The sequence below is a fragment of the Budorcas taxicolor genome, chromosome 19, assembly GCF_023091745.1.
Source record: "Budorcas taxicolor isolate Tak-1 chromosome 19, Takin1.1, whole genome shotgun sequence".
Taxonomy (NCBI): domain Eukaryota; kingdom Metazoa; phylum Chordata; class Mammalia; order Artiodactyla; family Bovidae; genus Budorcas; species Budorcas taxicolor.
Genome location: NC_068928.1, coordinates 29,204,094 through 29,275,831, shown reverse-complemented (window position 1 = coordinate 29,275,831; position 71,738 = coordinate 29,204,094). Strand labels below are relative to the sequence as shown.

Genomic DNA, 71,738 nt, shown 5'->3' with positions numbered 1-71,738 from the left:
ATTTCTCTGATAATGAGCGATGTTGAGTATCTTTTCATGTGTTTGTTAGCCATCTGTATGTCTTCTTTGGAAAAATGTCTGTTTAGTTCTTTGGCCCATTTTTTGATTGGGTTGTTTATTTTTCTGGAATTGAACTGCAGGAGTTGCTTGTATATTTTTGAGATGAATTGTTTGTCAGTTGCTTCATTTGCTATTATTTTCCCCCATTCTGAAGGCTGTCTTTTAACCTTGCTTATAGTTTCCTTTGTTTTGCAGAAGTTTTTAAGTTTAATTAGGTCCCATTTATTTATTTTCGCTTTTATTTCCAGTATTCTGGGAGGTGGGTCATAGAGGATCCTGCTGTGATTTATGTCGGAGAATGTTTTGCCTATGTTCTCCTCTAGGAGTTTTATAGTTTCTGGTCTTATGTTTAGATCTTTAATCCATTTTTAGTTTGTTTTTGTGTATGGTGTTAGAAAGTGTTGTAGTTTCATTCTTTTACAAGTGGTTGACCAGTTTTCCCAGCACCACTTGTTAAAGAGATTGTCTTTTCTCCATTGTATAGTCTTGCCTCCTTTGTCACAGATAAGTTGTCCATAGGTATGTGGATTTATCTCTGGGCTTTATATTTTGTTCCATTGATCTATATTTCTGTCTTTGTGCCAGTACCGTACTGTCTTGATCCTCTACATAGAAAACCCTAAAGACTCTGCCAGAAAATTACTAGAGCTAATCAATGAATATAGTAAAGTTGTAGGATATAAAATCAACACACAGAAATCCCTTGCATTCCTATACACTAATAATGAGAAAATAGAAAGAGAAATTAAGGAAACAGTTCCATTCACCACTGCCAACGAAAAGAATAAAATACTTTGAAATATATCTACCTAAAGAAACTAAAGACCTATATATAGAAAACTATAAAACACTGGTGAAAAAAAATCAAAGAGGACACTAATAGATGGAGAAATATACTGTGTTCATGGATCAGAAGAATCAATATAGTGAAAATGAGTATACTACCCAAAGCAATCTATAGATTCAGTGCAATCCCTATCAAGCTACCAATGGTCATTTTTCACAGAGCTAGAAGAAATAATTTCACAATTTGTATGGAAATACAAAAAACCTCAAATAGGCAAAGCAATCTTGAGAAAGAATAATGGAACTGGAGGAATAAACCTGCCTAACTTCCGGCTCTACTACAAAACCACAGTCATCAAGAGGGTATGATACTGATTTGGTTTTTATCTGACAGCGGAGAATCTGGGGCAGGAAAGACTGTGAACACGAAACGTGTCATCCAGTACTTTGCAACAATTGCAGTCACTGGGGAGAAGAAGAAGGAGGAACCAACTTCAGGCAAAATGCAGGTGGGTCAGGTTGCCAGGTCAGCGTGTGAGCTGTCAGGTGAGGAACTCCCAAGCCCCAGATGTGAGCACTGCTCTTGCCTTGGCAGGGGACTCTGGAGGATCAGATCATCAGTGCCAACCCCCTGCTGGAGGCTTTTGGCAACGCCAAGACTGTGAGAAATGACAATTCCTCTCGCTTTGTGAGTCTCTGGGTCACAGAAGGGTTTTCTTGGGTCTTAAATGCTCACAAAGGCATCTCTCAGTCATTATTTCAATCTCTTCTTACTCATGTGCTGTTTTGTATGTAAAATCATCTTTTTCACTTGCAAGGGTAAATTCATCAGGATCCACTTCGGGACCACAGGGAAACTGGCTTCTGCTGATATTGAAACATGTGAGTAACAGGACCTTCTGAACAGAATCCAGAGTGACAGTGATAGACTGGAGGAACATCTTACAGCTCCTGCTGGGCCTAAGAGCCTGTGCAACACCAAACATGCCCTTGGGAAATGCCAGTCTAACCAGAGCCGAAGGTGTGCCTCACCCACTTCAGTCAGGAGCTAACTCTGATATAGAAACTGCCAGGAATTGTTGGGCTTGTCAGAAGGATTTCAGCCTCACAAGACATTTCAAATTTTTCTATGAAAAAACTAAGACTAGGGGTACATTAGTTGAGTTTAGTGTATGAGATTTCTTCCTTAGTGTGAGCTTGATAAATCTTGCTCTTAGTAACTACTCTATTATTAAGTGAGCAGAGATGCTGAGGAGAAACAGGTTATCAAGAATCAATTGTCAAGGATCCTATGTATGAGAAATGAATATGTCTTGAGACAGACAACTTTAGCTTCCTTCAAGAGGGGTAAGAGTAACCACAGTGGTAGAGACAAAAATACATGGTACCTCATAGGACCATTCAGCTGAAATCACAAGGGGCCAATGAAATTTTTAGTTCATGACCCCATGATCCAAAGTCACTCCAAGAACTTTATCAGTTTTCCCTATAATCCCATGTCCGCTTGCCATTGCAGATCTTCTGGAGAAGTCTAGAGTCACTTTCCAGCTGAAGGCAGAAAGAAGCTACCATATTTTTTATCAGATCATGTCTAACAAGAAGCCAGAGCTAATTGGTATGAAAAAGCTTAAGTATATTAATTTAAAAGCTAACATCTTTATTAGTCCCTTCTAACGTAAAACATACACCCTGCATTCTACGTACCCAGAAATGCTCCTAATCACCACCAACCCATATGACTATGCCTTCGTGAGTCAAGGGGAGATCACAGTCCCTAGCATCGATGACCAAGAAGAGTTGATGGCCACAGATGTAAGTTTCACATGCAGTTTTTAAAACGAATTGTTATATACGGGAATGACAGTGACAACCCTGCTGTAGGTGTGGTTCAGGACACAGTACAAAGTCTCCTAAATAAGTGAGTGTCTTATGTCCCAATTCTGTCCTCTCATCTCTCCTGGCAGAGTGCCATTGAAATCCTGGGCTTCACTTCTGATGAAAGAGTGTCCATCTACAAGCTCACAGGGGCAGTAATGCATTACGGGAACCTGAAATTCAAGCAAAAGCAGCGTGAGGAGCAAGCAGAACCAGATGGCACTGAAGGTACCAAGTGAATCCCCAACTGGGTTAAATGAGAGAAAATAGGCAAGTAAACCGACTCCAAGCTCATGTCTCCTTTACACCTGAGCATCTGATGGACAAACAAATCAAACCCCACATAGCAGTGATTCCCTCCTTACTCTGCCCCTAGGTGTTGTGGGGCCACAGTTGGCCATGCTGGATATCTGAATTGTGTCTCTGCAGTTGCTGACAAGGCTGCCTACCTCCAGAGTCTGAACTCTGCTGATCTGCTGAAAGCCCTCTGCTACCCCAGAGTCAAGGTCGGCAATGAGTTTGTCACCAAAGGCCAGACTGTGCAGCAGGTAAGTGCACAACCTCTGTGAATCATACATTTTCCAGGCCTTCAGGTCATGTCTTTAATAAGAGCAATAATTATTACTCTGTCCATGAAGGTATACAATGCAGTGGGTGCCCTGGCCAAAGCTGTCTATGAGAAGATGTTCCTATGGATGGTCACCCGCATCAACCAGCAGCTGGACACCAAGCAGCCCAGGCAGTACTTCATTGGGGTCTTGGACATTGCTGGCTTTGAGATCTTTGATGTGAGTTAGCAGAAACTTTGCACGAGAAAAGCTTACCAATCTTGCTGCGGCAGTCATTACTACAAAGAGTCTATAAAAAAGTTAACACCGTAACACCTTAAATTGACACATCAAAGACAATCAAAAAGTCCATGAAAGGGTATCAACTTTGGGTTCAAACTCCACCTCTGTCATTTCCTACCTGTGAACTTGGATAATGGAAATGGTATTGACCCCAGACAGGGTAAGTTCAACTAAGACCTGTAGAGAAACTCATAGCACCCCAGATAACGGATCTACTTCTGTGAAGCTTTTGCCATTACAAGATTTCTGGATTTAAAGACCTAAGTGCCATCCCCCAGCACATAGTTAGCACTTTCATAGTTAGCAGAGATGGCTGTGTGGAAGACAGGGACAAATTCAAAGCACAATTCTGAGATTCCTACCTGCCCTCCATGGCCAGTAGAGGGGATGGAAATGGCATGGTAAAGAAACTCAAATTCATCTGCCTGAGATAGAATATCTCCTATAGAGTTTACCCAAGTCTTCTCCCCAACAGCAGTGTTTCAGGTATGTCTGATCCAGAGGTCTCATTTCCACACCTTTCTCTATGAGTGCACTCATGGACACTGGGTGAGAGTGTCTGGGTTTAGGAACAAAAGCATTTCCAGAAATCCTCAACCCAACATGGGAAGAGAGGAATAATATTGTTCCAAGCAACAATATGAAGAGTAATTCACATATTTTCAAATGAGAGCTAAGGACAGTGTAAACCGGCAACCTTTTTGAGAGTTATCAATAACAGTTTTTTACTGAGATATAATTCATATCTCATGCAGTTCACCCAGTTAAGTACTGAATTCAATGATATATTTACAGATGTGTGCAATAGATTTTAGGACATCTTCATCCACCCAGTGGGCAACCACTCCCCACTAAGCAGTCAGTTCCCATTTCCCTCTTACCCCATCCCCTGGAAATCTGCTTTCTGCCTGTATGGATGTGCTTATTCTGGACATTTCATGTAAATGACATCATATACTATGTAGAGCTTTGAACCTGGCTTCCTTCGCTCAGCCTAGTATTTGCAAGGTTCACCTGTGTCTTAGAACCTCTTTGGCTTCTGTGTATGGGGACATCGCTCTGAGTCAGGTTATGCTTTCATGCAGGGAGCAGTTAGGCTAACTGTGTAAGGAGAGTCCTTTCAAAGAGAAGCTGTTATCACAAGAAGAATGCTCATTTCTTTTTTCTACTTATTTAGTTCAACAGCCTGGAGCAGCTGTGCATCAACTTCACCAACGAGAAACTGCAACAGTTTTTCAACCACCACATGTTCGTGCTGGAGCAGGAGGAGTACAAGAAGGAAGGCATCGAGTGGGAGTTCATCGACTTCGGGATGGACCTGGCCGCCTGCATCGAGCTCATCGAGAAGGTTCGCCTTCCTTTCTCAGACCACAGGTCACACTGCTGACCCGTATTTAGAGGAAAATCACAAATCTCACTGCACACTCGGGTAAAAGGTTTCTATTGGTAACTAAGATCAGGGAAGGTCCTTTGGCCAACTCTGAGGTAGATGATCTGGTAAAAGGAGACTGAGTCTTTCCTAGAGTCCAGAACTCTACCCTTCCTCATAGTCTGATGACAAGTCTGATTCTTAAACCATCTTTCCTTATTAAAGAGCTCCGAGGAGAGCATGATTCACTTATTTCTGTCAGTGTTGGAGTCATTCCTGCTGGCATTTGAAGGCGGAGTTCCTAGTACTTTAAAGCAGGGGCTCTCAGTTGTGCCAAAGACCCCACAAGTACTGAGTAAACCTGCACATCCCCCTAAGCTCGCTCCTAGAAATCATTTGGGGAAAGGGTGGGGTAGGGCCTCGGAAACTGCATTTTTACCAGGTGTCTCTGACACAACCCACTGGCAAGTCACACTTGGAGAAACACTGCTCCAAGGCCTGGGGCAAAGACACAAACTCCACCAGAGGTCCTTCCTTATTCATCTTACTCTCCATCATATCCCAGAGCCCAGCACACACCTGGGTATTGATAGGCACCCAATTAATACTTGCCATTTAACAACTGCTGACCAAAGAAATCAGTTTTCACTAACTGTCAAGAATGATACGATGTACTTACTCAAGTAGGATCAGAATGCTACCCATTATTTCTGCAGGCAGACAATTCAAGTGGCATGTTTCTTTTCTTCTCTCAGCCTATGGGCATCTTCTCCATCCTGGAAGAGGAGTGCATGTTCCCCAAGGCCACAGACACCTCCTTCAAGAACAAGCTTTATGAACAGCATCTTGGAAAGTCCAACAACTTCCAGAAACCCAAACCTGCCAAGGGCAAGGCTGAGGCCCACTTCTCCCTGGTACACTATGCAGGCACTGTGGACTACAACATTACTGGCTGGCTGGACAAGAACAAGGACCCCCTGAATGAGACGGTGGTCGGGCTGTACCAGAAGTCTGCAATGAAGACTCTGGCTTTCCTCTTCGCTGGAGGTCCAAGTGCTGAAGGTTATGTTTAAGATCAATTATATATTCTTAAGAGTCTCAAAACAGAAATATATTGCTTATCAGAGACAGATATAACAAAATTTACCATTGAAAATACTGGCCAATGTGGAGCTAATAGAATGAGGTATATTTAATAAGCATGGTATCATTCTAAGATCACAGACTTTCAAAGCTACAGTTGACACTATGGATCCTTTGTCTATAGCCTCATTTCACCAATGAGGAAACAGAGACTCCAAGAGGTTAAGGGACTTACTCAGGATCATAGAGCTTGTTTATACCATTTTAACAATATTGCGTTTTTCAAGGATTCAGCTAAGCTAGAAATGAGGACATCTTTTGTCAGCCTACCAGTGCTTAAGAAATTGAAGTTTTATTCTCCTAAACCCCAGTGTGCAAGTAACAGGACAAAGGTATAGGCAAATAGGAAATAGGACTTCCTTGCAGGTTTCCAGAGGTTCACCACCTGGGACCAAGCATGCAACTTTGCCTTCGCTCCTGCAATTGTATGCACTAAGGAGGCATTACTACACTGTCTCTTGGGCACTTCCTTCAGGGGACAGACTTGGCCAGTTTGGAGTAGCTGTCTCCCATCCCTTCCCCACATATATTCTTTTCACCCACAAGGGTTTTTTGTTCTTGTTGCTGTTGTTCTAAATGCCTATTACATGAACCAACACATATTTTCTTAATCTAAAGTTGAAAGGGGAGAGACATGGAAAGATAGGAATGACACAAGTGAATGAGTGCAAATTTAAATTCTCAAGGGAATTTTGGCAGCCCTGATGTCTATGGATAATTGTAAATAATTATAATTTTTCCATTTCATGTTTCAGAGGGTGGCGGTGGAAAGAAAGGTGGCAAGAAGAAGGGTTCTTCTTTCCAGACTGTGTCAGCTCTTTTCAGGGTACAGAATATTCTTGAATTCCAAAGGGTTACTTTTATAAAAAATAATATGACCATAACTTAAAAAATTATTTTAAATAAATATATGGTGAAACTGAGGTAGTGACATACTAAAAAAAAAAAAAAAAAACTGGAAAATTCCTTAAGGAAAAACTTAGCAAAAAGACCCATGGTGTGTCTCTTCTTCATATAAACTTTTAGATAAATTAATCATTTACCCCTTAAGCCCAATATCTAAAAGCTCTGATAATAAGCAAATTTCACATGAAATCAAACCCTCTTTGAAGCAGATGTAGTCAGTTACATCTATTTCATATGACTGAGGTCTCAATACAAATTTTCTCTGATTGGCAGCACTTGAGGAAAATAAACTGAAGTTGGCTGATTTTTTGTAATCCATTATTTCCTCTCTATAATCCATACATATGATTTCTCCTGGTCATCATGACTTGTTCTTCATTGAGACAGCTCATTAAAATGTGAAATGGGGGCAAGTTCATTAAGGATCATTAACAGGAACTCTCGTGTTGACGCAACTAGAAATTACTTTGAAACTTTTAACATGGTTCCACAGGAGAATCTGAATAAGCTGATGACCAACCTGAGGAGCACTCACCCCCACTTTGTACGCTGCATCATCCCCAATGAAACTAAAACTCCTGGTAAGGCACTTCAGATACCCAGAAAAGCTCCAGTGTGACTTCTCAGGAGACTATTATATGGAGAACATGTCTTTTTTTAGGGGCCATGGAGCACGAGCTGGTCCTGCACCAGCTGAGGTGTAACGGCGTGCTGGAGGGCATCCGCATCTGCAGGAAGGGCTTCCCCAGCAGAATCCTGTATGCAGACTTCAAACAGAGGTTTGTGTCTGTTTATTTTTCCCTTTCAGTGTGTTAGTTTATATAAAAATTGCCATTTTTATCTACAGCTCATTTTTATCTACTGCCATCTACAACTCATTTATAAGACTTCTTCTTGAAAAATGAGCTTCAGCCATTTTAAAGGTGATTGTAAAAGAAAGAAGCCTTACATAGTCATTAAGTTTTTCATCCTATCTTCTCAAGTTTTACAAAAGGCATTGATGGTTTTAATGGAAACTTTTCCTCCAAAACTCAAATTAATTTTTTCAATGGTAGCTACCAAGAGTTTCATTTTCTTTTTCAGTGAAAATCCACATCTTTATTGTCTTTTTATTCTGACAGATATAAGGTTCTAAATGCAAGTGCTATCCCAGAGGGTCAGTTCATCGACAGCAAGAAGGCTTCTGAGAAACTTTTAGGGTCTATTGACATTGACCACACCCAGTACAAATTTGGTCACACCAAGGTACCAGCAACCCTAATTTCTATCATAATTCACCCCCTCTGGGCTTTCTTATGAGCAGAAGTAACATATTTAACTTGTACTCTGGCAAGGTTTTCTTTAAGGCTGGCCTGCTGGGAATTCTAGAGGAGATGCGAGATGAAAAGCTGGCTCAGCTCATCACACGCACTCAGGCCATTTGCAGAGGGTTCCTGACGAGAGTGGAGTTCAGGAAGATGATGGAGAGAAGGTGAGGAAACAAGTACAAGTCTCACTTCTCCACATTTTCATAGCTTAATCCAGTCATTATTTTTGTTGAGAGATGTTAACTTTCCACATTCTTCTTCACTTGCCTCTTTTCTTCCAACAGAGAATCCATCTTCTGCATCCAGTACAATGTCCGTGCTTTCATGAACGTCAAGCACTGGCCCTGGATGAAGCTGTATTTCAAGATCAAGCCCCTCCTCAAGAGTGCAGAGACAGAGAAGGAGATGGCCAACATGAAGGAAGAATTTGAGAAGACCAAAGAAGAGCTGGCTAAGTCAGAGGCAAAAAGGAAAGAACTTGAAGAGAAAATGGTGACTCTGATGCAAGAGAAAAACGACTTACAACTCCAAGTTCAATCTGTGAGTATGAGACATTGCACAGTTCAGCTACATATCATCCAATCAGTGATTGGATATGAGGCTTTTTTAAACTGAAGATTTATAAATAAATGGTTTCCATTGAAACATTTGTTATAATTGTTTATCCTTCAAAAACTCGAAAACTCAGACCTAAAGAAGAGTAGATGCAAAGTCACAAATTATGCCCTATAGGTTCAAGGCACATTCATGCATAGTTTTGTCATCAGTGAGCAAAGTCACACACACACACAAAATCCATAAACATTTTCCTTTCTTTCTAGAACCTTCCCTTCATTATAATGTTCTCCTCTTAATAAATGTTTTTGTGCATAAAATGAAAGTTATGTTGCTTTTACCAGGACAGAAAAAAGGCTAAATTAATCCCCCCTCAAATGTGAGAAAACTGATCCCTAGAATGAATAAGTAACTTTTCCAAAGTAGCCAAGGAGCAGATTTTGCCAAAAGGCTAATTTTATTGATTTGACCTTCCACACATGGATATTTGGAAGAAATTCACTATTATATTTATTTAATCAGTAGGTTGCAATTACTAACATTTTGTCCATTTGATTAAGTTGACAAGTTAGTTAGCATATGTGTTGACCATTCTGACTGAGTCATTGAAGTTTGCTCATTTTAATACATTGTTGTGTATTTGCAGATACAGCTTAAACAAATGAATATGTTTCCTTTCCCCTTCTAGGAAGCAGATGGCTTGGCTGATGCAGAGGAAAGGTGTGACCAATTGATTAAAACCAAAATCCAACTTGAGGCAAAAATCAAAGAGCTAACTGAGAGAGCAGAGGATGAGGAAGAGATCAATGCTGAGCTGACGGCCAAGAAGAGGAAACTGGAGGACGAATGTTCAGAACTGAAGAAAGACATAGATGACCTTGAGCTGACACTGGCCAAGGTTGAGAAGGAGAAACACGCCACAGAGAACAAGGTACAAATCGTGACCCATTTTAAAGTGTTCACAAGTGCGAGCTTGTTACTGATATATTTTAACTGCATGTTTAATCCTGAAATTATTGAATGTGAAAAGTACTGTTATAATTATGTCATCTCTTTAGTCTTCATCACTTTTATCCATTTACCTTGACCTTTATCTCCCATATTTTTCAGCCACATAGGCCGGGGTTAACTTGTAGTTTCCATTTTTCATCTCAGGTTGACATTATTCTAAAATATTACTGTGTTTCTCATCAAGACAACAGGATGTCATTAATATTCCTGTAATTTGTTTAACTCTAAAGGTGAAAAACCTCACAGAAGAGATGGCAGGCCTTGATGAAAATATTGCAAAGCTAACCAAGGAGAAGAAGGCCCTTCAGGAGGCCCACCAGCAGACCCTGGATGACTTGCAGGCAGAAGAAGACAAAGTCAACACCCTGACCAAATCTAAAACCAAGCTAGAACAGCAAGTGGATGATGTAAGTGTGAAAAACACGGTGTTTCCTCTTAAGGTGAAATAAACAATTGTGACACTCAACCATCAGTAGTGCTCATAAGCCTTTAATTGCTGATTTGAAAATAATAATTAAAGCTTTCATGCTATTTGCTGTATCTTTTAAAATTCTCCTGTGTCTTTGAAAGCTACATTCAGTGCTTAAGAACTGAAACAAATAAAATGCATTATAAACTTAGCTTGAAGGATCTCTGGAACAAGAGAAGAAACTGCGCATGGACCTAGAGAGAGCCAAGAGGAAACTGGAGGGTGACCTAAAACTGGCCCAAGAATCCACAATGGATATAGAAAACGATAAGCAGCAACTGGATGAGAAACTCAAAAAGTGAGTATGAGAGAATACAATTGTAAGCTGCTCACTGTCTGGATCTCGAAAATATTACTTCATGGCACACAGAAAAAACAAATACAAATAATGACATCTTTGACTTTTGTACTTAATGAAAACGGGACACTTCTGACTTGTAAAACACCCACTTAGCACTTCCTCATCACCAGCCATACAAAAATGTTCAGTTACACATAGAAAAGACTGGCAAGAGGACACGGCGTGAGCTAACATGCTGCTCTCCTCACAGGAAGGAGTTTGAAATGAGCAATCTGCAAAGCAAGATTGAAGATGAACAGGCCCTCGGGATGCAGCTGCAGAAGAAGATCAAGGAGTTACAGGTAAGTCCATGGTTTCCGTCAGTCTCATCCATCGTGACAAAATTACCAATTAGCTTAAAGGAGCTCACAATGAGCTTCTCCCCACCGCCAGGCCCGCATCGAGGAGCTGGAGGAGGAGATCGAGGCCGAGCGGGCCTCCCGCGCCAAAGCAGAGAAGCAGCGCTCAGACCTCTCCCGGGAACTGGAGGAGATCAGCGAGCGGCTGGAAGAAGCCGGCGGGGCCACTTCCGCCCAGATCGAGATGAACAAGAAGCGGGAGGCCGAGTTCCAGAAGATGCGCAGGGACCTGGAGGAGGCCACCCTGCAGCACGAGGCCACGGCGGCCGCTCTTCGCAAGAAGCACGCGGACAGTGTGGCCGAGCTGGGGGAGCAGATTGACAACCTGCAGAGGGTCAAGCAGAAGCTGGAGAAAGAGAAGAGCGAGATGAAGATGGAGATCGACGACCTGGCCAGCAACATGGAGACTGTCTCCAAAGCCAAGGTATGTACTAACCTGTCCCATTTCATCTTATTTTCCATGACTCTAAATGATTAGTTTCTATATGATCTAATCTAACTGTACAAGCCTTAGACATTATTTCAAACTTTAAAATTATTAATAGATATTACTATATTGAAATGAATCATTTTAATCTTCCTATCTCCTTTGTAGAAAAATCACTTTAAACTTTGTCATTATTACCATGAAAGAATGAAAATACAGAAGAAAAAAAAAACTTATATAAAAACCATATTCTCCATGATGCAGAATTTAAATGATGTTCTTGTTCCAAAAGACAATAATCTAACTTTTACAATAGTTCATTTATTCATTTAGCCAAAATCAGGTGTCTCTGACTTTGCATCCAAGGCACTGTGCAGAGCTTTGCAGTAGATAGCAAGGTAAAGAAAACTCAGCCCCTTTGTGCAAAGAGTTACAGCTCCCCAAACTTGCAAAGAGAAGCATGTTATCTTTCCCTGTTTTCTACTTCCCACCACAGGGAAACCTCGAGAAAATGTGCCGTACACTAGAGGACCAACTGAGTGAAGTGAAAAGTAAGGAAGAGGAGCACCAGCGCCTAATCAATGAACTGTCAGCCCAGAAGGCACGTCTACACACAGAGTCAGGTCAGCGAACGTGGAGGGCCTGGAGTGCAGGGTACACCTATCAAAAAGGAATCATTTCTTTGGCCATGTACACCCCTGTATCACTGATAATGTTATTCCTCCGTCTTTTTACTGTGAGCCAGCAGGATGATTACAAGTTATAATCAGAAAAAATTTAATCTCAATGGGCTGAAGAGATTTTTTTTTTTTTTGCCTCAGCATTACTCAAACCACCCCCCTCCACCTTAAAATACCAAAGAAAACTCCCACACTTTTTGAAGAAAAGAACAAGAAATAAACTTCTCAACAGCATCAAAGTTCTTGAGTTACTCTCCCTGTCATATGAAATAACAGAGTTCTGGTGTTATTTCATTCATTAAGCTATTCTTCACCTAGACAACAGAACTAAATCACCACATTCTGTCTCTCACAGGTGAATTTTCACGACAGCTGGGTGAGAAAGATGCTCTGGTGTCTCAGCTATCCCGAGGCAAACAAGCATTTACTCAACAGATTGAGGAATTGAAGAGGCAGCTAGAAGAGGAGACTAAGGTGAGAATTCTCCAGCTGATGCCTTCAGTCGCTTGAACTCTGCAGCATATCACCCTATCCACCTCTACACTGAGAATATCAGTGATCAGAGCACAAACTTAGAATGCACACTTTCTGTCGGTCCAGGCCAAGAGCGCCCTGGCCCACGCCTTGCAGTCAGCCCGCCACGACTGTGACCTGCTGCGGGAACAGTATGAGGAGGAGCAGGAAGCCAAGGCCGAGCTGCAGAGGTCAATGTCCAAGGCCAACAGCGAGGTGGCCCAGTGGAGGACCAAGTATGAGACGGACGCCATCCAGCGCACGGAGGAGCTGGAGGAGGCCAAGTATGAGCTCTTAGCAAGGCGGGTGGAAAGAAATAGACTCTTTAATATAGTGAAGGAAAAATAAAAGAAAGAGACTATTCCATGGAGATAGGGGAAGAATTTCAGCCTATTTATGTAGAGTGGTGGACTCCACCATATTCTCCTTCTGTCAGCCCAGTGTATGTCCACTAGAGAATGGGCCAAGACCAGAGCCCTCACCCTATTCTGGTCTGTTACAAAAGCAACTTAAATTTCTTTCCACCAAAATGAATTAGTAACGATCATCATATCTTTTATGAATTAAGAAGAATTCATTTTCTTTAATATAAGGAAAAACAGAGGCACTGAGACTACCTAGTACATTATTATGAATATTATAATTAACAGCAATCCGTTTATCCTTACCTGGAGTACTATTAGTTCAGAATAAGACTATCATCCTTTCCCATCATTTAACTAACAACCAGTACCAATGAACTTACTAATTACACATGCTGTGGAATAAAACTCATGGAAGGTACACATGGAAGGAAAATAACCATTATATTCTAGTGAAGGAAGTTTTCTAAAGTTTGATTTATCTTAGCAGTTGTTAGAATGAAACAGAATGAGAGAGTCTGATGAGCTTTTGCAGAGGAAGCATCCTGGTTATGAGTGTGGGCTGAAAGAGAGCAATAAGACTTTGGAGAAATGTAATAAGGGAATAACATTTATTCTCTCAAGGGACCAAACCTAGAAAACTATTGACTAATTGCATGACATTGACAGTGTCACTCTGGGCCACAGTTTCCTCATTTGTAAAGAAGACAATACTAGAAAATGGTTGAGGATCCTATTCAAAGTTAAAAGTCTTTAGTGCCAGGCTTCCTGTTCATGGCTGTCCCTTCTTCCTCACCCTCACATCCTCACATTGCTTGCTCCATTACAGTGCTTACTCAGAATCTCCATACCCCCTCCACCATTACCACCAGCAAACACACCAAAATGACCTCATACATTGTTGAATATCTCCAAGATAAAAAAGAATTCACTAGGGAAAACAGAATTGCAGAAGAGATAAAACATATGCTGAGAAGGTATTTTAGAAAACTGTAACAACTCATGGGCAAAGGAGCAAAAAAGCCTTGGGGAAAATATGCTAGTCAGCAGCTTGATAATGTTCGTGGCGGTAACTCTGACTCTGCTCTTGGTCATTCACACTGACCAACTTCTCAGGAAGAAGCTGGCCCAGCGTCTGCAGGATGCTGAGGAACACGTAGAAGCGGTGAACGCCAAATGCGCCTCCCTTGAGAAGACCAAGCAAAGGCTCCAGAATGAGGTTGAGGACCTCATGCTCGACGTGGAGAGGTCCAATACTGCCTGCGCGGCTCTCGATAAGAAGCAGAGGAATTTTGACAAGGTGGCTCTGCCTATACAAACTCCACCCATGTTTTATTAATACTTAGTCTCACTTTCTCCATCAGCTGACAATTTATTGTTTTTCAGGTCCTATCAGAATGGAAACAGAAGTATGAGGAAACTCAGGCTGAGCTTGAGGCCTCCCAGAAGGAGTCCCGCTCTCTCAGCACTGAGCTGTTCAAAGTCAAGAATGCCTATGAGGAGTCCCTGGACCAACTTGAAACCCTAAAGAGAGAAAACAAGAACTTGCAGCGTGAGTCTTTGTAATCTTTCAATTTCAAAAATGGTAGACAAGTATCTTTTCAATTTTTCATCTTTCTCAACTGAACTTTGTATTTTATTATTAAACTACAGAGGAGATTTCTGACCTGACCGAGCAAATTGCAGAGGGAGGAAAGCATATCCATGAACTGGAGAAAGTAAAGAAACAGATAGAACAAGAGAAGGGTGAACTTCAGGCTGCTCTAGAGGAAGTAGAGGTACATGCTTTGTTTGCTCACCTATGCATTATACATAAATTGAAAAATTAATAGCCACTGAGATCTATCACGTTGCAAACTTTCAGGGGATAACTCATGTTATTCAGCAAGAAATATTGAATTGAACCTTAGGAATATAGAACTAAAAGGCTAAACTAAGTTGTATTAGAGTTTGTGAGTTTTTCTAATGCCTTCTTGAAGAAATCATCATAATGTACTCCCCAAAGGCACTCCTTAGATAATTTAAATGTTTCTTTTTCTAAAGGCATCTCTTGAGCATGAGGAAGGCAAAATCCTTCGCATCCAACTTGAGTTAAATCAGGTGAAATCAGAGATTGACCGGAAAATTGCTGAAAAAGATGAAGAAATTGATCAGCTAAAGAGGAACCATCTCAGAGTTGTGGAGTCCATGCAGAGCACCCTAGATGCTGAGATCAGGAGCAGGAATGATGCCCTGAGGATCAAGAAGAAGATGGAGGGAGACCTCAATGAAATGGAAATCCAGCTGAACCATGCCAACCGCCAAGCTACTGAGGCAATAAAGAATCTTAGAAACACACAAGGAGTACTGAAGGTACATTGGGATAAATAAACATAGTGTTATACAGTCTGGGAGTAATTGCGTGAGTCAAATTTTAATATTTCAGGAGGACTATATGCCATAAGTCATCTGAATAGTACAGTAGTTAATTGAAATTTTGCTGCACACAGTTGAAAAACAGCTTAATTCTTAAAAGCCCAGGGCAGAATTTACTTTGTCATCTGAAAAGAAGACAAAGTGATGAGGGGTGACAAGACAGAGTGATGAATGATTTTAGCTACATATCACTGCACAAATCACTTCACTTACGTGGACTGCATGTGTTTAATGTATAAATAGAAACATAATATGTATATCTCTATTTATTTAACATTTATAAAATAAGACCATTTTATTAGCTCATCTCTAAGGATACTTTCCTAATCCAAAATTGTATAGCTTTATTCGTGGCATTTTCTCTAATGACTCAGGATCTAAAATAATATAACATCACGTGCTTGGGTAGAACTGCCACCCAAGCTACAAAGAATTTGTCTTTAAAGAGACTTGAGGATTTTTCCTGTCCAATCATGCACTCAGTTGTCAAGATCAATGTGTGTACGTGACCCTAAAGTAGTATTTGCTTTAACTGGAGCATCAGTAAGAGCCCTTTGCTCCATCTGCGCAGGACACTCAGCTCCACTTGGATGATGCCATCAGGGGCCAGGATGACCTTAAGGAGCAGCTGGCCATGGTTGAGCGCAGAGCCAACCTGATGCAGGCTGAGACTGAAGAACTGAGGGCGTCGCTGGAGCAGACAGAGAGGAGCAGGCGAGTAGCAGAGCAAGAGCTTTTGGACGCCAGTGAGCGTGTGCAGCTCTTGCACACACAGGTGAGGTTTGGGACTATGGTTGAGCAAATGCACTCCCTGAAGCTGAAGACCATTGCAGAGGATAAGCTTGTTCAACAGTAAGGAGGAACCTTGGCAAGGAGTTCAGGAAAATGTACAGCAGTAAATATGCACTGGGGTCCAGCAGATTCACAAATACATTTATAGGCTGGCTTAATCATGTTGATTTGAAATAATTTACTGTTCTAGAAACTTCTGTTTAAAAAAAGCACAAAAGACCCTCTATTAATAATATTTACAACATCAGTAACCCATCTTATCTTGTAAGTCTAAGCTACAAACAGATAAATCAAATGCAAGAAGGCCAGAGTACCTCTAGTCAGCATTTGTTGTTTATAATGGATTTGTGAAATCAGTGGTGGTTATATCCTCACAATGGCTAATAAGCAGCACTTAATATTCATATAATAAATGTCACGGAAAGATATTCACAATATAATAAGTTTAAAAAGCAATTTAATCATATAGAAAGCATTATCCTTTCTTTTAAAAATACCCAGAAAACATCCAGAAGTGTAAGCAAAGGTTTTATCAACAGTTATCTCTGGATAGTAAGGATATAGTAATTATTCTTTGTCTCTTTTTTGCTAATTTATATGTCAACTATTTTTTTTTACAATAAGCATATATTATTGTAGACTTTCTTAAAGTTGCAATATATGGAAATAGCCATCATGAAAAGCTAAAATCACATGCTACAAAATAATTTTAAAATCAAGTTAAAATGCAATATTTTTGTTACTCATCATTAGTATCCCTAAATTGACTGCATATTTCAAATACTGTCAACTTTCTAAAAATGTAAGAGATCCTTGGTTCATTTTTGTACCAATAATGATGCTATTTATCCATATAGAGCCAACAAATGTGAATAAACAACTAAAAATTAATAATCCATTCATCATGAGCTAAGCGATGCTACCTGCAGCACTTCACATTTTTTCCTGGGGCAGTGGTCGTGCTTTATACTTACAGCAGCCACTAATAATAGTTGAATATGCTTGGTATCCAAAATTAATTTTCATCTGGAAGAATCTAAAAGAATTTTTATTAATAGACATAGTAGGTAGAAAGAAGGGAAGTGAAACTTAGAGTCTACCTTTGATTTGGTTTTTATTCTGAATATTTCTTATGATCAATAATTTTATGCCTAGTAAAAATAACAATGTAAATAGGTATAATACAATTAAATGACCTTGTCTTCTTTTTTACTAATTTGAAACAGAACACTAGCCTGATCAACACCAAGAAGAAGCTAGAGACAGACATCACGCAAATCCAGGGAGAGATGGAGGACATTGTCCAGGAAGCTCGCAATGCAGAAGAGAAAGCCAAGAAGGCCATCACTGATGTGAGCAGAGGGCCACCCAGGGTTGTCAAGCTAGAATCTTGATGGCCTGTCTCAACTAGTTTTATTTTACTGCTAATTAGGCGGCCATGATGGCTGAGGAGCTGAAGAAGGAGCAGGACACTAGTGCCCACCTGGAGCGGATGAAGAAGAACCTGGAGCAGACGGTGAAGGACCTCCAGCACCGTCTGGATGAGGCTGAGCAGCTGGCCCTGAAGGGCGGGAAGAAGCAGATCCAGAAGCTAGAGGCCAGGGTGGGGCTCCCAACCTGTTCAACCCCCATGCTGCTAGTTACAGCCAAGTGGCTAACCATCTTTGTACTCTTACAGGTGAGGGAGCTCGAAAATGAGGTTGAAAATGAACAGAAGCACAACGCTGAGGCTGTCAAAGGTCTTCGGAAACATGAGAGAAGAGTGAAGGAACTCACTTACCAGGTGACAAGCTTTTCCATGTAATTCAGGCCTACTGCTTTCAAGAAAATAAAAATAAAATGTTTTCAAATTATGACACTATCTATTTGCTACCTCTTTCATTGCAGACTGAGGAGGACCGCAAGAATGTTCTCAGGCTGCAGGACTTGGTGGACAAGTTACAAAGCAAAGTTAAAGCCTACAAGAGACAAGCTGAAGAGGCTGTGAGTACCTCTACAGCAAGAGAAAAGCATTCAGGAGCAGGCCAGGTTTTGTGGAGACAGAATTTAAGAGGCTTTTTTTAAGGCAAAGAACACAGAATTGGGAATATGAAATTGGGTTTGAAAAATGAATATTTAGAAGGAAAAAAACCATAACATCAATTACCGGAGCCTTGAAGATTCAGGTTCATCTCTTCTGAGATCTCCATAAGCAGTTTTCCAGACATGGTAGTATAGAAATGTTTCTTGGTTATAACTCACTTCCCTCCCTATCTAAAACACTCAGCAACAATGAGTACTCGCAGTGGTGTGCAAATGAGAGCTCTGAACCTAAGCCTTATTTAAGTTTATGATGAATCCACCTAGAACATTCCTTTTTTCATTTGGTTGCAGTTCTCTTTCTCATGGGCTTCCCAGGTGGCTCAGTAGTAAAGAAACCGCCTGCCAATGCAGCAGTTTCTGGTTCAATCCCTGGGTCAGAAAGATACCCTGGAAAAGGAAATGGCAACTTGCTCCACTATTCTTGCCTGGGAAATCCCATGGACAGAGAAGCCCGGTGGGCTACAGTCCATGGGGTCACAAAGAGTTGGACACAACTTAGCGACTAAGCACTTATGCACACTTTCTCATACTGTTAATTCTAAAATCCTTTTTTAAGATTCTCTGCATCCAGTACTACCACGGTACCTAGTTTTAAGAGTTTGTTTTACAGAAACAAGGTTGATTCAAATTCCTGCTACTTTGATCTCCCTGTTGTCACTGTAGCATTGTAAGTTTACTAAGAAGAGAGTTAAATAAGAGATAATGAACAGGGAGTTGTAAGCCCAAACAACACAGAGGCAAATGTGTGGGATGCCCTGTCCCTAACAGGTATATTACCAAAGAACAGAACCTTCTGCTTCTCACTTATGAAGCAAATCCTGTAGCTGCTCCTAGTAACAAAGGCAGTAAGAATCAGGAAATATCACATTTTCTTGTTCTCTCAAATGCATTCCTTTTCTCAGGAGGAACAAGCCAATGTCAATCTTTCCAAATTCCGCAAACTCCAGCACGACCTGGAGGAGGCTGAGGAACGGGCTGACATTGCCGAGTCCCAGGTCAACAAGCTGCGGATGAAGAGCCAGGAGGTTCACACAAAAGTCATAAGTGAAGAGTAATTCATTCTAATGCGAAAAGGTGACCAAAGAAATGCACAAAATGTGAAAATCTTTGTCACTGTCAAATGTAATTTTAATATCAAGGAAATAAATCAGCAGAGAATTTTGCAATCTAAAAATACATGTGTCTCTTGATTACAAGCTCAACAGTGCTATTAGAACTAAGTCATTTGTTCAACATTTGTTATGCTCCTACTGTGTGTAGTCAGAGACAATGACAAAAAACAAATGTGGTCAGTGAACCAATTTTCATAGAAGGCAAGTGAAATGAAGCAAAGGTGTTTAACGGACCCTCAATTCCATTCAACCATTTTTACTGAGTACCAAGAATGTGTCTGCACAGAAATGGGCACCATGGATATGACCACTGTGTCCTTGCTCTTGAAGACCTCAAGCCAGCAAGTCATGGCAATTCAGATTCTGGTACAGTATGCATACTCTGAGAGAAGCATGAAAACAAAGTGTGGTCACAACAGAGAATGAGATGCGAACCTGGGGAATCCAGGAATCTCAGTTAGCTCCTAAAAGATGAGTAGATAGCTATCATGTGAAAGAGAAAAGGAAATGAGCATTCTAAGAAGAGAAAACAGCATGAGATCTCAGAATAGGTGAAGCAGAGGCTCCATGAGCAAAGAGCATCTGAGAAGGCCAGAGACTGGAAGCTGAGACCTGACTGTGAGGGGCACAGCCCCACACACAGGCCCGAGGAATTAGGACAAGCATCTAACTGGTCACATTTCATGTGGAGGAGAGTTGATGTAATTCTGGTAGTAGCGTGGAGGATGGAGGAGAATAGGAAAGAACAGAGCCTGGAAAGACTGTGGAGCTTTTTACATGCGATAGACTGCAGATGACAGCGAAAGAAATGAACAAGAATGCAGCATGAAAGCAGGGCTCCAACACTGCTATAAGAAAGGCCTGGGAGAGAGCATGAGAAAGTTAGACAGTTTCACACCGCTCAAACCTCGCAGTCACTTTGTAGTTACAGATTTTATTTCCCTCCAAGGGAAAAGCTTTTCCTCGGAACCACCTACTCTCCAAGAAAAAGGATAGAACTTTAAAGATAAATCTTCCTTTTGACCTAATTTCTACACACACTTCTGCTTACCAAGAAACCTAAATTTTCTCAGTACCATACATATTTCAAGCAGAAACTAGAAAAAATAATTTCTTAATATCAAAAAGAATGTGACTGAAATTTTATCACAGCCATTGCCAGAGTGCTTTTTTAAAATACTTTTTAAAGCTTACAATTTGGTTTCACTCTGTAAACATTTAAAAACAAGCTAGTCAAACCCCAATTTACTCTTTTACAGTGCATCCCTCTCTTGTAAGAAAGCTCCTGTGGGAAGTCTCCTTTCCCCAGTGTGGGAGTCCTAATTAGCAATAAGGAACTTGCTTCATGAGAAGAGAATTTAAAAGCAGTAGAACATAATTATAAGGAATATTTTACCTAGGTCATGATGAAGACTAATGAAATATTCTGCCTAGAGTAGGCATTTATTATCAAATTTTAATTAAACTCTGTAGAGTGAACCTATTGACCTCAAAAGCACTGGGCAATTGCTTTATTATCCTGTCTCCTAACTATTTAAATAATTGCTTATGTAGAGAGTTGAGAGTGGATTTCATTATCTAGGGGTCAATTACTCTGGGGTCCTTGATTAAATAAGGCAGCAAGGATTTAGAGTCACAGCTATGATAGTTAATATTCTTCTTCATTTTCTTCATAGATTAAGTGATTTATACATGTATATCCTTATGTCTTACAATAAAACCACACATTCAGTTCAGTTCAGTTCAGTCGCTCAGTCATGTCCGACTCTTTGTGACCCCATGAATTGCAGCACGCCAGGCCTCCCTGTCCATCACCATCTCCCGGAGTTCACTCAGACTCATGTCCATCGAGTCCGTGATGATCATGTATAAATACTTAATAATGCTCTTTGTATTTTCTTTAACTGATATGAGGGATCATTGAGATTTGGGAACTGTCTCTAAATTATTGATACCAGATACAAGAATCCAAACAGGATGCCAGCAAGGAGAAAGCAGAAGATTGTCTCCATGATTAATGTTAAATCAGGAAAAATGGAGGCAGTTTAAGTCCAATTCCTTCCTGACAAGTATCGCTTAGACTTACTAGGATGGAAAGAACCTGAGACTGGAAGAAGACTGTGAAATGTTACAAAGAGCAAGGGACTTTTTCTCTGACTTACAGATTAATCTATTTAAAATGGGTGCAAGCAGAACTAAGCAGAGATGGCCATGCCCTAGTGCTTGTGTATCCAGCCAGGCACCATTATACTAAAACATCTCCTAAAAATTTGTACAAAGGCCAGTTTCTTTACTCTCTACTCTCTTAGGACCATGACAACTGAAAGCAAAATCTGGGACCATTAACATACAGATACTTGAAAAGATCATGAATGTTTTTCCCTCAACTCAATTTATAAGTCTTCACATAAGCGACACCAAAATCAGAAGAAATCTCAAGATTCCTCTACTCCAAAACAGTACTTCCCCTTCTCTCAATCTTCTCTCTACATATCCTACTCTTAGAGACTGAACCCTTGGCTTCTTCAAGGATGTTCACTTTAATCTCTAATTAAACTGAGAATATACTAATCTCAACTAATACTCTAGCTAGAATTATTGGCTAACCAACTGAAAAAGCATAGAAAGAGGTCTCTTGAGATGTGCCTGAAGGAAGGAAAGCTGGAAAGAGGGAAAGGCAGTAAGAAAATGTGTCCACAGAGGCCATTTACTAACAATTTTGCTGAGGGCTGCCTTGGAGCATTTAGACTGCAAGCATCCTTCCTCAAGAGCCAAGAGGTTGCTTGAACCTCTTCTTTAGTACTGCTCAAATGTAGCATGCATCAGAGTCATCTAGAGGTCCTGTTAAAATGCAGGTTTTTGGGTCTCACTTCCAGAGTTCCTAATTCAGTAGGTCTATGTTGGGACCCAAAAATTTCTATTTTTAACAATGCCCCAAGTGATGTTAATGCTGCTGTTAGTTCAGTGACTACATTCTGAAAACCATGGCTCTAAACTATGACCAAATATTTCACAAAGAAATTACATATGATGTACTATTGCCCCACATATACGCTTATCAATTCAGCCCAACTTTTCTGGGCCTCAGTTTCTTCATCTATAAAATGAAAAGGCTGAGCTAAAACAATCACTAAGATACCATGTAAATGCCTTTGAGTTCATGTTGGAAAGCACTGTCATTATAATTATATGAAATAATTATAATATCTTACATCTGTAGACTCTCTTATTTGCAAAACATTTCACTTACAATTTATCGGTCACTAAACATTCACAATGATGTGAGACAGACAGAATCCTTTTGGAAACTGAGATACAATGAGGACAATGGTTGCCATAGTTGCATAATTCAGGTAATAGAGTGAGACCTAGACCAGTATCTTCTAATTCAATCCTGGAAGAACTGAGGAACCCAGCGTAGCGTGATCAGTGAGAGGTGCTGATGACAATCTTCCCCTAGAAACAAGGTCAGTAATCTGCATTTCATGAGAGGAAAGGAAGAGTGAGTGCTCTTCACCTGGACATCCATATAGCTCACACCTTCATAGCTGCAGGATTCAGATCTATTACACCTTCATAGAGAGGCCTTCCCCAGCTACTCAGTATCAAAAGACAACCCCTTCTCCCTGCCCTACCAATTATACTTCTGACTCCTTGGATTCACTTTAAATGTCTTCATTTACCTCATCACCCCTTGATTGTTTAAAATTTATTTATTTATTTTAATTGGAGGCTAATTACTTTACAATATTGTAGTGGTTTTTGCCATACATTGACATGAATCAGCCATGGGTTTACATGTGTCCCCCTTCCTAAATCCCCCTCCCATCTCCCTCCCCATCCCATCTTTCAGGGTTGTCCCAGTGCATCAGCTTTGAGTGCCCTATTTCACACATCGAACTTGGACTGGTGATCTGTTTCACATATGGTAATATACATGTTTCAAAGCTATTCTCTCAAATCATCTCACCCTCACCTTCTCCCACAGAGTGCAAAAGTCTGTTCTTTATATCTGTGTATCTTTTGCTGTCTCGCATATAGGGTCATCGTTACCAGCTTTCTAAATTCCATATATATGCATTAATATACTATATTGGTATTTTTCTTTCTGACTTATTTCACTCTGTATAATCGGCTCCAGTCTCATCTACCTCATTAGAACTCATTCAAATGCATCCTTTTTAATAGCTGAGCAATATTCCAATGTGTATATATACCACAGCTTTCTTATCCATTTGTCTGCTGATGGACATCTAGGTTGCTTCCATGTCCTAGCTATTGTAAACAGTGCTGTGATGAACATTGGGGTACATGTGTCTCTTTCAATTCTGGTTTCCTTGGTGTGTATGCCCAGTAGTGGGATTGCTGGGTTGTATGGCAGTTCTATTTCCAGTTTTTTAAGAAATCTCCACACTGTTCTCCATAGTGGCTGTGCTAGTTTGCATTCCCACCAACAGTGTAAGAGGGTTCCCTTTTCTCCACACCCTCTCCAGCACTTATTGTTTGTAGACTTTTTGATAGCAGCCATTGCAGAGTACATCATGAGAAATGCTGGACTGGAAGAAACACAAGCTGGAATCAAGATTGCTGGGAGAAATATCAATAACCTCAGATATGCAGATGATACCACCCTTATGGCAGAAAGTGAAGAAGAACTAAAAAGCCTCTTGATGAAAGTGAAAGAGGAGAGTGAAAAAGTTGGCTTAAAGCTCAACATTCAGAAAACGAAGATCATGGCATCTGGTCCCATCACTCCATGGGAAACAGTGGAAACAGTGTCAGACTTTATTTGGGGGGGGGCTCCAAAATCACTGCAGATGGTGATTGCAGCCATGAAATTAAAAGACGCTTACTCCTTGGAAGAAAAGTTATGACCAACCTAGATAGCATATTCAAAAGCAGAGACATTACTTTGCCGACTAAGGTCTGTCTAGTCAAGGCTATGGTTTTTCCAGTAGCCATGTATGGATGCGAGAGTTGGACTGTGAGGAAGGCTGAGCACCGAAGAATTGATGCTTTTGAACTGTGGTGTTGGAGAAGACTCTTGAGAGTCCCTTGGACTGCAAGGAGATCCAACCAGTCCATTCTGAAGGAGATCAGCCCTGGGATTTCTTTGGAAGGAATGATGCTGAAGCTGAAACTCCAGTACTTTGGCCACCTCATGCGAAGAGTTGACTCATTGGGAAAGACCTTGATGCTGGGAGGGATTGGGGGCAGGAGGAGAAGGGGACGACAGAGGATGAGATGGCTGGATGGCATCACTGACTTGATGGACACGAGTCTGAGTGAACTCTGGGAGTTGGTGATGGACAGGGAGGCCTGGCATGCTGTGATTCATGGGGTCACAAAGAGTCGGACATGACTGAGTGACTGAACTGAATTGAACTGATTCTGACCAGCGTGAGACAGTACCTCATTGTGGTTTTGATTTGCATTTCTCTGAGAGTGAGTGATGTTGAGCATCTTTTCATGTGTTTGTTAGCCATCTGTATGTCTTCTTTGGAGAAATGTCTGCTTAGCTCTTTGGCCCATTTTTTGATTGGGTCATTTATTTTTCTGGTATTGAGCTGCATAAGCTGCTTGTATATTTTTGAGATTAATTCTTTGTCAGTTGCACTGTTTGCTATTATTTTCTCCCGTTCTGAAGGGTGTCTTTTCACCTTGCTTATAGCTTCTTTCATTGTGCAAAAGCTTTTAAGTTTAATTAGGTCCCATTTGTTTATTTTTTATTTATTTCCATTACTCTGGGAGGTGGGTCTTAGAGGGCCTTACTGTGATTTATGTCAGATAGTGTTTTGCCTACGTTCTCCTCTAGGAGTTTTATAGTTTCTGGTCTTACATTTAGATCTTTAATCCATTTTGAGCTTGTTTTTGTGTATGGTGTTAGAAAGTGTTCTAGTTTCATTCTTTTACAGGTGATTGACCAGTTTTCCCAGAACCACTTGTTAAACAGATTGTCTTTTCTCCATTGTATATTCTTGCCTCCTTTGTCAAAGATAAGTTGTCCATAGGTGTGTGGATTTCTCTGAGCTTTCTACTTTGTTCCACTGATCTATATTTCTGTCTCTGCACCAGTACCATACTGTCTTGATGACTGCAGCTTTGTAGTATAGTCTGAAGTCAGACAGGTTAATTCCTCCAGTTCCATTATTCTTTCTCAGATTGCTTTGGCTATTCGAGGTTTTTTGTATTTCCACACAAATTGTGAAATTTTTTGTTCTAGTTCTGTGAAAAATACTGTTGGTAGCTTGATAAGGATTGCATTGAATCTATAGATTGCTTTGGGTAGTATACTCATTTTCACTATATTGATTCTTCTGATCCATGAACATGGTACATTTCTCCATCTATTTGTGTTATCTTTGATTTCTTTAATCAGTGTTTTATAGTTTTCTATATATAGGTCTTTTGTTTCTTTACAGGTGAATTTTACCAAAAATTTAGAGAAGAGCTAACACCTATCCTACTCAAACTCTTCCAGAAAATAGCAGAGGAAGGTAAACTGCCAAATTCATTCTATGAGGCCACCATCACCCTAATACCAAAACCAGACAAAGATGCCACAAAAAAATAAAAACTACAGGCCAATATCACTGATGAACACAGATGCAAAAATCCTCAACAAAATTCTAGCAAACAGAATCCAACAATATATTAAAAAGATCATACATCATGACCAAGTGGGCTTTATCCCAGGGTTGCAAGAATGCTTCAATATTTGCAAGTCAATCAAAGTGATACACCACATTAACAAATTGAAAGTAAAAACCATATGATTATCTCAATAGATGCAGAGATAGCCTTTTACAAAATTCAAAATCCATTTATGATTAAAAAAAAAAAAACCCTCCAGAAAGCAGGCATAGAAGGAACATATCTCAACATAATAAAAGCCATATATGATAAACCCACAGCAAACATTATCCTCAATGGTGAAATATTAAAAGCACTTCCCCTAAAGTCAGGAACAAGACAAGGGTGCCCACTCCACTGCTATTCAACATAGTTTTGGACGTTTTAGCTACATCAATCAGAGAAGAAAAAGAAATAAAAGGAATCCAGATTGTAAAAGAAGAACTAAAACCCTCATTGTTTGCAGATGACATGATTCTCTACATAGAAAACCCTAAAGACACCACAAGAAAATTATTAGAGCTAATCAATGAACATAGTAAAGCTGCAGCATATAAAATTAATACACAGAAATCACTTGCATTCCTATACATTAACAATGAGAAATTAAGGAAACTATTCCATTCACCATTGCAATGAAAAGAATAAAATACTTAGGAATAAATCACCCCTTGATTTTTAACTTACTCATTAATCTCTCTCCCTCAGCTAAAACAAAAGCTCCACAAGGGCAGGACTTGTTTTGTTCACTGTTGAATGTCTGATGACTTGAACACTGCCTGGCATGTAACAAGTACTCAAGAAATATTTGTGGGATGAATAATAATCCAGTAATAATTTCATGTGTGCCATGCACAGTGTTAGGGATTTTACATGCATTATCCCAAAATAAATCTCAAGCCAGATGATATTTTAATTCCACTTTCTCAGTATTCAATAGAAATTAAACAAAAAAATCAGTAAAGATACTTCTGTTTCCAGGAAGATGAAGTGGGCTTGCTTTCTCCTACTCCTCCCACTAATAACTCTTGTTCTTCTCACTGTCAAAGGAGGCCTAATGGGAAGTCAGCATTTTCACAACTGCACAGTGGTAATGAGGCTACTGTCCCCCAACTGTGGGGGCAGAGACAACCACTTGGAAGACATCCATCTGCACCCAGAATTAATAAGGAGACCTCCCTCTCCAGTGTTAACAGAAAGAAACCTGGATTTGTACCTCCACCTGGCAGTAACAAAGTGGTACCACCCCCTTACCTTAACAGAACAATGTCACAGAAAGTTAGATGAAAGCTTTAAATAACATCCAGAATTACAGAACATAATACAAAAATGTCTAGGCTTCAGTTGAAGATCAATCATTATTCAAGAAGATCTCATACTGGATTAAAAAAGGATAAATGGCTGGAAAAAGTCAAAATCTAGATGATAAGAGATGTTACAATTACCTGACAAAGATTTTAAAGCATCTACAATAAAAATGCCTCAAGGAGCAATTATGAACATGCTTGAAACAAATGTAAAACTATAAAGCCTTAGCAAAGAAACAGAAGATCTAAAAGTCTAAAATGGAAATTTTAGAAGTGAAAAATACAATAACAAATTTTAAAAATGCAATGAACAGGCTCGATGGAAAAATGGAGGGGACAGAGGAGAGAATCAGTGAACTGGAATATGGAACAGAAATGACCCAACCTGAACAAGTGAAAGAAAATGAACAGGAAAATGTACAGAGCCTAAGGGTTCCATGGCTCCATAACAAACAAATCTAACATTCATGTTGTCAGAGTCCTGAAATGAAGAGAAGGAACAGAGTGAAAAAGTACTCAAAGAAATAATGTCTGAAAAGTTCTAAATTTGTCAAGAGACATAACCTACAGATTCAACAAGGAGTTTATTCAAGTAGGATAAACTTAAATCCACAACAACTTCTATCATAAATGTCTGAATCCTAAAGGGAAAGAAAAATATCTTGGAAGCAGTCAGGCATACCATTTAATCAACAACCAAAAAAAAAAAAACAAAAAACAACCACCTGATTAAAAAATAGGCAGAGGAGTTAGTTAAACATTTTTCCAAAGAAGATGTATAGATGGCCAAGAGGCACATGAAAAGATGTTCAATATTACTGATTACAGGAAAATGCAAATCAAAACCACAATGAGACATCACCTCAAGCCTGTTAAAACGGCTTTATCAAAAAAAAAAGAAAGAAAGAAATAACAAGTGTCGGCAAAGATGTGAAGAAAAGAGAACCATCATGAACTGCTAATGGGAATGTAAATTGGTTATAGCCTCTGTGGAAAACAGTACATAGATTCCTCAGAAAATTAAGACTAGAACTCCCATTTGATCCAACTATCCCACTTCTGGATATTTATTCAGAGAGTATGAAAACATTAAAAAGATATATGCGCTCCTATGTTCATTCTCAGCATTATTACAACAGTCAAGATATAAAAACAACCTAAGTGCCCACTGATGGATGAATGGATAAAGAAGATGTATACAGAATAGAATACTACTTGGCCATAAAAAGGTGAATTCTTGTCATAAACAACAACATGGATGGACCTTGAGGGTATTATGCTAAATGAAATAAATCAGATGGAAAAAGACAAATACTGTATGATTTCACTCATATGTGGGATAAATAAACAAACAGAAGCAAACACATAGATAGAGAACAAAGCAGAACAGTGGTTACCAGAGGAAAAGGGAGTTGGGGGAGGGAAAAATGGGTAAAGGGGGGTCAACTATATGGTGATTAGGTAGAAACTAAACTGGTGATGAGCACATTGCAGTGCATACAGGAACTGAAATGAAAACATGAAATGTACACATAAAACTTACCATACACTTTCAAAATGAAGATATGTGAAGGTCCAATAATCAGATTTAAAGATGTTCAATATCACTGGTCTAGAGGATACTGATTAAAATCACAAGACGCTTCCACTATTCGTCCATAAGAATGGCTAAAATTACAAAGACTGACAATGACAAGTGTTGGCAAGGATGCTGGACAACTACATTTTTCATGTATACTAGTAAGGATGTAAAATGGTTCAATTGTGTTTTAACTGTCTGACCATTTCTTAAAAATTAAGTACATACCTTTACACCTTTTGATATAGCTATTCTACTCCTTAGCTTTAACAAATGAAATAAAAGATATGCCCACAAAAGGGAAGAATATGGTTTGGCAAGAGAATAGATGAAAAAATATGGTATATCCTCACAACAGACTACTACTCACCAATAAAAAGAAATGGAAGAGCATAGATGAATCTAAACAGCATTCCTCTTTGGCACAAGTCATGAAAAGACAGGAGTTACTTCGTTTTCTTGAAGATGAGATAACTAGAGTCTCATATCAGAAAAGATAGAAGTGCCTCAAGTGGCTGTAATTCCTCTGCTTCTCTTCAATCAAGAGAAAAAATAGAAAAATCCTCAGGGAAAAGAGAACCTTGGGAATTGTAAGCTAATTCTTGGCAAGGACTCAGAGTAGAAGGACCATTAGATACAGTAACTTAATGCTGGCTCTGGGCTTAATTGTAAGCAGATACCAGTGAGAAGAGCAAGGACAATGGATGTAAGCCAGACCTTGGAAGAACTTTTGCTCCATGTTAAAAGAAAGGAGTTGTCACACAAGAACTGTGTAAGAGATATCTGCATTGGAGAAGGGTTGGAATACACCAATAAATAAGTTTTAGCAAAACACAGCTCACAGCTTAGTTTTCTTATACATTGCCATCAAAACTCTTTACATGCTTGTTTACTGTCATTTTAAATAAGGTTTTCCATTTCCAGGGTTGCATCTCAAACAAAACAAGTGGAAAATGCATTATGTTGATCCCTATCTCAGATTAAAGTGAGTGTTATGTTTCAACTACTCACCACATAATCAGAGCATCACTACTTAACAGGTGGCCACTTAATTAATCACAGATAAAGTAACTGAAGGGATATTTGTTTCTAAAGTTTGGCTATTAGAAGAAATGTTAGATGCACAGCCTAGGCACACCTCTTGTCCCCCCCACCCCCACCCCATGTTTCTATAGGAAAAGAGTAAGAGGGCAATTATTGCAATTTTAAATTTCAAAAGATGGAACAAATTGCCCTGGAATTTTACACCCTTATCCATAGCATATGAGAGCATCCACTCCCCCACATCACCATTTGCTACTATCAATTTTGATGACATATTTACAATCATTTAAAAAATCAAAATGGAGTAACTATGGTTCAGACATCCAAAATGGAGCTAGATGGACATTTTACATGTGGTTTAAGACATATTCCTACATGAAAACTTGAATTTTCTCTGAAATGTATCAAACTCAAGGACTCTAACAACCATTTTCAAAACATTATAACTCTACAAACTTAGTTTTAAAGTACTCTCCCCACCATATAATCATTACAGACCCCCAACAAATCTTTGCTTAAAAAGCACCTTCACTTTTTACCTGTTCCTATCCTACTTCCTGACAGTTTATGCAACCTTGCGGGGTTTTGTCTATATAAATCTCTCCCATTTTGTAGTCTCAGTTCAGTTCAGTTGCTCAGTCATGTCCGACTCTTTGGGACCCCATGAACCTCAGCACGCCAGGCCTCCCTGTCCATCACCAAATCCCAGAGTCCACCCAAACCCATGTCCATTGAGTCGGTGATGCCATCCAACTGTTGCAGGAAGAGGGACCCCTTCCAGGGCCCAAAACTGGGTTCTTGTCTAACACTTGGAAATGAATTGTCCGAGGAGACATATGTGCTGACAAAGCAAGAGATTTTATTGGGAAAGGGCACCCGGGTGGAGAGCAGTAGGGTAAGGGAACCCAGGAGAACTGCTCTGCCACATGGCTCGCAGTCTTGGGTTTTATGGTGATGGGATTAGTTTCCGGGTGGTCTTTGGCCAATCATTCTAATTCAGAGTCTTTCCTGGTGGCGCACACATCGCTCAGCCAAGATGCGCGCTAGTGAGAGGGATTCTGGGAAGTGGATGGACACATGGTGTCTCCTTTAGACCTTTGCTGAACTCTTCCAGTTGGTGGTGGCTTATTAGTTCCATATTCCTTATCAGGATCTCCTGTCATAAAACAACTCATGCAAATCGTTACTATGGTGCCTGGCCAGGGTGGGCAGTTTCAATAAGTGTGCTTCCCCTAACACAACCATCTCATCCTCGGTCGTCCCCTACTCTTTCTGCCCTCAATCTTTCCAAGCATCAGAGTCTTTTCAAATGAGTCAGCTCTTCGCATGAGGTGGCCAAAGTACTGGAGTTTCAGCTTCAGCATCAGTCCTTCCAATGAACACCCAGGACTGATCTCCTTTAGGATTGACTGGTTGGATCTCCTTGCAGTCCAAGGGACTCTCAAGAGTGTTCTCCAATACCACAGTTCAAAAGCATCAATTCTTCTGCGCTCAGCTTTCTTTATAATCCAATTCTCACATCCATACATGACCACTGGAAAAACCATAGCCTTGACTAGATGGACCTTTGTTGACAAAGTAGTCTCTGCTTTTTAATATGCTGTCTAGATTGGTCATAACTTTCCTTCCAAGGAGTAAGCATCTTTTAATTTCATGGCTGCGATCACCATCTGCAGTGATTTTGGAGCCCAGAAAAATAAACTTAGCCATAGTTTCCACTGTTTCCCCATCTATTTGCCATGAAGTGATGGTCTAGCAGAACACAATTCAAGTGCTTCTTGTCCTAATAAAGAATAAACCCAAAATAAATGCCTCTTTATTCCAATCAAGTCTTCATTTCTGAAATTTTAATTCAGTTTTTGGTTTTGGTTTTGTTCAACCTGATGGGTGAAATATACCAGCTGTTATTTGGTCTTGAATATCCTGAACTTTGAGTATTTTCAAGTTTATTGGCCACTTGCATTGCCTCTTCCATTAACTGTCTGTCTGTATCTTTTGGCTACTTTTTCTATTTACTCATATCTCCATTTCTTCTTGATTTTTTTTTTACAGTTTTCCTTTGTTTTAATGCTTAAGATTTCAATTCATCTAGCATTTATTTTTATAAATGGTGTCAGGCAAGGACCTAATTGTCCTTTCTCTCCACTCCCACCCCCCAGGTGATCTGAAGTGCTATCTTTTGATATACTAAATTTCTGTACATGCCAGAAACCATTTTTAGACTACTAATAGTAGTTCTACTAATCTACTCACCTTCACCTACATTAACTTCACACTATTTCCATCACTACATTTCTAAAATATGTTTGATGTCAGGTAGGGTGGGCTTGACCTACATAGAGCATATTAAAAAGCAGAGATATCACTTTGCTGACAAAGGTTAGTATATTCAAAGTTATGGTTTTCTCAGTAGTCATGTAGGATGTGAGAGTTGGACCATAAGGAAAGCTGAATGCCAAAGAATTGATGCTTTTGAACTGTGATGCTGGAGAAGACTCTTGAGAGTCCCTTGGACAGCAAGGAGATCCAACCAGTCAATCCTAAAGGAAATCAGTCCTGAATATTCATTGGAAGGACAGATGCTGAAACTCCAATACTTTGGCCACCTGATGCGAAGAACTGACTTATTAGAAAAGACTCTGAAACCGGGAAAGGTTGAAGGTGGGAGGAGAAGAGGACGACAGAGGATGAGATGGTTGAATGGCATGACTGGCTCAATGGACATGAGTTTGAATAAGCTCCAGGAGTTGGTGATGGACAGGGAAGCCTGGCATGCTGCAGTCCATGGGGTTGCAAAGAGGTGGACACAAGTGAGTGACTGAACTGAACTCAAGGGTGGGCTTGTTACTTTGTTGTCAGTAAAAATTTATTATTCCTGGAAACTTGCATTCTTTCACTACAAACAGTGGTGTTGGAGAAGACTCTTGAGAGTCACTTGGACTGCAAGGAGATCCAACCAATCCATCCTAAAGGAGATCAGTCCTGGGTGTTCATTGGAAGGACTGATGCTGAAGCTGAAACTCCAGTACTTTGGCCACCTCATGCGAAGAGCTGACTCATTTGAAAAGACCCTGATGCTGGGAAAGATTGAGGGAAGAAGGAGAAGGGGACGACAGAGGATGAGATGGTTGGATGGCATCATCGACTCGATGGAAATGGGTTTGGCTGGACTTCGAGAGTTGGTGATGGACAGGGAGGCCTGGTGTACTGTAGTTCATGGGGTCACAAAGAGTCAGACATGACTGAGCAACTGAACTGAACTGAATATTGCAATCTGATGTTGAATTACAGCTCTATCCTTTGTCTATTACTTCCAAATCTGTTTCCTTTCCATAGAGAAATATTACCGTAATCTCAGGAAATTTAGTTTTCATTGTCTTGGGGTAGAATAAATTAAGTGATTCCTAAGCATCTACAGTTATTTATACTTCACCAGCAGCAAGCACAGTCAAGTCTACAATCCCCCACACACCCCACACACACCCCCGCCTCTTTTCTTTTCCAAGAGCTACCGGATTAGTTTAGGTTCTCAACTCTTCCCTAAAATAGCACAACAACTGCTTAAGTAGGTTATCTCTGTTGCACTTCTCCAATCCATCTTCCATGATGCTACCATAACTGTGTTTAAAATGCAAATCTTAAAACATCAGTTCCTTGTTTAAAAGACTCCAGTGATATCCTATGACCTATGGTAATAGAGTCCTATCTTTTACATGGTTTTCAACAGAGTGATAATAGCCAATATTTATCAAATACTTTCTACACTGCCAGTTACTATGGTAGCTGCTTCACACATATTTCTCACTGATCCTTTGAGGATTAATTATATTTCTCATTAAACCTGTGAGGTGGTGGAAAATTATTATAATTGTCCTTTAACAGATGAGCAAACTGAAGCCTACGGATGTTAGGTGACTTGCGTAAAACCATACAAAATAACATCTGGCTAGTTACACGGATATTTAAGACACTGAGTGAGTGAGTGAGTGAAAGTCACTCAGTCATGTCCGACTCTTTGCAACCCCATGGACAATACAATCCATGGAGTTCTCCAGGCCAGAATACTGGAGTGGGTAGCCATTCCTTCTCCAGAGGCTCTTCCCAACCCAGGGATCGAACCCAGGTCTCCCACATTGAAGGCGAATTCTTTACCAGCTGAGCCACAAGGGAAGGCCTTATACTGTGTTCACCATAAAATACAGGCCAGTTTGCAGCCTCTAAAACTTACCTATTCAAAGAAGTCCATATAATGAATTTTTAAAATAGCTACTTGATTGATTTTTTAAGCTAGATATAAAATAAAATACTCAGAAAGTATGAAAATAAAGATATGGAAAAAGATAGTCCATATACATGCTGCTGCTGCTGCTAAGTCGCTTCAGTCGTGTCCGACTCTGTGCAACCCCAGAGACGGCAGCCCACCAGGCTCCCCCGTCCCTGGGATTCTCCAGGCAAGAACACTGGAGTGGGTTGCCATTTCCTTCTCCAATGCATGAAAGTGAAAAGTGAAAAGTGAAAGCAACACAGTATAGCAAAATATTAGCAAAAAAAGAACTCGAAGCAAAATACTACTAAAAGCAGCAGGGATAGTTCATATTTCATTTCAAAAAGATACAATCTACCAAAAAAGATAAAACTATCATAAATTTCTATTGAGTTAGCAACTAACTTTGAATTGCATAAACAAAAATCTGGACAATCTGAGAATAACCAGAGTGAACTCTTAACTTACATCTATTAGAAAAATCACAAATCAAGTAGACAAAACTGAAAACAGATGATTTGAAAAACACAAATAATAAGTTGAATGATAAAATTTTTAAAAATTTTGTAGCCAACAATGAGAGAACATAAATGCTTTTCAAATATCTAACACATACATTCTCAATGGAGGTGATATCAGTCCTTAAGAAGTAAAAATTAGTTCTTAGGAGAGCAAAAAAATTTTAGGCATTATAATAGTTTGTGCCTCTCTATGGCCCCCAGAAAAAAAAAAAAAAAAGCTCAACCTTATCTGAAAAAACCTTATTGCTTAATCTCTTTTGTTATGGAGAAATTAATTCAAGTTTAAATTTAAATCCATTTAATTAAAATCTTATGCTGAGTATTCATTTCTTAAAAAGAAATTAAACTTAATGAATTAAATTTTATTAATATCTCTCTTCAGTGGGCAAGTTATTGAAAAAAAGGTTAAAATACACTGATCTAAAAAATTCATAAGAACTGAGTCATATGGGGGGAAAATATATCCAAATTTGCTTATACATACATAAAATACCTCTTAAGGACACACAGGAATCTGATAACTGTTGTTGACTGTGGGAGGGAAACACAACAGCTTTCTCACACTATTATAGTCTCAATTTTAAAACAAGAAAAATCGTAAAAACATGATCTATAAAAGAAAATACTGATAAACTGGACTGCATCAAAATTTAAAACTTTTGCTATTCAAAAGGCACCATTAAGAAAATGAAAAGACAAGCCACAGACTGCAAGAAAATATTTGTTAATCATATACCTGATAAAGGACTTATATCAAAACATATATCTATATCTACATATGTGGGTATAAAGACCTCTAACAAATTATATGAAAATTATCCAATTTTTTAAATGAACTAAACAATTGGATAGACTCTTCACCTAGAGAAAATATATAAACGGCAAATAAGTATATAAAAAGTAACCAAAATCATTAATTCATTAAGGAAATACAAATTAAAACCACATTAAGATACCACTCTACACTCACTAGGATATATAGCAAGGGCTCGTTGCTCAGTTATGTCCGACTCTTTGCAACCCCAGGACTATAAGCTGTCAGGCTCCTCTGTCCATGGACTTCTCCACACAAAAATACTGGAATAGGTAGCCATTTCCTTCTCCAAGGGATCTTGGCAACTCAGGGATCGAATCCAGGTTTCCCGCATTGCAGGCAGATTCTTTACTCGCTAGGATGGCTTTAGCAAAAAAGGACAATACAAGTGTAGGTGAGAATATAAAAAAACTTGGAAGCCTCATCTTATCGGTGGAAATGTACAATGGCACAGCCACTGTCAGAAAGAATTTGGCAATTTCTTAAGAAGTTAGCCACATACAATCTAGCAACTCAACTCCTAGTTATCTACCCAAGAGAAATGAAAACAAATGTCCACATGATGACTTGTATGGAATATTATCAACAACTCTTTGCATAACAGCCAAAACTAGAAACAATTCAAATATCCATCAATTTGAATGGATAAACAAAATGTGGCACTATACCATAGACTACTACTTAGCAACAAAAATGAATAAACTGTTGATATATGCAGCAGCCTGGAGGAACTCAAAAAGCATACTAAGGAAAAGAAGCCAAATGTGAAAGACTGCACACTAGAGGATTCCATTTGTATGAAGTTTCTAGAAAAGGCAAAACTATAGAGACAAGAGGCATATCAGTTTTTGCCTAGGAGTTCTGATCTGGATGCTACGTGAACTGTTTTATTACATATACACACAAACACAAATACAGACACACAAGGTCCCTCATTCCTATTGGATCCACTAAGAAGTAAACTGCATGTGTACACACACAAGAGAAAGAACCAGCAGCTAAAAGAGAATCCTCCCCCACAAAGCCCAAATTTATACATCTGGAAATTAAAAAATTAAAAAATAAAAAGAAAACCACACTTAAGATAAATTGAGAGCTGAAATGGAAACAGAAACTTTAAAATTACACTTGTACAAGGGTACTATAATACATATCAACCCCTAGGATTCAGCCAAAGTAGTAACCAGAAAATTTTACAACCATAAATAACAAGCAAGATCACAAGAAAGAATGAAAATAAATGAAGTAAGCTTTCAGTTCAAGGTGCTAGATACACACAAACAAAATAAACCTAAAGAACTAAAAGAATGAAGAAGATTAAAAGCAAAAAATAATAAAATAGAAGAAAACTTATTTGGTAAATCTAAATGAAAAAGAGCAAACACAAAAACAAAACTTTGGCAAATATGATTTAAAATAAAAAGAACAAAATCAAAATATGTTTAAAAAAATAAAAAGGAATAGATGACTACACAAGAGTTTTTTTACACCATAAAAATATATGCACAAAAAATGTCCAAAAAATCTATAAAAACTCACATGGAATGGGCATCTTCTAGGAAAATATAAATCTTCCAACTGGGGGAAAAAAAGGTAGAAAGTGTATCCTGTCTATGGTAGTAGTTACCAGAAACAGTGCACATGAAAAACTCATAGAACAAAAGAAGTGAATTTTATTGTAAAGTTTAAAAAATTTTTTTAAATAGTAGCAGAAAAACCTCATATAACTGTCATGTAGAAAGAGTGAATTTTGCTATATATAAAGTATACTTCAATACCCCTAACCATTAAAAAAAGAAGATTCTAATTTTAAAAGAATGTTAATATAATTTTTTTAAAGAATAAGAGTGTAAATTTCATTGGTGGTATGAAAATTATCTATGATAGAATTTTTTAAGTAGATTGTAAAGCAAATATGTGCTATATATGTGTATATAGTATGATCAAACTTATATGTCTATAACTTATCTTACTTCTGCATAATGAGATTACAGACATTTTTTTCTCTTTGCTTATCTGTATTTTTACTACAAAGAATACATATTATTTTCTAATAAATAATATTTTTTTCAATGTTGGATGGATGAGCACTGACTTAATGGTAGGGACTCAGTATAGAATCTTCTCTCACCTTGGCCTTGCTGCCCAAGCCCAGACTCCAAGGGTGAGCCTTGGCAGTGACACAAGGTAGTGAAGATGGTGGGGGTTCCTATGGTAACAAAGAAGGAAAACGTGGTTAGAGCCCTAAAAGCAATGCTCGCTGAGGCTGTGATCATTGGGTTACCACAGGCATGTGTGAGAGTTTGCCAAATCAAATATAGCTCATAGGAACTTACTTTGAGGCCCCACCAGGCACTGTCAAAGATTACCTTCCCAGCACACTGGAAAGCATTCTCTGCCAGCAGACTGGTCCCTGTCACATTATTTATAGGAGATTGGTCCACATACTCAAAATGATAGGAATACTTCTAATTATATCCAAACATGACAAATGTCAGAACAAATTATTCTGAGGGTTCACGCTGCCAAATGTCTTGCCCTAACAAAGAGGAGCAAGCTGCAGGATCAGCACACCAGCTCCTATATAAGCACGATGAGCCCCCCTGCTACATCTCCACCAAGGACCCAGAGGTAAGTGAATGGGGGCCTTGGGACCTGCAGGGCTCCAGGGGACAGAAACAGCTTACCCTGCAGCCCATCTCTGAGCATGAAATTGTTCCTCCCAGCTCCGACTTTTATTTTCATAAAGCCATGGCAGGTTTTAATTCTGTAACTATCTTACTGGAATTTCAGACCTTCATTAAAAAGAAACTCGTTGCTTTACAGTTTTAGATGCTCCTGAACCTGCATCTTCATCTGGAATCCAGAGGTAAGACTCCGCTTTATTCATTTATTGATGACAGAAGGGATGTAGCCTAACAAAGCTGGGGACAGCTCTTCACTGTACACCATTTCCTTATATTTTGCAGTTATGTAAATATGTTGTCCTTCCAAATGTCTGCTTATAAACGCTGGGAAATCACTTCTTCCAAATGTCTTATTCTCAGAGACCACCCTCATCTGAGTTCTAGGATTAAAGGACCATTTGGGAAAGAATGAATTTTGACAGTGAGTTCTCAGCGGCACTTAACAACTGTCAGGGGCAATGGACTACTCCGTGCCAACCTCCTTCTACTGACAAGCGCTGAATACTTGGGTGTTTTACCAGTATTTTTTAAATACCTGTAAACATTCTTAATCTAAAATATGTGAACAGAAATGAACATCTTCTTAAAACCATAATATTTTAGCTATTTTTTCATGATTCACTGTAGTTTTTAGAAAGATTTGTTACTGTTTGTTTTAAAAAAATCGCAAGAATTACACCCCAGAGTGCTATCTATCACACTTTAAAATAGAAGGAGAGATTCTGGTCCTTCCCCCAAGTAATTCACTGCCTGAGAGTAAAGAAAAGGCCCAATCAAAGTAATGAGCCAATGCTGAGACACATATCTATCAACAGAGGACAATGGCTCATATGCATGTGATAAGCTCTTACATTTCTGTCTTGTCTTTTTCTGGATGAAGAGAAAAGAAGCCTGTGGAATTTATGCAGGATGAAACACCTTCATGCTGAAGCTCTCATTCCCCTGTGTTTAGATCTGTTAACTGACAGTTCAAATCCTTCATGCCAAAAGGAGAACGTTAAAAGAGATTTTGAAATTAAGGCAATGCTAAGTCTCTTGGTAACAAGCCAAATGATATATTAAAAAAAAAAAACAACCCTAGAGTGATAACGATTTCTTATGAGGTTAATGACCCACCAAGAGATGTTTAACATAAAGTGGATGTTAAAAAGAATTATTTGGCTTACAAGAGAAAAAAAAAAAAAAAAGGGCCATCTAAAAGGCAAAAATGTTTTGGTTAGCTTGGAAGATATCAACTTTCATTTGCACAAGACTAACTTTCCCTCCTAACTCTATAATCGTCCCAGCAAATGGCAGATGCAAACATTATGCATCTGAGGATTAAAGAATGACAGTTGCTATAAAACAATCCATCAACAACAGTCTTAGCTATAGATATTATTAGAGTTTAGAGATTAAAACAGGCAAAGATTCCATTCTCACTCAGCTGTAGGTGCCCTAGCCCTGAGGATCAAGACATGCCATCTGGGAAGGAAATTTTCAAAGCCCTAAAAATGAAGCCTCAGATTGCAGTCTCATTCCAAACCAGCCCTGTGCTAGTGTTATTAATACTTAATAGAACGCTGGTCAACACAGGTTGGAAGAACAATTACAGTCCAGGCTGGGGATGGAACCTCAATATTTCTGTCATTTCAAATCGTTTTCTCACATGTACATAACTTCTGGTTTCTCTTTTCCCTCTCTCCCATTCTTCCCCAAGGCAGAATTCTCTCTCAATAAATCACAACCATGAGTGCGAGTTCAGACGCTGAGATGGCTGTTTTCGGCGAAGCCGCACCCTACCTTCGAAAATCAGAAAAGGAGCGGATTGAAGCCCAAAACAAGCCCTTTGATGCTAAAACATCAGTCTTTGTGGCAGAGCCCAAGGAATCCTATGTGAAGAGCATCATACAAAGCAAGGAAGGGGGGAAAGTAACTGTAAAGACAGAACGTGGAGCAGTAAGTAAAAACATAAGGAGAAAACCCTTCCTGTTTTATTTCTCCATCTCCTCACTTCAAGTTGAAGCCTTCCTTGCTCACAATTTCCAAGTCTATTACCAATCCAGACACCCTTCCAGTCCATTAACAGACATCAGATTTGGAAGGTAAAAGAAATTCTCACTTCTCCCTTTCCCAACCACCAAAAGAACTTTAAGCCACTAGTCAGCCTCCAGCATTTCCCTTCAATTGCTCACTTCCCAGTCTAAATCTCCAAACCTGGGAGAAAAAAAAACTAGTTTCTATCAAAAGAATTATTATCTGCTTAGGTAAATAATGTATTAATCTTCCCATTACTTCCTCCCAAATTGAAGTTTCGTATAATAAATGGCAAAGAGAAATAAAAAATTAAACCCATTGAAGTCAAATGATATAAACTGATAAACCTGGGACATGAAAATGTGGGAGGAAAAAAGTATATTTTAAAGAGTAGGATGTGTTCTAGCTCATCACAGGAAACAGATTTTTTTTTTTTACCATCAAACTCTAAGATGAATACATTTTTGTGCTTTTATTTAAAGGACACTGAATAATATAATGGAAAGTGCCCACAATTGTAGTCTTATAACCAAAGCAGATACACATAAATCCTACCTCCAACCATTAATACAAACCTGACTCTCACTTTACTTGCAGACTCTCACTGTCAGAGAAGACCAAGTCTTCCCCATGAACCCTCCCAAGTATGACAAGATCGAGGACATGGCCATGATGACCCACCTGCACGAGCCCGGCGTGCTGTACAACCTCAAAGAGCGCTACGCAGCCTGGATGATCTACGTGAGCACCCTTCAACCTCTCTTTATTTCATCTATCTCTCCAAGTAGAATCAAATCCCACATGTTGAGTGTTCTGATTTTCTCAGACCTACTCAGGCCTCTTCTGTGTCACCGTCAACCCCTACAAGTGGCTGCCGGTGTACAACCCCGAGGTGGTGGCAGCCTACAGGGGCAAAAAGCGCCAGGAGGCCCCGCCCCACATCTTCTCCATCTCTGACAACGCCTATCAGTTCATGCTGACTGGTGAGTGAGTGATGCATCTATTTACAGAAATGTGGAAACGGAATCTTGAATGAACAAGTAGACTTTGGGCTTTGATTACAATAATACATTGTAGCCACACAGGGCTTCACTGTTTTGAAGAAACTTTCAGTGCTGTAACATCACATAATCTTCCCCACAGCCACTCTACAGATGAGTAAAATGAAGCTAGTCACTGAGTTCACTGACCTGCCCAAGCTAACCCAGCTACAAACTGGATGCCTAGTTGAAACCATCAGCAGACCTACATATATGTTTCTTTTCCATATTTTTTAATTTATGATTTGGAGAGGGAAAAAAGTTCAAATATATATTTTAGTATATTCAAGGAAAATACTTACCAGCCATAGCTGGGAAGCGTTGTGAATTCCTTTATCTTGAATAGATACAGCTAACACTGCCAGTTTTTGAGATAGAACATGAGTAAAGAAAGAACTGTGACTTCCCTCCCAAAGATTTTGAAGCATTTTCCTACTGGAATTGAAGAAAATAGAAATCCATCTTTTTTTGAAAACATTTTTTAAAAATTTATATCAAAGTCTGTTGCTCCTGTCTTATCAAAACATAAACAAACAGCTTTGATACAAATTACAAGCCCAAATATAGCATTAAAATCTTTTATCGGCATACACCAAATGTATTGCCTTTGGAAATATCCTGAATTCCTGAGTTTCCTGTTGTTCCATGAGATATTAGAAACTGGAGACGATTTTTTGTTCCATTTCGGTTTCTTTTTTGTTTGTTTTGTTGTGCTGTTTTTAAATTGTCTTTTAAAGGAGAAGAGAAAGGGATAAAATACAAATCTTGCATTACAAACTGGCCAGCAATTCTATAAGGATTTCATGCTAGTAAACTGTTCTTTGGTTGTCAACAGAACCTAGCTACCTTCCAGAAATTATCCAAATTCAGGCTCATTCCAGAGGTTTTAACACACAGCAGTTGCATTTATACTGGTATGTATACCACCACCTGTACCAAGGTCCCCACTTCCCCAGGTTTCGGGGCTGCTCCAAATTCAAGATTACTTATCTCCAAACATGATTTTGATATAAAACCATGCAAATCTGTAGCATCTGACCAGGTTAGAGACTAAAACACTGTTTTCTTATCTATGTTCCCACTAGCTGCGACATGATCTTTCATGGTTTTTCTTCTATTGGAAAAAGAAATCAATCTGAATATGTTTCAAAATCTGTCTCTACGTCCCTAAACAGAGCTTTAAAGTTCTCTGAAGTCTATATGCACATCTAAATAGCATCCATGTTGTATCTATTTCTCTGAATAGGTTTTTTTAGATTTGAGAATGCTCTAAAATCAGTACAGAATTAAAAATTTAACAAATCAGAAAATTGGTATAAATCCAACATATCAGTCATATAGAGTGACAGTTTTTGCATTACTTAGAAAATGTGTATAAAAGAGAGAAATAAAAGGAAATGAACAGCGACAGTTATTAATACAATTCCAGATCTCTTCCTTTTTTAGTATTACCAGCAGTCAAGTTAATATCAAGAACTGGGAGGAGGCCAGACAGCAGAAAAGTATATAAACCAGAAGTTAAGAAGACCAAAATATCTTAACAAGTGATGTAACTATCAGAAAAATCACTTATTCCTCCTTTATCTGTTAAATGAAACTTCAGATTTCTGATTCTTACTGAAATAGCTACAGATGAAAGTATGTGATGCCTGGAATTTTCTTTAAAATAACCGAGCTTGGGATGGGAATATAGATTATATAAAATTGGCCAGATAGTAACTACTGAAACGCTGTATACACAGGTACGTAGGAGCTTTTAACAGTATTGTCTCTACCTTTGTATAGTTTGAAATTGCCCATACGTTTTTAAATTAATAAAATACCAGAAGAAACAGATGATTCTTTGCCTCTCATTTTCACAAATTTTACTCCAAGAGGCAAGTACTGTCTGGGAGCTACACACAAAGCCAAAATCACAGGCAATATCTTCAAATTGTTAAAAAGAATAAACTGTATTTAATCTGAACAGAGTCAATAATATTCATAGGGAATGTGCACTATTTTTAAAAATGATGGTCTTGATTTCTCTTTCACAGATCGTGAGAACCAGTCCATCCTGATCACGTATGTGATTTTTCCTTCTTCTCTGATTGGTGGTGATTGTCTTAGATGTTGACAATGTGAGCTGTAGTTCTGATCTCTTCTCTGGTTTTTATTTGACAGCGGAGAATCTGGGGCAGGAAAGACTGTGAACACGAAGCGTGTTATCCAGTACTTTGCAACAATTGCAGTCACTGGGGAGAAGAAGAAGGAGGAACCCGGCAAAATGCAGGTGGGCCTGATGGGCATGTGAGAATCATGATGGGCAGGGCACTCAGGAAGCCACGGACTTCCTTGTGTTTCTGCTCTTGTGTTTCTCTGCAGGGGACTCTGGAGGATCAGATCATCAGTGCCAATCCCCTACTGGAGGCCTTTGGCAACGCCAAGACCGTGAGGAATGACAATTCCTCTCGCTTTGTGAGTTTCTGGGTCACAGAAGGGTTTTCTCGGGTCTTAAATGCCCATAAAGGCATCTCTCAGTCGTTATTTCAATCTCTTCTTACTCATGTGCTGTTTTGTACATAACATCGTCTTTTTCACTTGCAAGGGTAAATTCATCAGGATCCACTTTGGGACCACAGGGAAACTGGCTTCTGCTGATATTGAAACATGTGAGTAACACAACCATTGAAACTCAAACAGATAAACCAGGGATGTCATTTGCAGGAATACTGTCAACACGTGGTGAGCACTGAGCCTGCTGCCAGTGCCGCTCGCGACCTAAGGCCATAATTCTCCACGATGTCTGTGTGCTCTGCTTACCTCAGTGTCAGACTGATGGCTCTGCAGCACATTTTGGAATTCCAGTCTCAGAAGCAACTATGGCATTTTTTCCAGGACCAATAGTAGGACTATTCACGGGTTCCTATATGTTATCTACAGGTTTACAATACATTTCTGTGATTTGCTCTTTTTTTTTTTCTGCAGAAGGATTCACATTTACTGGTTCAAATAGAGTATCTACCATTTGCTAAACATGCATTTCACACTAACTGGTCACATTTCCACAGGTAGTCAAATTCTCAGAAAAGGGCCCTCCCCTTGGCAGATGGCAGGGTGAGAGGTAGCAGAGGGCCAGGGTAGCAGAGCCTGCCAACCATCACTTGGTCATGCAGGACTGATGGAGCCAGGTTGGCAGGCATTCTGTGATTTGCTCTTGATCTGAGCTTTGGCAGATGTTTCCAAGGTAATCACTCACCAAAGAATCTAAGGTGAGCTGAGGAAGGAGGGGATATTAAAGATCAATTATAAGACAAAGGTCACAAGTCATCCATATGAAAAGCTGATTTGTTACTAGAGCATGCATACTTCACTCTTTGCTTTTAAATGGTGAGAACCTTGGGTAATTGCCATATGTATTTGGAATTCTTACATACAGTACCAACAGGATCGATCATCAAGTTGAAATCTCAATGAAGCCTATTGTAATATCCCCAATTTTAGCCAAAGACATTGCGGTTCATTTACTATCTCAGGAGCATTGATATTTTTTCTAATTCAATGTCTATTTCCCCCTCTTTCCAGATCTTCTAGAAAAGTCTAGAGTTACTTTCCAGTTGAAGGCAGAAAGAAGCTACCATATTTTTTATCAGATCACTTCCAATAAGAAGCCAGATCTGATTGGTAAGAATGAACCTAAATTCACAGACAAAGTAAATATTTTTGTTAACTACTTTTAATGTGAAACATACACCCTGAACTCTGTGTACCCAGAAATGCTCCTGATCACCACCAACCCATATGATTACGCCTTTGTCAGTCAAGGGGAGATCACAGTCCCTAGCATTGATGACCAAGAAGAGCTGATGGCCACTGATGTAAGACAAACACTCACTTTTTAAAAAATCTATTATGCATGGGAATGATAATAGCAACCATACTGTAAGTGTGGTTACCTTAGAATATAGTGTAAATTCACCAAAATACGTTAATATCTTCTGCCCTAACATTTGTCCTGTCATTTCTCCTGACAGAGCGCCATAGACATTCTGGGCTTTACTCCTGAGGAGAAAGTGTCCATCTACAAGCTCACGGGGGCAGTAATGCATTATGGGAACATGAAATTCAAGCAAAAGCAGCGTGAGGAGCAAGCAGAGCCAGATGGCACTGAAGGTACCAAATGAACCCCCAACTGGGTTTAAGACAGAAAATACACCAAGAAACAATAAAAAGTTCTTCTAAACTCACATCTTCTTTGCAACTAAATTTCTGAAGGGCACGCACACCGTACACATACTGCACTCTGTCCTCACCCTCTTCTCCTTTTAGCATCTCTACATCTCCGTCATTTCTACACACACCAAAAAGAGAAAACGAACCCTAATAGCCACTTATAAGTATGCATTTAAAAAGCACAACCTGGGGCCAGATCAGAGAGAGAGAATAAGACAGAACCATATGCTTACTTTGCCTTAGAAATGACAAGAAGGTATACAGGATAACTTGGCATTTCAGTGTGTTTCAGCGCCAACTGGGTAAACCTGGCAGGGAGATACAATGTCTGCCCAAACACAGAGCCGGGGGTGGAGGATATCCCTAGACATCTGTGCACGAGTGTGTGTATGTGTGTGTGTGTTGTCTACGTGTAAACCTGCAGACAATCTAGGCATCAAGTAAGATAAATAGAAACCGAGAAAGAAAAGTCTTATACTCTATGGAAGGAATATGGAAATCACAGAAACCACCATGGAAGCTACAGTTATCTGCTCCTTTGAAGCCTTTCCTGACCATCCCAGTTTGACATTCTCTCTCCCTCATTTACATCAGAGTCATTGACAACATTTCAGAAGGGGACGAGGTAGGAATCATCCATTGAGACTTAGTTCCCACATTTTCAGATAAAGGAACTGGTCACTGATAGTAAGTTGGGAAGAGCAAAATTGAGATAAGGTGTATTCATGTCACCTTTCAACCATACCTAAGAGCAGGGACTCTGGCTTGTGTCTTACATAAAGTATTTCCATAAACATTGGACTTACATTTGATTTTGCTAAATGACTCAAAAGCTGCTTGCAACAAATCACCAAAGGCCAGTGTAACTGACTGATCATTTATTAGCAAGTAAATGCTCTAAGGTACAGGAAGCCTTGCCCGACCTTCTATAGAATTATTTAAAGATTTTCATTTAAATAATAATGAAAATGGATTGGAGGAAAATGGAAAGACTATCTTAAAGAAACATCTGCCATTAAACAACATTTCTTGAATTGTGTCTCTGCAGTGGCTGACAAGGCTGCTTATCTCCAAAGTCTTAACTCTGCTGACCTGCTCAAAGCTCTCTGCTACCCCAGGGTCAAGGTTGGCAATGAGTATGTCACCAAAGGCCAGACAGTACAGCAGGTAAGTGCACAACCTGAATGAGTCACACACTTCCCAGGCCTTTAATAGTGCCAACAAACATTACTTTGTCCATGAAGGTGTACAATGCAGTGGGCGCTCTGGCCAAAGCCGTCTACGAGAAGATGTTTCTGTGGATGGTCACCCGCATCAACCAGCAGCTGGACACCAAGCAGCCCAGGCAGTACTTCATCGGGGTCTTGGACATCGCTGGCTTTGAGATCTTTGATGTGAGTTGTCTTCAGATTAATAAAAAGTGGGAGAAAGACAATCTGGGTTTTGATATATTAGGTATTCCCCAGTGGCTCAGCGATAAAGAATTCGCCTGAAATGCAGGAGATGTGGGTTCAATCCATGGGTCAGGAAGATCCCCTGGAGGAGGGCATGGCAACCCACTCCAGTATTCTTGCTTGGAAAATCCCATGCACAGAGGAGCCTGGCGGGTTATTGTCCATGAGGTCACAAAGAGTTGGACATGAGTGAAGTGACTGAGCAGCAGCAGCATGCTGGGTATTATTCATTTACGTTTGTAGTGTCTACATTGCTTTCTCCAACACAGTACCTAGGACAAAATATCTAGGAAGTAACAGGATAATAGCAGTAGTAATAATAATGGCCAAACTCTATCGAGAAGTCTATATTTCTGGCACTCTACTAAGTACTTCAAATTGTTACCTTATTTAATCTTCACAATAACCCAAGAAGGAGTAACTAACATACTTCTAATTAAATGTGGAGGAACAGACGCAAAAAAATCAGCACACTTGCTAAAGATCCTCCAGCCACATAAGGCAAAGCCAAGATAGGAACCTGGATCTGTAGTGTTTGGTCCATACACAAGGCTCCTTCCATCCCACTGAGGAAAAAGGAGCTAAAAGGAGAAGCCCAGTGACAGTTCATAGTCTTTCCTCTTCCAGGTTCATCTGACACCCACCATTTCCCCTCTGGGTCATTAGCTTCATCATCTATAAAAATGAAGGTGTCTATAAAGTAACAAAGATTACTATAAAGACTTCATCAGATCGTCAATGCTAGACCACACGAGGTCCCTACTTTCACAGATATGACAATGAGAATTTACCAAATGTTTGATATGAAGATAAATTAACCTATTAATTTCACTTTGTACATCAATTAAAGGTCTTAAGAAAAGCTTTCCTTAATAAAGTGACAGCCAAAAGTGAAAATGTGAACTTCACCTTGAATTAGAGAGTGGGGGTGGTAGAAAGGTGAGGCTTTGCAATAAATTACTTTCACCCTTAAATCTGAACCCATTACTCACTGGTTTGTACTTGTGTTGTACTTTAATACACATTATTGCCCAGGCAATCTTAGAAGGGGAAGGAGGTCGATTCTACCAGAACTCTTGCTGTGTGGCTGACAGCTTTAAACAATGCCCAGAAATCACAAAAAGAGTTCATGTCAAAAATGATCCTTTCTTTCCTGGGATTTCTGAATAAACAATAATTAGTTCATAATTTTATTTCATTACTGAATTTCACATATTTTCAATAAAAGATTTTTCAGTAATGAATTCTACCACTTTAAAAATCCATTTAACATTGGAAATTTGCTTTTGTGCAGTTCAACAGCCTGGAGCAGCTGTGCATCAATTTCACCAATGAGAAACTGCAACAGTTTTTCAACCACCACATGTTCGTGCTGGAGCAGGAGGAGTACAAGAAGGAAGGCATCGAGTGGGAGTTCATCGACTTCGGGATGGACCTGGCCGCCTGCATCGAGCTCATCGAGAAGGTCTGTTTGACTTCTAAAGGAAATCTGAGCTGTAAGGATAACTTTCCCAAGTGTCTTAAGCAACTTCAGAAAGTATTACAGTAATCTTAAATAGACTGATATCAGAACAAGTTAGAGACTTACTTTAGAAATTATTTCCTCTTTTCAGCTTTTATAGAAGGACCAGAGAGTTTAGTTTCATTTTGTCCTGAGCAGTTTTGTTCTAACACTGACTCAAATCCAATTTGAAAGCAGCACCTCTACTGAGACGGTCCACTTCACCAGAGAAACTGCCTCATTTGTTTTAAATCTCCATATGATCCGAGACGTCAGCAATAGAAATAACTATTTTCTAAGTCAAAATTAATGCCGAGGTAACACAGCTAGAGCTTATATGAAAGCTAATCTGTTTGGAAGTCAAGAAGTCAAATTGCTTATGCGTGTTCATAATCTATCTTTAAGGAGATTAAGTGCACAAAATGTCCTGTATAAAGTTTGGGTTATTTATACTATTGCCTATAAAGTAAACATTCTAAGTCACTAAGTCCTTTTCGTAGAAAAATAAAACTTTGACCATACATTAATTCACCAAGTAGGTGAGTTAATGTGATAAATGTGATGAATACAGACATTTTAATGTCACCTCCACATGCTGTGCTGACATCTAGAGTTTGTATCTAGCTATTCTTTTACTTAAAAATAATGCTATGGATCGAATGTGAGAAGGAATGCTGGAAAGTCATTCTAGTGATAACAAAAGGACTTTGAGCTTGATCCTGGTTTACTTTATAAGTATATTTAATTAGGAGTGCTCATAATTCAATCAAATGACAGCCACTATACCTTTTGAGACAAGACAGACTGACACCAACGTCTGCTTTTCTGAATTCAGCCACTGGGCATCTTCTCCATCCTGGAAGAGGAATGCATGTTCCCCAAGGCCACAGATACCTCCTTCAAGAACAAGCTGTATGACCAGCACCTGGGCAAGTCTGCCAACTTCCAGAAGCCCAAGGTGGTCAAGGGCAGAGCCGAGGCCCACTTCTCCCTGGTGCACTACGCGGGCACCGTGGACTACAACATTGCCGGCTGGCTGGACAAGAACAAGGACCCCCTGAATGACACAGTGGTTGGGCTGTACCAGAAGTCCTCCATGAAGACTCTGGCCAGTCTCTTTTCCACATATGCTAGTGCTGAAGCTGGTACTTTCTGTAACCCCTGATTTAAATTAACCTATCCCCACAGAAAGTTTACATACCATTCTAGCCTCTGGGATATGTTCATTAATGGGTTTTCTTTTTAATTTTAGACAGCAGCGCAAAGAAAGGTGCTAAGAAGAAGGGCTCTTCTTTCCAGACTGTGTCAGCCCTTTTCAGGGTAAAGTACAAATTTAATTCAAAAATCTATGCAGTCTCTATGACTTATCATAATTATAGAATTTAGAATAAATTAGGAGGGAATGGAATGTTAATAGGAATTACTTCAAATATTTCCTTTTGTTCAGGGCACAGCAAAAGCAATACTTCTGTAGGGCCGAATGTTTTACCCACTACTCCTTATTATGCTCATCTCATGTATTCAGGAATTCCAAAATGCCTTTAGAAGTTTTCTGGTTCTATAATAAGGCTGATTTTTGAGGAAGCACAGCTGAACTTCAAAGATCTCCCTGCGGAAAGCCGTATCTTTATTCCACTAATATTGCCCTTTGAGAACGTTCCTGAGTCCCTCTTTGAGAATAAGCCTGAGACACATCCTTTAGGACATCTTTCCACCAAAATGCATCTTTGTCTTTTGAGGTAGATTTAATTTTTTGTGATAGCTGAAAATTACCTAAAGCCAAACCTAGTGATTTAAATGGATGATTAAGATAGAAAAATACCTGTAAAGAATTAAATAACAGTAATAATAACATTACTACAAATAGTGTGATTCTCTTGGATGGCTTAAAAACTGGCTCTTCTAAAAGGGGACATATGGAGCATCTGATCTAATGGCTGCTTTGTCAGGATTTCTATGAACTTCTATAGCTAAGTCTCATTCCTTCTAAAACTAAAATGCAGATACAACATATAACCTAAACAAGAAAATGGCCCTGTTCTTTTCTCACTACCAATTTGCACTATCTCCCCAAACAAACTCTTACACATATTTTCAGGATTAGAAACTCACATTACTTATTTTATATGCTAGTAGTTAACTGAGATATAAAAAAATAAAGCAACTCTGCCTTCTCAAAGAATATACCTAAGAAATATTGAAAAATATCTACATGCTAGTTTTCTACAGTTGCGTAAATCACTGTCTATCATAATCAGTTATTCTGTTTCTGGAATAACTGCCCCATATGCTTCAGACTGTGAATCATCCTCAGGTATCTGAGATCCACCTATAGAAGGTCATATAGTCTCATGATTTTAGACTCTTCAGAAAACCCAAAAGGTCACAGGTCCCAGGGAATAATATACTCAAGAAAGGAATGTCAAGCACTGGGACAGTGACTGACATAGGTCACCACTGTAAACTAGTACTGTGAAAATTATTAGCACTGAGAGAGGCCAAAGAGACCTTCGAGGTAATCTCAACCATTTTCAGATGAGACCCAGAGAGACAAAAGGGATTTTAAGCACCTCGTTAGTGACAGAGCAAGACGGTAGTCTTCTATTTTCTGATTCTTCCTCAAGAACACTTCATGTGCCTCAATGCTACTTGAATTGGCAGTTTGTTTACAGGACAGATCCTAGGTGTCGTAAATGAATACTGCAGAGAGCTATATTTCTACCTAGCACTCTGGCCTTTCAGTTATTTGGCAGGCTACAACTCTTGAGACCCTTAAAACACAGAGCAACTGAAGCCTCATAGACTTAATAGTTAAGACAGTGCCTAGGTTCATTTCATATAATTGCCCAAAAAAGCAACCTGAAATAGAACTTTCTCATCAAGTCCCTTCTCCCTGGTTTCCTAGGAAAATTTAAATAAATTGATGACCAATCTGAGGAGCACACACCCCCACTTCGTACGGTGTATCATTCCCAATGAAACCAAAACTCCTGGTAAGATCTAAGAGCACGAAATAATCAAACAGGTGCAAGTGTGACAGCTGAACTGCCCAGCAGTATGTACTTTGATCTCTTTCTAGGGGCCATGGAGCATGAGCTGGTCCTGCACCAGCTGAGGTGTAATGGGGTGCTGGAGGGCATCCGCATCTGCAGGAAGGGCTTCCCCAGCAGAATCCTCTATGGGGACTTTAAACAAAGGCCAGTCACTCTTTGTTGTATTTCACTAGATGCTGTGCTTGTTTAATCATTTTTACTGTTGTCCTCTGTTCATTGCGTTCTATGTACCCTGTTTAGTGGGTATTATGAAGTAAGTCAAATAATATAGTCTTGTGGTGGTAGAACAGAATACAGGCTAGAGGAGGGGGCATTTCTTACAAATAGGAAGGAAGCATGCATTAGCTCATGGAAAAATCATATTGGATTCACCAATAGGGACAGCTGGATTTTCTAGTTTGCTTTCTCTCTTTTTACTGATGTTTCTTTTTGGTGTTGTTTGATTTTCATATATGTTCACACCATCCTAATCATTCATTCTTTCTTCACTGAAACAGATACAAAGTTTTAAATGCAAGTGCTATTCCAGATGGACAGTTCATTGACAGCAAGAAGGCTTCTGAGAAACTTCTTGCCTCCATTGATATTGATCACACCCAGTACAAGTTTGGACACACAAAGGTACAGCCACTATTTACTTACAGCTGATCCAAGCACCATCTGCCGTGTCTGTCTCTCCTGTAGTCTGGAGATGATTTGTGACTTCCTCTCTTTCCAGGTTTTCTTCAAAGCTGGCCTGCTGGGTCTTCTGGAAGAAATGAGAGATGAAAAGTTGGCCCAGATTATAACAAGAACTCAAGCTGTCTGTAGGGGATTCCTAATGAGGGTAGAATATCAGAAAATGCTGCAAAGGAGGTAACGACTATGCAGAGTGTCAGGACTGTAAGGTCCCTCAGGGACTTTATTACATCAGTCTTGCTCATTCATTAACTCTTGCATTTTCCAGTTCATATGCACTTCTCACCCAGTTCAGAACCCACTCCTACAACACATCAGACTTTGCCCAAGCCCTCACATTTGGACTCCCATCAAAACTCTCTCTCTCACTGTCTCCCTTCTGTTCCTCTCACACACAGCTGCAGGAATCATGTGCAGTAAGCACCCTTCTCACCACGCCACATCTCAGTTGCAGTTCCCCACGGTCTCCCCTGTCAAATCCTAGTTGCCTCTGGGTCTGTCAAGGTCCTCTCTATTCCCCACCTCATCTATCATCTCCAACTGCCTTGTGTTTTCCAGCCAGCGCAAACAGTTTGCCTGTCTCTTATATTCTCATGTTTGCACAAGCCCTCTCCTCTTGGCCTAATTAATTCATTCACCAGCTCACAACTTCCATTTCCTCTTCCCCTAATGAACCTCATCCAACTCCACTGACCTAGTGCTACTGCATTCCCTGTCCTTACACACACATTTTGCACTCAGTCTGCTCATGCACACTTATTTATTTCTGTATCAGAAGTTTTCCCAAGTCTTTCCATGTGTCAACATGGTGGTTTATGCCTTCTTGGTTACGGTTCTTATAAATTGGACCTGTAGAAATAGAATTTCCATTTTAACAAGCTTGACGAGGCAAACACACTGTTCAAAGGCAGTCAAACTTTGCCAGTTTACTGCTACAGTGTGCAGAAGGGATATCTTTTATTACTATTTTTAAAATGTTATTTAAATAAAACAAATTTTGGAGCTCAATACAAGCTAAATGCCCTGTAGACATTAACAATCTAGTTGAGCAGGTAAGAATGAGGCATTTGAAAGGATCTGAGAAAAGCCAGTATATCATGTGAAGAAGCTAACAAAAGAAGTTCACAGAGCAGATAATTCAGGGGTGATTAAATAAGAGGAGAGGCTTCAAGAAATACATGATAAATCATAAGCTCAGTGTAGGTTCAGTTCAGTCTCTCAGTCGTGTCCGACTCTTTGCGACCCCGTGAATCGCAGCATGCCAGGCCTCCCTGTCCATCACCAACTCTCAGAATCCACCCAAACCCATGTCCATTGAGTTGGTGAAGCCATCCAACCATCTCATCCTCTGTTGACCCCTTCTCCTCCTGCCCTCAATCTTTCCCAGCATCAGGGTCTTTTCCAATGAGTCAGCTCTTCGCATGAGGTGGCCAAAGTATTGGAGTTCAGCTTCAGCATCAGTCCTTCCAATGTGGAGCAATTCGAAAAGCAAGCCATGCCCTTTCACAGTTCTCATCAGTGTGCCCACAGCCAAGCTGCATGATCAGCTTACAACTGCCATCAGTTCAATTCAGTCCAGTTCAGTCGCTCAGTCGTCTCTGACTCTTTGCGACCCCATGAACTGCAGCACGCCAGGCCTCCCTGTCCATCACCAACTCCCAGAGTTCACTCAGATTCACGTCCATCGAGTCATACCCACTCCCAAATCACTAACACTGTGATTTCTCAGATGTTCTTAAAATGGTGCTTGTTGCTCATATATACAAAGTATCCCTCCTCTAAAGTCAGCTTCTTTGCTAGTGTGACAGGGTCATGGGAACACAGAATTGTTAAGTATGAGCAGTGCACATTAGCCAAGTGGTCATACTGAGGACCACTCTAAGTGGGAGTCGGTGGGAGTGTGTATTTATGTCCCCAGCATATAAAATATACAGAATTTGGCAAATCATTTATATGTGGGGTGGTCATTAAAAGGGGAGTTCATAGGTTTAAAAAAAATAACAGCAACAACAACGTGGTCTCTAATGGATCAACCTACACTGATCCTTTCCCGTCATTTCAGAGAAGCCCTTTTCTGCATCCAGTATAACGTACGAGCCTTCATGAACGTCAAGCACTGGCCTTGGATGAAACTCTTTTTCAAGATCAAGCCCCTCCTCAAGAGTGCGGAGACAGAGAAGGAGATGGCCACAATAAAGGAAGAGTTTCAGAAAACCAAGGATGAACTGGCCAAATCAGAGGCCAAAAGGAAGGAACTGGAGGAAAAAATGGTGACTCTCTTGAAAGAGAAAAATGACCTACAGCTCCAGGTTCAATCTGTGAGTACCCTCTGTGCTGAATCCACCATGTCAGTGACTTCACAGAGCAGATAATTCAGGGGTGATTAAATAAGAGGAGCGGCTTCAAGGAATACATGATAAATCATGTCAGTGCACCATTTTCTTGACTTCACAAACACTTTAGATTTATAAATGGCCTTTTCTTGAAAAAGAATATTTCCAATTGCTTTTTTCAGTATTTCACTTAACTTTGAACATTCCTATGAAGAAGGCAAGAACTACTTCCAAATTACAAATGGGAAATTTAAGAATTTATTTAACAATGTCACAAATTTAACAGCCATGAAGGAAGCAGTTTAAAGGCAAGCCCTCAAATCTCAGTCATTTTTCTGAGAAAATGACTGCTTTAACTGCTTCAACCCAGCCTTAAAAGTGGAGCCCTATTTTCTGAATACACATGTATAAGATTGCATTTAAACTCAAAAAAGACAGTCATTCTTATTTCTCTCTGTAACTCTTTTTCCCAACCCCCAGGATTTAGCCCAACAAACTGACTTGCAGTTATTTGAACTGAACTACCAGGGTAAAGGGCAGAGCTAGTGAACCCTGTGATTCTTCCTTTGATACAGATCCCAAGTTCTTAAGGTCTCTCCTCTGTTTATTGATTCAAGAAGAAGCAGAAATCAAAGTGGGACAGGCTTGGCATCAACACTCTGGCCAATTACAATCTCCCATTTCCTTAGTCCAAGTCAAGCAAGCCCAACAACGTCATGAAGAAATCCATAAAAAGGATAGCTTTCTTTAAAATTTTTAAGCTATTTTCAACTTTTCCTATTGATAAATTAACTTATATGAGAGTTACATTTTCCTTAAAGCACAGTATCACAGCCTCTTCATCTTAACCTCTGTTCATAGGTATTATCATTAGTCAGTGAGTAAATATTTACTGAGTGTATCACTTAAAAGCAAAGGAACCCTGAAAATCCCCATTATCATTCATTCAAGCATTTTAAAAACCTAAGATGTAAACAAACACTGAGAAGTTAAAGAAATTCTCCAGATCAGAGTAATCTAATAAGTTGGTGGCTGAACTGATTTTTTTGAGTCCTTTAGTCATTTATAAAAACCTTATTGAGTAATATAGTTTCTCAAAATTACAAGTTCTCATATACTCTAAACTTCCTTTTGAGACTAATTCTTAAAATGGAAAAGGAAACCTTGGACCATTATAGAACTGTTATGGCCTAGCAGGGAGATTTTGAGTGTATAAAAATGTTTCATGGAAATATATTCATAGGCATAAAAATTATGTTCTTTTTCTTTTTTGAATTCAATCTAGTAACTGGGGAATGACCAAAGCCAAAATGAACCAATTTGACTAAGTCAAAATCTTCAAATATTATAGCTGAAATGCTCTTAACAATCACCTATTCCAACCCTCTTAATTACATGAGATAACTGAGTATAAGAGAAATAAGGCAAATTTGAGACAAAAACTCAGGCTTTGGTCCTCCCACTCTTCTATCCACTACTTTTTAAAACAGTCAGTTACTTCAATTCAGCCATTTTTCAGACTAATTTGTTTCTAAATCTATAGTCCCAGATCTAATTAGCTACATTTCTCCAAACAATGGAATAATGTTCAACTAACTTATACTGAAAAATTCATTAGCATTCAGTAAACACTTCTATTTCATGCAAAGAACAAGTTCAAAATAAGTAACAAATTCTCTAATTAGTTCAACGAATCTCCCCTCAGGAAGCTGATGCCTTGGCTGATGCAGAGGAAAGGTGTGAGCAACTGATTAAGAACAAAATCCAGCTGGAGGCTAAGGTCAAGGAGGCGACTGAGAGAGCCGAGGATGAGGAAGAGATGAATGCTGAGCTGACGGCCAAGAAGAGGAAACTGGAGGACGAATGTTCGGAACTGAAGAAAGACATAGACGACCTTGAGCTGACCCTGGCCAAGGTTGAGAAGGAGAAACACGCCACGGAGAACAAGGTATGAATCACATTGCCCTATACCCTGCAGAGACTGCCATCCATCTAAGCTGCTCCACTGCAGAGGTCACTTCTCTTTTAACTCTTCTAGGTGAAAAACCTCACAGAAGAGATGGCCGGCCTGGACGAAGTCATAGCTAAGCTGACCAAGGAGAAGAAGGCCCTCCAGGAGGCCCACCAGCAGACCCTGGATGACCTGCAGGCAGAAGAGGACAAAGTCAACATCCTGAACAAAGCTAAAGCCAAACTAGAGCAGCAAGTGGATGACGTAAGCGTGTTTTTAATATCCACTTGGAAGTTTTTTCAATTTCCTTTAATTTTTAATGAAATTTACTTTCGCATTAGCTTGAAGGGTCTCTGGAACAAGAAAAGAAACTTCGAATGGATCTAGAAAGAGCCAAGAGGAAACTGGAGGGTGACCTGAAACTGGCCCAAGAATCCACAGTAGACATAGAAAACGACAAACAGCAACTTGAGGAGAAACTTAAAAAGTAGGAAATCCCGAAAACAATTCTGTGCAACACCATCTTTCAGTTTGTAGGAGTACTAATATGTCTTGTTCTTCTGTCTAAAGGAAAGAATTTGAAATCAGCAATCTGCTAAGCAAAATTGAAGATGAGCAGGCAGTAGAAATTCAACTACAGAAAAAGATCAAAGAGTTGCAGGTGAGTTATCTCACCTCCGTTTGTGTCTTCAGCCAAAAACCTGAAATTGAGATGAGATCCTTAGCGTGCTGTGTCACCGCCAGGCCCGCATCGAGGAGCTGGAGGAGGAGATCGAGGCCGAGCGGGCCTCGCGCGCCAAAGCAGAGAAGCAGCGCTCAGACCTCTCCCGGGAACTGGAGGAGATCAGCGAGCGGCTGGAAGAAGCCGGCGGGGCCACTTCCGCCCAGATCGAGATGAACAAGAAGCGGGAGGCCGAGTTCCAGAAGATGCGCAGGGACCTGGAGGAGGCCACCCTGCAGCACGAGGCCACGGCGGCCACTCTTCGCAAGAAGCACGCGGACAGTGTGGCCGAGCTGGGGGAGCAGATCGACAACCTGCAGAGGGTCAAGCAGAAGCTGGAGAAAGAGAAGAGCGAGATGAAGATGGAGATCGACGACCTCAGCAGTAACGCAGAGACCGTTGCCAAAGCCAAGGTACCTGATACTCCCTTTATTTTTATTTTCCCAAAACTATCTTTAAATGAGGATAATTATTAATGATAATCTGTAAGAACCCTCACTGCTGTCTGGCATTAAACATTGTTTACGGCACTGATCTAAATTTTCTATTCTGATACGTTCCATTCTATTTCGTTTTTTAAAATGTTGGATATGCTGCCCTGGTGGCTCAGTGGTAAGGAATCCACCTGCCAATGCAAGAGATGCGGGTTCGATCCCTGGGTCAGGAAGATCTCCTGAAGAAGAAAATGGCAACCCACCCCAGTATTCTTGCCTGAAAATCCAACGGACAGAGGAGCCTGGTGGGCTACAGTCTACACAGTCATAAAAGAGTCAGACACAACTGAGCAACTAAAGCAACAAATGATTGAGATTGTTTCACAACCTTCTTTAAGTGTCAGCATCCAGTACCACTGGGCTAAATGAATGAGCTCCAACAATGACCACTTGAGGGACGTCACGCACCCATCATGCTTGAAACCTAACATGTTCCGTAGAGTTGGCCATAAGTTTCTACTCACACTCAACATAGCTTTATGTCGACATAGCTTCACTCTAAAAATATTTTAAGAATCAAGTATTAATTTTATTTTTTACTGCATTCAGTATCTCATCTTTTGTGGCTACGTGTCCTGCAGGGAAACCTTGAAAAGATGTGCCGCACTCTAGAAGATCAAGTGAGTGAACTTAAGACAAAAGAGGAGGAGCAGCAGCGGCTGATCAACGACCTGACGGCTCAGAGAGCGCGTCTGCAGACGGAAGCCGGTAGAGATTTCCCTCAGTCCCACAACCATGTCCTAGAGAAAAGCAGTTCTGGGGATTCTGAGTTAATAGCAATATTCCCATATTACAGGGGGGTAAACAAACTACCAGAATTTGCCGACAAGGTCAGGAAAAGAAGCAAGAAATAATCAGCAGACTAGTTTATTTGTTACACTCCAGTAGCAATGCTGCTTTTTAATCTCTACTTCTAGCCAATTCTGTAACAATATTTAAAGTATATATCTGTCAGTTATATGTATAATATATATACAAACCTTTAGGCTTATTTTTTTATGCCATTAGCAAATTCCTTTACTTCTATAATTCTTAGGTGAATATTCCCGACAACTGGATGAGAAAGATGCTTTGGTCTCTCAGCTTTCAAGGACCAAACAAGCATCTACTCAGCAGATTGAGGAACTGAAACGTCAGCTAGAGGAAGAAACTAAAGTGAGTTTCACCAAAGATCTTGGCTAATCAAATCTAAACATGTTCAGTTAGAGTCTACTTTAAGTGTATAAATTAAATATCACTGAAGAAATGAATTCAAGTCAGTGAACTCATACTTCTGCAGGCCAAGAATGCCCTGGCCCACGCCCTGCAGTCTGCCCGCCACGACTGCGACCTGCTGCGGGAACAGTACGAGGAGGAGCAGGAGGGCAAGGCCGAGCTGCAGAGGGCGCTGTCCAAGGCCAACAGCGAGGTGGCCCAGTGGAGGACCAAGTATGAGACAGACGCCATCCAGCGCACAGAGGAGCTGGAAGAGGCCAAGTGTGTACTGTGAACTCCAGAAGAGGAAAATGACTGGTTTCCCAGCTGAGCAACTCCCAGAAAGATCTGTGATGATGATAATAACATAATAATAGCACAGGCTAACATTTACTGAGTGTATACCATGTCTCCAATACTAATATATATATTACATATTAACATTTAAATGCTTTCATAGCAATATTACATCGCATTGTTATCTGTATCCCTATTTTACAGATGAGGAAATTGAGACTGTGAGAGTTAACCAACTAACACAAGAGCATATGATTAATAAATAGTACAGCTGGGATTAGAATCAGACATTCTGATGACAGAGACCACCTTCTTAAGTACTGAGGCACAAAGACAGATCTCTTAAAACTCACAATGGGGGCCACCCAAACTGCATAATGTCCAGGGTTAGTCTGAATAAAGTAAAGCCTTAGTCTGTGTACAGACTAAAGGAGACCTTCAGTAAATCTTCTAGAGCATCAGGGATAAGGGTTTTTGCATACGTTAGGCTTGTATATTTGGCACACAATTGGGAATAAAGCAAGAATGTAGACAATTCGGAAGTGAGGGTAGGGGGGAAGCCCTGCCTTTTCTTAGACTGCATGAATTATCCTGATTTATTTCTTTCTTTTCCTGGTGAGACTCTCCAAATATATATGATTTAAAGAAACCGGCTATTTTTCTAGGGAAAAAGTACATAAAATAACATGGAAAGTCTGAGAAAGCAAAAGAATATGCCCAGTATATCTGTGCCCAACAGTTAGTCTCAAATCCTTTTTGGAATGAGGTGAGATATACATCAGTCAATAGAATTACCCTTGCTAATCATTCTCCCTACCATACTCAATCAGAAGCCTGCAAGTCGTCAAACCGTACGCAGTAAGATACATACAACATCAGCTCCAACAATGGCCTCTAAGAATTCAACAACAAAAAACTTGAGTTCAACCGTTCACCACTTTGGACCTTTTCATAGTTTATCCATCTAGAAAGCAGTTCTGGCCAACACAGTTTTGAAAGCCATGCAACTTGACATCCATTCCATAGTTCAGAATTAGGATTATGAAAGGGGACTGAGAGCTCAGCACTTGCCCCTGTTCCCGACCTCTCCCCTTAACTGCCTGGCTAACTTCTCAGGAAGAAGCTGGCCCAGCGTCTGCAGGAAGCTGAGGAACATGTAGAAGCGGTGAACGCCAAATGCGCCTCCCTTGAGAAGACCAAGCAGAGGCTCCAGAATGAGGTTGAGGACCTCATGCTCGACGTGGAGAGGTCCAATGCTGCCTGCGCGGCTCTCGATAAGAAGCAGAGGAACTTTGACAAGGTGGCTCAGCCTATACAAACTCCACCCATGTTTTATTAATACTTAGTCTCCCTTTCTCCATTAGCTGACAATTTATTGTTTTTCAGGTCCTATCAGAATGGAAACAGAAGTATGAGGAAACTCAGGCTGAGCTTGAGGCCTCCCAGAAGGAGTCCCGCTCTCTCAGCACTGAGCTGTTCAAAGTCAAGAATGCCTATGAGGAGTCCCTGGACCAACTTGAAACCCTAAAGAGAGAAAACAAGAACTTGCAGCGTGAGTGCACTTGAACTTCTCTACCCTATGTGGCCTTGGCAGGACCTGTCCATGTTCTGACCCCTTGTCCCTTCTGTTCACCCACAGAGGAGATTTCCGACCTCACTGAGCAGATTGCTGAGGGAGGGAAGCAAATCCATGAACTGGAAAAAATAAAGAAGCAAGTGGAACAAGAGAAATGTGAGATTCAGGCTGCTTTAGAGGAAGCAGAGGTACATATTATGATGTTGGGCAATGGTACTATGAAAGGGATCCATTATTACAGAGCTGGTGGAAATTTGAACTCATATAACCTTGATGAAGGGCAATTTGATGACAGTTATCACAAGCCTTAAAAATGGAATACTATGACCTATCGGTTCTAAGAATCTATCCCCTAAGACTGTCCTAGAGGCAAAGTTTCAACACAAGATATCCAATCCAAAAATAAAGTGATGCAAGCTATGGAACGTCCATATGATGAAATTTTATACAGCCTTTAAATGTAATTAATAAAGGGGAATATTTATGGTAGAGGATAATTTTTAAAGCAAGACATATATCTGCATATACAATTTTATCATGTGTAAATGGACATGGGTTTGGGTGGACTCTGGGAATTGGTTATGGGCAGGGAGGCCTGGTGTGCTGCAGTTCATGGAGTCTCAAAGAGTCGAACACAACTGAGTGACTGAACTGAACTGAAATATGTATATATATACAGGGGAAAAAAACTAGAAGAAAATGCACCACATTAAAATAGTGCCTCTTGAGTGGAGGCACGATAGGAAGGTTTTCTGTTTTTATAAATTATGCCCACATGATGCAGTGAACATATATTTTGTAATCAGAAATATATATATATGTTTTAAAACAGAATTCCTACAATAGGAATTAGTATAGTACTTTATACTTTACAAAGCACCCTTATTACAGAGCTTCCCTCCAAAATCCACGACTAAACAGAAGGATGATTTACCTATCAGAGTCCTAGAGCTGTTGGATTGTACTTTGTAAAATTAGACAAACTGATATTAGTAAGGGTTTGGCTCACAAGGGAATATCCTCCAAATAGTCATTTTCCATTATTAATGGATCATTGTTTTGTTAAGGCATCTCTTGAACATGAAGAGGGAAAGATCCTGCGTATCCAGCTGGAGTTGAACCAGGTCAAGTCTGAAGTGGACAGGAAAATTGCTGAAAAAGATGAGGAAATCGAACAGCTGAAGAGGAACCATATCAGAGTTGTGGAGACCATGCAGAGCACACTGGATGCTGAGATCAGGAGCAGGAATGATGCCCTGAGAGTCAAGAAGAAGATGGAAGGAGACCTCAATGAAATGGAAATCCAGCTGAACCATGCCAATCGCTTGGCTGCTGAGAGCTTGAGGAACTACAGGAACACCCAAGGGATCCTGAAGGTAGCTGGGTCCACTGTACAGCCTGGATAAGTGAGGGATGTGACCTGTCTCCCATTCATCACAACAGCTTGTTAAACCACCCATTTTTTTCCCTTTAACAAATTATAGCGATTCATAGTATGAGGGAGCTAAATTAAGCACACACAGAATATATTTTTAAAGAAATATTATGTAAAAAAGGAAAAAATCCAGAAGCCCAGAGATATGATATGAGAGAAATTAGAAGAGTTTGGCACCAATAGGCCTGGGATTGAGTGGCACCAATAGGCCTGGGATTGAGTCTTGGTTTTGTCACTTACTAACTGCCTGATTTTAGGCAAGTTATTATTTAACCTTTCAGAACTTCTATTTCTTCCACAAAATAAGAATGAAACTACTACCTTGTAGGGTTACTTTTGAGGATCAAGTGAGAAAAGAGATGTCAAGTGATGGGTAGAGCATACAAAAAATGCGCCATAAAGGATCCTAGCACGTGAAAAATAACCAGTTGATGGCATAAAACACAACAAGAATCCCTAGCTGGTAACATCACCATTTTCATGCTCACTCAAATGACAGGCCTGTCATTTCCTGTGCCTGGTACCAGCCCATTCTTCCAGTTCATCTCCTAGGATGTTCACAGCTTCTTTAGAGTGTCTAAGGCCTCTTTATTAACCTAACAGGATACCCAGCTCCACCTGGATGATGCTCTCCGGGGCCAGGAGGACCTGAAGGAGCAGCTGGCGATCGTGGAGCGCAGAGCCAACCTGCTGCAGGCTGAGATCGAGGAGCTGCGGGCCACCCTGGAGCAGACAGAGAGGAGCAGGAAGATCGCAGAGCAGGAGCTCCTGGATGCCAGTGAGCGCGTCCAGCTCCTGCACACCCAGGTGACCCCCTCATATCAAACAAATGCTGTATACCCTGATGCTGCTGCTTCCCTTTAGTCGCTAAGTCATGTCCAACTCTTTGTGACCCCATGGACTGTAGCCCACCAGGTCCCTCTGTCCATGGGATTCCCCAGGCAAGAATACTGGAGTGGGTTGCCATTCCCTTCTCCAGGGGATTTTCCCTACCCAGGGATCGAACCCGCATCTCCTGCTTTGGCCTGTGGATTCTTCACCACTGAGCCACCAGGGAAGCCCCACTCCATTTTTATAAATATGTGTATATTCAGGAGGATGGAGGAGATGCTTTAAAATATTAATTGCAGTTATCTTGAATGATGAGATTATAGGTGATTTTTTAGTGTCTGTTTTTCTTTTTTAGATTTTCTACCAAAAAAGGGACAGGGGTGTTACTTTTTTCATTTAAAATTAGGGCTTGAGTCCTTAGATTATTTTGAAAACCATGATGTGGAATAAGCTTAAATAAAGATTATCCACTGACCACACAATCTGAAAATGCTCCATTTAATGTTTCTCGTCAGAAGCACGTCAGCATTCAGCACTACAGTGCTTACGATCCCTTTGCCTTGCACACCATTCAGCATCGCTGACCTGCCCAGGCATTAAATACCCTAGTCATTTTGACAACCAAAAATATCCACCTCTAAAAGTTTCTAAATACCCACTGAGGTGGTATTGCTTCCTTTAGGGAACCACCGGGCGAAATTTGAAGAAAATGTTTTCAGATGTACTCTTCTGAATTACTATTCAATATTCCCAAAGGGAGCAAAACATTCAAGTTTAACAGAAAATAGATTCCTTCTAATAGAAGAACTGTCAGTGCCAGGCTCTCACAAAAAGAAGCAATTATTTTCAAACGTTTCAAGGATAGAATACTAGTGATGTCTGTTTGACATATAATTGAAAGAGAAATTAATTAATATAGGCATTTTTGAACCTCACACATCCTCACACACAAATCAGATGGGCAATCAGGGGGACGGGACAAACCTTGCAAATGATTAACATTTTGCATGGAACAAACATTTTTTTAGTGAAATCTTACTATTAGGTCCCCTGCTTGAGCCAACAAGTAAGACATCAATAAAATCCCAAGTGTTCAAACTACTAGTCTTATAAATTTCCACTACTTTTAACAGAACACCAGCCTGATCAACACGAAGAAGAAACTGGAAAATGATGTTTCACAACTCCAGAGTGAAGTGGAAGAAGTAATTCAAGAATCACGCAATGCGGAAGAGAAGGCCAAGAAGGCAATCACTGATGTGAGCAAATGAGCATTTGTTTAATGATACTGTGTGTTACCTGCTATTACCAGGATTATGGTATTGGTTTATTTACTAATTAGGCAGCCATGATGGCCGAGGAGCTGAAGAAGGAGCAGGACACCAGCGCCCACCTGGAGCGGATGAAGAAGAACCTGGAGCAGACAGTGAAGGACCTGCAGCACCGCCTGGACGAGGCTGAGCAGCTGGCCCTGAAGGGCGGGAAGAAGCAGATCCAGAAGCTGGAGGCCAGGGTGGGGCTCTCAATCTCTGAATCTGGGAAGGGAAAAAGTCACTCCCCCACCCTTCTCTCTTCTTGTATATTGATTCCCATCCTTACCCTGGGGCTGAGGACATCCACCCAGTATCATCAGTAGGTCATGAGTCAATTAATATCCCCCAAGACTGACTATATAAGTATCTTTCTTGATTGTAGGTACGGGAACTTGAAGGAGAGGTTGAAAGTGAGCAGAAACGTAATGCTGAGGCTATTAAAGGTTTACGGAAACATGAGAGAAGAGTAAAGGAACTCACCTACCAGGTAAGGAGAATAGCTTTCTAAAATATCCAGATTTCCTGCCCAAAGAAAACCTACTGACTGTGTGATACTCAAAAACAGCTACACATTAGCTTGATATATTCAAGGGGCAAATGACACAATCACCTATCACAGGCACTCTTCTAAGCCACAAAAATCAGGAATACCTTTAAAAATAGCATAAGCGAGGAAAGAATATAGGTTTCAAGGCCAGGTCAGCTGGTATTGGCCTCTCTTATTTTTTAAACTCTGATAGGTTACCTAACACTAATCACCTGTAAATTCTACTCACCAGAGCAGGGAGGTAAATTAAAGAACTGTATAACTCTCTAACATAGTGCCTGCACATGGTAGACACTTATCAAGAGTGGCTACTGTTAATACTATGAAGGAAGCCTCAGGGTCGACCACATTTACCGCAGGCCCACCTGCCATCATATCAGAGTGATTTATGTCACCACCTATAGTAGGTTTATTTTATTGGATTGAATGCAGACCATTTTTTTTTTTAACTTCCAGACTGAGGAAGACCGCAAGAATGTACTCAGGTTGCAGGACCTGGTAGACAAATTACAAGCGAAGGTGAAATCGTACAAGAGACAAGCTGAGGAGGCTGTAAGTATCTTTAAGCCCTTGAGGGAAGAGTAAAACTTCTGTGGTATTAAGAGAATGTGTTAATTAGAAAGAGACACAGATGTAAAGAACAGACTTTTGGACTCTGTGGGAGAAGGCAAGGGTGGGATGATGTGAGAGAATAGCACTGAAACATGTATATAATCATATGTGAGATAGATTGCCAGTCCAGGTTTGATGCATGAGACAGGGTGCTCAGGGCTGGTGCACTGGGATGACGCTGAGAGATGGAATGGGGAGGGAGGCGGGAGGGGGGGTTCAGGATGGGGAACACATGTAGACCCATTGCTGATTCATGTGAATATATGGCAAAAACCACAATATTGTAAAGTAATTAGCCTCCAAATTAAAATTAATTAATTAATTTTTTAAAACCCAGGATTTATGACAAAAAAAGAGACAAGTAAGAATATATCATTCTTAAGAGATGATATAAATTTGAATTTACTCCCAAATTCTAATTATGGAATAAGATTTCAAGAGGAGATATTTTTATTATTAAGCAATTTGTAGGGGTTGGGGGAGAAAAAGAAAATTCCAAATAACCCGCCTTACTTGACAGCTGCAAAGAATCCCCAGTAGAAAATCTAACACCATGATAAATATTCCTCTCCCTCTAGAAATGGGCAAAATCAAGTATTCCCAAAAGCCAAATAGAAGTCTTTTACCCCAACTGACTCCTTCACTCACTAACCAGTGTCATCAGCAGAGGCTTATCCCTGCACACTTGCTATAGCAAATTGGGCTGTGTTGGAAGTTTCTCCAGCTTCATCCTTCCTGGTTGTTTGTTCCCTGTTCTTCCAGACACAACGTAGTAGGTAGGAGATAAGAAAAGTGAACACAAAACAGAGTGACAGGACAGAAATAAGTCCAACCAACGGAGGGCATTACTTTCTTCCTAGCCCAATTTTTCTCCCATCTCCGTACACCAGAGTCAAAACATATGGCAAAACAAATTAAGTGGAATTTTCCCAAAGTTAATAATTTGATCTCACATTTACTTTCTAACCTCTGTGACCATAAAGGGGTCTCTTCCTCCTTTCCACACAACCCATACCTGGTAAACTGATTTCACATATACACGGGTTGGGCACAATGAGCCTGTCTCTTCCGTTTCAAAATTGTTCCTTCTTTCATTCTTTAGAATAAAAAAAGTAATTGAAGCTACAAGTTCGGTCTGGATTTGAATTCAAATATGACAAACAGACCATAAGAAAGAAGTATCTGTGTTGAGGAAATAGTCCTGTTTCGAGACAAGTGCAATAAGAACCACGAAGTCTAATTCTCACAACTTTATTCTTAGGAGGAACAATCCAACACTAATCTTGCCAAACTCCGCAAGCTCCAACATGAGCTGGAGGAGGCCGAGGAACGAGCTGACATTGCCGAGTCCCAGGTCAACAAGCTGAGGGTGAAGAGCCGGGAGATTCACACAAAAGTCAGTGCGGAGTGAACACACACCTGCCTGGTGCTGCCAAGGGCCTGAAGAATTGCACAAAATGTGCTATTCTGGGTCACTTGCTTTGTGATGTTTTTTTCTCTTAATGTTGAATAAATAAAAACCATAATGAACTGATAAATTGAACCAGAGTGTCATTTTTTTATTTCCAGAATTACTTATTCTCAAACACAGTTCTCACCTAGCTGTTATCTTTTAAACAGTATATAAGGCTTTGTGGAACATTAAGTGTTTGTACCCTTCTCACCACCCAGCATCCCCTTTCCCATCTCCACCTCCACGACACACACACACAAAATTATCTTTTACTGGACTTGATTCTATTAAATCTCTCAAGATTGTTCTGAATTACTATGTAAAACACTCCCTGAGGTTACTCCTTCAGACAGGACCCATTCGTGCACCCACTCCATACATCTCCTGTGTGCAGGCCCTTGCTCTCAGTTCTCTGGTACCTGCCATGAACAAAGCATAGTTCTTGCCCTCTAGGAGCTTATATTCTATAAGGAGAGAAAGGCGATGAACAAATAGGAAGCTGTGTAATGTGTCAGATAAGTGCTGATAAGAAATAAAAATAAGAAGGAGGCAGTTAGTGTTTTGTAAAGAGGAGTTGAGGAAGGCCTCTTTAATAAGAACACATTTGAGCAGAGACCTAAGGGAAGCAAGAGTATTCCCAGCAGAGGAACAAAAGAATATGCAAAAGTCTGAAGCAGAGGCAGTTTGGCGGGTTCCAGGGACAGGAAGGCGGCCAGCAGGGCTAGAGGAGAATCAGCAAGACAGGTACTGCGTAAGAGAGGAAACCTGGGAGCCCAGAGAGAAACGCAGGGCCTGAGGGCCCCCTGAGGATGTGTGTCTTTACTCAGAGTGAGATGGGAAATTTTGGGAGGGTTTTGAGCAGAGGAGTGATATTATCATGCCTTTGAAAGAATCACTCTGACTGCTGTGTTGAGAGTAGACTGAAGGGGGCAGAGGTAGAAACTGGGGAGACTAGTTAGGAGCCTACTGCAAAATAAAATATTAAAAAATGACAGTGGCTCAGACTAGAAAGATAGCACCAGGAGATGATGCGAAGCACATGATTCTAGATGTACTGTGTAGTGTACATAGGATTTTCTGACAGATTGGATAAATGAATGGGTCAGAGAGAACTTCTGAATAAAGGAAGAATATTCATACTTTGCCAACAAAGGTCCGTCTAGTCAAAGCTATGGTTTTTCCAGTGGTCATGTGTGGATGTGAGAGTTGGACTATATGAAGAAAGCTGAGCGCCAAAGAATCGATGCTTTTGAACTGTGGTTTTGGAGAAGGCTCTTGAGAGTCCCTTGGACTGCAAGGAGATCCAACCAGTCCATCCTAAAGGAAATCAGTCCTGAATATTCATTGGAAAGAAAGCAGAAACTCCAATTCTTTGGCCACCTGATGCGAAGAACTGACTCCATGGAAAAGACCCTGATGCTGGGAAAGACTGAAGGCCGGAGGAGAAGGGGATGACAGAGGACGAGATGGTTGGATGGCATCACCGACTCGATGGACATGAGTTTGAGTAAGCTCCTGAAGTTGGTGATGGACAGGGAAGCCTGGCGTGCTGCAGTCTGTGGGGTTGCAAAGATTTGGACATGACTGAGAGACTGAACTGAAGACAAGAAAGATTTAGTCCAGGATAAACATGAGGTGTTTGGTCTCTAGAAAATAAGGAGGAAATAAAACAAAAATGCAATCTAGACAAAAATTGTACCTATGCATGCCTGTTCTTCTTCATCTTCTACCATCCGCTCTCCCCTGCCTCCCAACCCTATCAGCCCACACCTTTACAGTATAAAAGGAACAGGCCACAATTTCATAAATGTCTAAAATTAATACAATTTAAAAGAAAAAAAATTTCTAAATACTCTAAATCTCCTAAATCTCTTTGGATCAAAGAAGGAACCAAAAGTAGAATCATAAAAACTTTGAATTAAACATAAGAGTAAATCTTTGTGACCTTGGTTTACACAAAGATTTCTTAGATGCCAACACAAAAACACAAGCCATGAAAGAAAAAAAAATGATACTCTGGATTTCATCAAAGTTTCTGCACCTTGAAAATCTCTATTAAGGAGAATGAAAAGAAAGCCACCAACTGAGAAAAAGTATCTGAAAATCATATTCCTGATAAAGGACTTGTGTCCAGAATACATAAAGAAATCTATCTTCACTAAAAAGAAATCACCCAATTTTTAAAGAACCAATATAAGACAAACATTTCACCAAAGAAAATACACAGAGAGCAAACAGGCATATGAAAAGTGCCCAACATCATCAGTCATCAGGAGAATAATAATTAAAACATAATGAGATATCACTGACACACCTATTACAATGGCTAAAAATCCAAGTGTTAACCAAGAGGTGGAGGAACTGGACCTCTCACACCTGCTAGTGGTCACGTAAAACAGCACAATCACTTTGGAAAAGAGTTTGCCAGTCTCTTAAAAAGTTAAGAAATTATCCATTTGTTCCAATCATTCCACTTTGATATATTTACTCAAAAGAAATGAAGACCTATGTCCACACAAAAACCTGAACACAAATATTCACAGCATATTTATCTGTAACAGCCCCAAACTGAAAACAATCCAAATGAGCATCAACAGGTGAATGGGCAAACACATCATGGTAAATTCATATAATGTAATACTCGTTTAGGAGCTAAGTTGTGTCTGACTCTGTGACCCCCATGGACTGTAGCATGCTAGACTCTTCTCTCCATGGGATTTCCTAGGCAAGAATACCAAAGTGGGTTGCCATTTCCTTCCTGTTCTAAAGAACAGGTGGGGTTCTTGACCACTGAGCTACCAGGGAAGATTAAAATAAACTATTAACAAACACACACAGACACACGCACACACCACACCACACCACACACACATGGATGGATTTCAAAATAATTTTTCTGAGTGAAAGTAGTCAGAGCACAAAGTGTAGACTCCATTACTCCATTCATACAAAATTCTAGAAGCTAAAAATGAAACTATAGTGGCTGAAAGCTGACCAGTACAGAGACAGGGATAGGGAAGTGGTATGGGAGGTACAGAAGGGCAGTAGGACATGCTGCAAAGGCCCAGGAGAAAACTTTGGAGGATAAGGCACACATCCATCATCTTGATTCATTTGATGGTGTCACAGTGTACACATATGCCAAGACTCTTTAAATACGTATACTTTGTTATACATCAGTTATATACCCATAAGGTGTTTAGAATTTTTCACTGTGGGGGAATTCCCTGGCAATCCAGTGGTTAGAACTCCACTCTCTCACTGCCAAGGGCTCTGGTTTAATCCCTAGTCAGGGAACTAAACTCCCATAACATGTGGGGTAGGGGTGGAGGGGAGCAAAAGAAGGAAATTCATTGGGGAAATACTGCAATTACAGTGCTTTGCAAAAATAATAATTAGGACACTGTATGTCTAACTTTAAAGCCAGAGTTAAAATTTTGGATAGGAATCGCATGTATTTACCAGTTTGGGGAAAACTGACTTATTTACTATGTTGATTCTGCCAATTCATGAATAAGTTATGTTTTTCCATTTATTTATTCTTTGATTTCTTTCTTTCTTTTTTTATAGTTTCCAGTATACAAGTCCTGTACATGTTTTGTTAGATTTACATCTAAATTTTTCTTTTACTTTTTGTTTTTAAGCAATTGTAAATGGTATTGTACTTCCAATTTGGGGGCACACAAGCTTATTGCTAGCTTAAAGAAATAAAACTGATATTTGTGTGTGTATCTTATATCTAGAAACCCTACTGAACTCACTTCATAGTTCTGAGTTTGGGGGGAAGGAAGTTCTTTGGGATTTTCTACATAGACAATCACGTGCCGCAGAAAACAACCACTTAAAGTGAATCTAAATTAAAACTAAGTCCAAAATTACACAGTAAATTATGAGGAAAAAGTCTGATTGGGGTTTTATCTTTTTTTTTTTTGTTCTACCAGTTTATTGCTACCAAACCATCACCCTCCACTCTCATGCACACATGCTCAGTCATGTAACCCCATGGACTGCAGCCCGCCAGCCTCCTCTGTCCATGGACTTTTCCCAGGCAAGAATACTGGAGTGCATTGCCATTTCCTTCTCCAGGGGGTTTTATCTTAAAATCAAGACAAGACTTCATTGGTGGCACAAAGGATAAGAATCTGCCTGCCAATGCAGGGGACATGGGTTCCATCCATGGTCTGGGAAGATTACACATGCCTTGCAGCAACTAAGCCTGTAGCCGCAACTACTGAAGCGCACCAAGAGAAGCCATCGTGGTGAGAAGGCCAAGCAAAGCAATGGAGGCCCAGTGAGACCAAAAATAAATAATAAAAATCAAGTCAGAAAGATTGAAATAAATTTATTTGCTCTTGTACTGCACAGGATATATGCTGTAACTGCATCTCTGCTAACTCTTAGAACAAAGAATGAATTGGTGTTGGAGTCAAGAGGAAAGGGACATAGTGTTAGGGACCAAACGACGGGCTCTAGGACCTGAGTCATGTTTACCAGAAAGAGACAGGATATGCGCTCATCCTGCCTGGCCAATCATGTAACGCCAGCTACTCTTGTAACTGAGACAAAGAACTGCCTGTATATAAGCCGCCATACTCCTTTGTTCGGGGCTCTTGTCGGATTCCCTTGTGTGGGATGAGACTTGGGCCCTAGCGCGCTAAAAATAAACAAACTCCCTTCTTGCTTTTGCATTACTGTGGTAGACTTGCTCTCTCAGTCGGTTCGGAGATATGGGCTCGGAGCATAACAATAGTTCCCACAACCTTG

General features: G+C 40.0%; 2 protein-coding genes across 2 annotated transcripts in view; both read left to right on the top strand.

Moving 5' to 3' along the window:
* LOC128064381 (myosin-4) overlaps positions 1-19,357 on the top strand; it is a 22,066-nt gene extending 2,709 nt beyond the window's left edge. Inside the window, exons 5-38 of the mRNA XM_052657042.1 lie at positions 1,241-1,355; positions 1,442-1,534; positions 1,665-1,728; positions 2,363-2,461; positions 2,555-2,658; positions 2,811-2,949; positions 3,151-3,269; positions 3,360-3,509; positions 4,750-4,920; positions 5,697-6,003; positions 6,840-6,910; positions 7,484-7,571; positions 7,652-7,769; positions 8,112-8,235; positions 8,325-8,461; positions 8,582-8,837; positions 9,541-9,783; positions 10,094-10,270; positions 10,485-10,630; positions 10,884-10,974; positions 11,066-11,455; positions 11,955-12,081; positions 12,494-12,612; positions 12,739-12,935; positions 14,130-14,313; positions 14,400-14,565; positions 14,667-14,791; positions 15,057-15,365; positions 16,000-16,203; positions 17,447-17,572; positions 17,653-17,823; positions 17,899-18,003; positions 18,108-18,203; positions 19,205-19,357. Of these exons, the coding sequence (XP_052513002.1) occupies positions 1,241-1,355; positions 1,442-1,534; positions 1,665-1,728; positions 2,363-2,461; positions 2,555-2,658; positions 2,811-2,949; positions 3,151-3,269; positions 3,360-3,509; positions 4,750-4,920; positions 5,697-6,003; positions 6,840-6,910; positions 7,484-7,571; positions 7,652-7,769; positions 8,112-8,235; positions 8,325-8,461; positions 8,582-8,837; positions 9,541-9,783; positions 10,094-10,270; positions 10,485-10,630; positions 10,884-10,974; positions 11,066-11,455; positions 11,955-12,081; positions 12,494-12,612; positions 12,739-12,935; positions 14,130-14,313; positions 14,400-14,565; positions 14,667-14,791; positions 15,057-15,365; positions 16,000-16,203; positions 17,447-17,572; positions 17,653-17,823; positions 17,899-18,003; positions 18,108-18,203; positions 19,205-19,357 (5,284 nt within the window). The remainder of the gene's footprint in view (positions 1-1,240; positions 1,356-1,441; positions 1,535-1,664; positions 1,729-2,362; positions 2,462-2,554; positions 2,659-2,810; positions 2,950-3,150; positions 3,270-3,359; positions 3,510-4,749; positions 4,921-5,696; positions 6,004-6,839; positions 6,911-7,483; positions 7,572-7,651; positions 7,770-8,111; positions 8,236-8,324; positions 8,462-8,581; positions 8,838-9,540; positions 9,784-10,093; positions 10,271-10,484; positions 10,631-10,883; positions 10,975-11,065; positions 11,456-11,954; positions 12,082-12,493; positions 12,613-12,738; positions 12,936-14,129; positions 14,314-14,399; positions 14,566-14,666; positions 14,792-15,056; positions 15,366-15,999; positions 16,204-17,446; positions 17,573-17,652; positions 17,824-17,898; positions 18,004-18,107; positions 18,204-19,204) is intronic.
* A 20,634-nt stretch (positions 19,358-39,991) lies between these two features.
* On the top strand, positions 39,992-66,969 carry MYH8 (myosin heavy chain 8). Its single transcript, XM_052657041.1, has 38 exons — positions 39,992-40,201; positions 40,877-41,020; positions 41,106-41,262; positions 43,356-43,383; positions 43,483-43,591; positions 43,684-43,776; positions 43,907-43,970; positions 44,884-44,982; positions 45,073-45,176; positions 45,333-45,471; positions 46,580-46,698; positions 46,776-46,925; positions 48,280-48,450; positions 49,322-49,631; positions 49,739-49,806; positions 51,392-51,479; positions 51,566-51,683; positions 52,037-52,160; positions 52,258-52,394; positions 54,280-54,535; positions 56,256-56,498; positions 56,589-56,765; positions 56,843-56,988; positions 57,072-57,162; positions 57,246-57,635; positions 58,298-58,424; positions 58,753-58,871; positions 58,996-59,192; positions 60,324-60,507; positions 60,594-60,759; positions 60,847-60,971; positions 61,851-62,159; positions 62,822-63,025; positions 64,183-64,308; positions 64,392-64,562; positions 64,745-64,849; positions 65,366-65,461; positions 66,783-66,969. The coding sequence occupies exons 1-38, from the start codon at positions 39,992-39,994 to the stop codon at positions 66,930-66,932; spliced, it is 5,814 nt and encodes a 1,937-aa protein (XP_052513001.1). The 3' UTR covers positions 66,933-66,969.
* The last annotated feature ends 4,769 nt before the right edge of the window (positions 66,970-71,738 follow it).

Excerpts from the sequence above, each read along its gene's own strand:
- MYH8 (XM_052657041.1), top strand. The coding sequence starts at position 39,992 with ATGAGTGCGAGTTCAGACGCTGAGATGGCTGTTTTCGGCGAAGCCGCA. Across the intron at positions 41,263-43,355 it reads CTATCAGTTCATGCTGACTG|ATCGTGAGAACCAGTCCATC; the intron begins GTGAGTGAGTGA and ends TCTCTTTCACAG. Across the intron at positions 43,777-43,906 it reads ATGACAATTCCTCTCGCTTT|GGTAAATTCATCAGGATCCA; the intron begins GTGAGTTTCTGG and ends TTCACTTGCAAG.